Source organism: Ricinus communis, chromosome 9, assembly GCF_019578655.1.
Source record: "Ricinus communis isolate WT05 ecotype wild-type chromosome 9, ASM1957865v1, whole genome shotgun sequence".
Classification (NCBI taxonomy): domain Eukaryota; kingdom Viridiplantae; phylum Streptophyta; class Magnoliopsida; order Malpighiales; family Euphorbiaceae; genus Ricinus; species Ricinus communis.
The window spans coordinates 8927201-8999289 of record NC_063264.1 but is presented as its reverse complement, the minus strand read 5'-3'; the positions used below and the strand labels follow the sequence as shown (position 1 = coordinate 8999289).

Sequence of the window (72089 nt, the reverse complement as noted above, 5' to 3'; positions counted from 1 at the left end):
GATTCCAGACTCGTTTTACAAGGCGGAGTAGTCCGATTTTAGAGAAAATGATGTCGAATTTCAGACAATTTTTTTAAAAATTTGTTACATGTCCATCATGTTTAATCATTTATCCGATTTCAATCAAGTTGGTTCAAATTCTTTTTTTTATTTTTTTTACTCTCACTTATATTAGGTAATGGTAATTTTAGTATTTTTTATATGTTGCAAACTTGAAAATTTTATTAGCTGGATAAATAAATATACATTCATTTTTGTAGCCTATATGGGCATATTTTGGCCATCGAATGATAGTAGAATATATTATCTTTGGGAATGTCTTTGGAGCGTATATTAGGTGGTGCCTTTTAGGGGTTGTCAGCATGCATATGGCTAGTTATTTTTACTTTTGGATTTGCAGAGGTGAGACGTTTAAGCATCCAAAGTTGTTAGGATCTTTAGAAAACATGGATGAGTGTGTATTTTTTTTATATTTTTATGGTGTTACAATGAATATTATATTTTAATTAAGCATAGTACTAATGATACAATTCAACAACATATTTTTAGTGATCTATTTTAGAAGTTGACGCTTGTGGATTTAATAAATTCTATTTAAATATTATTTATCCAGCCATTATAGTTTTACTTAAATTATGTTTTATATTTGTGTATATATATAAATATAGTGATATTACCCCCCTCTTGTCTTTTTTTCCCTTGTTATATTCTTATCATTTCACCGAGTTTTCTTATCCTTTTATTTTTAATTGTTCTTAGATTTATTTTGCTGATCCCCTAGTAGATGCTTGAGTGATGTTCTTGTTTCCACTTATTATATTTATTACTATAGAATTGTGTACTATTATTATTTTTTTTCTTCTTTGATAGCGTATAGGCTATTAGATTTATTTTTTCACTCTTATCTTATTAACTGAGGCTTGGATACTCCTGAGTGATTGTAAAGTCTTAAAAGTATGATGTTAATAGTTAAATATTCCGGTTCACCAATTGTGTTATGATAACTATTTTAATGATATATTTATTAAGTAATTATAGTATAATCTACAGTATCAATTTTTGTAGCACTCGCTTACTGGTATAGAGTCGGGTGTTATATTTTTGATATCAGAGCCTAGATTATAGGTTCCGTAGACTTTCATAGAATTTAATTGGGTTGTCTAGTTTTTTATTCTTGTCTCTATTATTTTTAATAAGAAAAATTATTTTAAATATATTATATTATTATTATTAGTATTATTATATTATTACATTTTATAGTACTTAAAATTTGGTAATTTATTTTGATTTTATCATTATTATTATTATAAATAAATTTAATTGACACAACTTTTTTCTTTATTTTTATCAATTTTGTCTCTATGATTTTATTGGCGATACTTTCTCTCTAGTGATTCTTTTTGTAGCTTTTTGATATATTGTCACTGTAATGCCTTGTATTTTCTATTATTATATTAAATTTATCAAAAAGAAACATGTAATAAGATACATAGAAAATACTAGAGTCTTTTTTCCGGGATTGATAGGAGTAGAAAGAAAACTATTATTGCTTCTTTATTGTAAAAATACTTTTTAGTATTATTTTGCTTACATTTTTACTCCGTTGGCTTGTTATTTTTACATTTTTTGTTTTCACAGAGCAAGTCATGAGCAATGGAAGAGTAAGAAAAAAAACAGTAAAAGTCCACTTGTATTATTTATTAACAGTTGTGCATGATCTAAAGCAACAAACGTTGAGATCTTTATTTCAAAGAAGTTTTTTAATCTCTTAATAAAATATTTGTTATAAAAATAAAAGTAAATATAAAGTTTTTTATTTTTTAATTTAACATTTATTTGCTCTCCTTTCTTTATAAATAAAACTAGAAAAATACTAATTAATTTAGTTTGAAGAGAATTATTATTTACTTGTTGAATATATAAGTTTCAAAATTTTAGATATTTGTTGTTAAGAATTTATGATTTAGTGTTGAAAAGTATTAGAAATTGAGTTTCATATTAATAATTTTTATTCTTTTAAAACAATGATAGTAATTTCCATCTTAAAATTGAAAGAAATTAAAAATTATTGATATAAATGAAGTGAAAGTATTTACATAAAGCGGGAAAAATTACCTTCACTTTTAATTTAGAAAATTGATTTCTCAACTATAACAAAATATATGTTGTAAACAAAAATAATATATGAATAATTAAGTAAATTTCTTATAAAAGATAAAAGATATATCTAAAATAAAAAGAAAATATATGCATAGTATAAAGAAATTAAAATAGTATATGGACAATTAAACAAATATTTTTTCTTATAAAAAGTAAAAAATCTCTAAAATAAAATAAAAATATGTATCGAACTTCAAAGTCATATTTATAGTTTTTCTTTTAAAAAAGGTTTATTAATTAAAATGTCGATCATAATATTGTATTTTTACAAAAAGCAATTAGCTTGATAGGAGATTTTTGTGATGTTATGTTTATAGTGGTATAAGTTTTATTGATTTTGTACAACTTTCAAATACTAATTTTATAAAATTTTAATATAAAAAGTTATGCAAAAGAATTAAACAAATAGAAAAATATTAAATAACTAAATATCATAAAAGGTGTTAAGATTATATATAATACTTTTATAACATAGTAAAAATAAATTAAATATATTTAGGATATTAATTTTTTAAGAATTAGATTTTTTAAGAATTAATGAAATAATTTATGAGTCATTAGAATGGACAATTCTAATTTCCCTCGCATTCTGGAATTCAAGGGACGAAGAAAGATACAAGACCGCCTTCTGCATCCCAGATGCTCAGTACCAATCTCTGGTACCTCACATGTCTTTATCATCTTCCTGTAGAACTACCATTGTTATCTATATTATGGTCCCCATCATTTAGAGTCGTTTGGCCTTACATGTTTTGGCCTTAATCCTCATGCTGTAAACTCAAGGAGGATATCCTTACTCAAGGCAAGAGAGTTTCTTTAAGCTAAGACCAAAGAGGCACCTCGCCATGGGGGTCTTTCTGCTTCTTTGAAACTCGAATAGCCGAGTTAGTCGAGTTAGCCCTTTTGGATTATAACAGAAACAGATCGTAGCAACAGCTAATTCATTGCCATAGGATCGAGAAGAAGAATAGAGAAATTAGAAAGCCATGAAAGATAAGGGAAAGATAAGTGTTTTATTCCTTGCACCACTTGCCTTACATGAGAGACGAACCCCCCTTTATATAGGAGAAGAGGAAACGTCAAGATAAACTTACAAACCACAAACTCTTGCCACCTGGCAAGACTACTATGCTTAATGCATGCACTTACATAACTCTTACTCCTTATCTCTAAATCACACATGTGAAGGAATATATTCCTTCTTACAAGACTCCAAAACATACTGACATATATGTCCAAACGACTTTAATAATATCGACTTTAATAATGGAGACCCTAATAATGACATATAAGGCCAAAACATATAAGGCCAAACGACTTTAATAATATCGACTTTAATAATGGAGACCCTAATAATGACATATAAGGCCAAAACATGTAAGGCCAAATGACTCTAAATGATGGGGACCATAATATAGATTCTTGCTGTTGGGAGTGCATTATGACATCACTTGTTTTGTCTGTTTGTGGATCCACACTCTGAGTAGTTATCATCAGAATCATCTGAGTCACTATCTCTGTAGCTTCGACGCCTTCTTCTTGATGGGTTGGGCCTGCTAGTTGGACAAGGCCTAGAAGGCCTTAAAGGTGTCATTTGGGCTAAAAGCTGTGAGGATGGGAGAAGAGATTCTTCTAGTTGAGACCATGGTTCTTGAAAGGCTGGATTCATTGACATTGAACCTTGAAAGGCTGGATTCATTGACATTGAAGACGTAGCTTCAGATTGTTGTCTAGCTGGAGGTGACTGTATCGAAGAGGTTGAAGTGAACAACCGTCTTTGATCCGTGGATTGTCTTTGCATGTTGATGACTGGAATCACCTCATTAGCTGTATGATTTAGCTTATTCCCTTTATGAAGTAAAGCATGTTTAATGACAAGGGGCATTTCTTCAAAATGTCCAGGGAGAGTTCTCCATTCTGTAATGTCTGTTGCAACAGTGTCATTGGAGTTGTGTCGCTGATGGAGAAAGAGGATGGTATGATAGGTCAAAGCCTTATCATGATCTGCCATGTGGAGAAGACCTGATTGGTTCACCAACCTTCTGAGCCTGTATTGCCATGCCTGTTGATTGTCAAATAGTAGGAAAAATTGCCAGGCTGGATGTGACTCATTCTCTTCTCTGTGTAAGAACCATAAGGTTTGTAACAATGGTAGTTCTACAGGAAGATGATAAAGACATGTGAGGTACCAGAGATACCAGAAGTTGAAGGAAACGTTTCTGTAATAGTGGGGAAAAGTTTCCAAGGGAATGAGGCAGAAAAGTCTTTTGGATTTGGTACGATAGTCTGATAGAAGGCTAAGATACGTCTATAGACCCAAAGTTTAAATTCTTGTATAGACATACATTCAGGTTGATTTGGGTGCATAGTCCTGGGACTAAATTGTGCCATAAAGATAAATAAAGAAGGACTAGGAGGATCCATAAAAGATTTGGATAATTGGGATAGAAAGTCAGGGATAAGATTTTTATCACCTTGAATGTGTTGTACTTCAAAATCATACTGAGAGAACCACTCTTTCAGGCGAAGCAGTTGTTTATCAGGGATTTGTCGTCCTTTGAATTCCAGAATGCAAGGGAAATTAGAATTGTCCATTCTAATTATAAAATGTCTTGAGGCCACAAAGAATTCGCACTTCTGAATTGCATATTTTACCGCCAGAATCTCCTTAATATTTGAATGATAATGAAGTTCACTGTCCTTGAATTGTCCTGACACGTGTCTGCATAATGACTCCTTATTTTCCTGTTTTTGGAGGAGAATAGCACCCCAAGCATAGTCACTTGCATCAGTCTGAAGAATCAGCTGTGCGTCATCAGCAGGAATAGTGAGAGTCTTTGGGCCAAATTGTTTTAATATCCTAACAGTCATGGCCCGAGTCCATAGGCCCGCATCTTTCTTCAACTGTGCAGTCAGGGCCTTAGTATGGGCCGCGGCCTTTGGAATAAAGTCTCGTATGTAATTGATGATCCCCAGAAACTGTTGGATCTGTTTTTTGGATAGATTCTCACTGGGGAAATGCCGCAATTCTTGAGCTAAATGTGAGCCTGCTTCATACTGCCCATTTTTTAGCTTGAGCCCAAGAAAGTCAACCTCAGTTTGTCCAATGTAAGACTTTTTCTCTGAAAGCATTATCCCATATGAATGGACTAAACTGTGAAATCTTCTGAGAAGATCATCATGCTCTTTAGCTGACTTTGAGAAAAGTAGGATATCATCAATGTAAATGATGCAAGTATCCAGGATTGATTCAAAAATTCGGACCATCGCCTTCTGGAAGATGGAAGGAGCTGTTTTAAGCCCAAAAGGCATAACAGTCCATTGGTACTGAGCATCTGGGATGCAGAAGGCGGTCTTGTATCTTTCTTCAGGGTGAATACCCAACTGCCAAAATCCTGACTTCAGATCGAACTTAGAGAAATAGGTTGCTCCTTGAAGACGAATCAATAGAGAAGAGATTTTAGGAATCGGAAATTTGTCATCTGAAAGAAAATGATTCAGGGGCTTGTAATCAATTACGAGCCTTTTCTTTCCCTCTTAGTTTCTCCCGATCTCTTTCTACATAGAATGCTTGGCATGCCCAAGGGAGACCGTGTAGGTTCTATCAAGCCTTATTTGAAGAAGTTCTTGGCATTCCTATCTTGCTAAAGCCAAATCGGATGGAGACATTCCGGGATGGTACGGCTCTAGTGGGGTTGACATCTTCATTTAATTTGAAGGGAGAGTGATGAAGAAGTCCGGGTTCTTGTATAGTGGAGAAGGATGATAGAAGTTTCTATGAGAATCGTGACATGGTATGAACAACCCTTTAAGTGAGCAAAGTCCGGAGGGACTTCGCAATGGAGAACTGATTGGGATTTTGAGTATAAGGGAGAAATTCCCGCTTATACTTAAGCCCTGTTGGCGGGATTTGTAATCTTTCACTGTATGATAAGTATCAAACCCAACTAAAAGATCTCTTCCAAACGGATAGGATCCAATGACGTGGATCCATACAATCTGATCTGGGAAGAACTCGTATTCCAATCTTTGTTTAGAGACCATTGTAGTATGAAAACTTTTGCCATCTCGCACGTGAAGTGATGAATCCTTTTTTCCATGCTGAACTAGGCAGAGCATCGGGGATTTAACATTGTAAAATGAGATCCCGTATCCATCAAAGCAGAATAAGGATAGGTTTTTCATATTTGCCAAGCGACATGGATGGATACCAACGGTGTAGGATGAATAGGTTGTCTTTGATGTGACTTCCGGTGAAGATGAATTTTCCATACTTTCCGGAGAAGTAGGAATGAATAATGATGTAGAAGAAGAGGAGACTGGTTTGAAATCGGTGTAGGTATTTTCCTTGGAGAAGATATCTCGGGGAAACGATGTAAGATATATCTGCAAGGATATAATCGGGAGAAGGTAGAGGTTGTAGCCATTGTAAATCCCTCGGAAATTGGTGGAAGGTCCGGGCGGTTCTTGCTTTATTTGAAGAGCGGGACCAATAGTAAGAATAGATGTTTCTTCGTCCGAAGAATCTTCATCATCATCTTTGTTGTCCGAGTACGGAATGGCAAATAGAGTCCGAGAAGATGTCATTTCTTCTTCCGAGAAAAGAGACTCAAGGTCATGGTCGGATAGATCTTCCGGACATGAATCTCTTAATTGATGAAGAAGAGCAGTCGATTCGACATTGTTAGGGCATTTCTTTGCATAGTGCCCTCTTTGGCCACAGATGTAGCACCGATCCGATTTACGCTTGTTTGTCGATTTCCTTTTGAACCAACAGTATCTTCCTTCCCTTTCTTTGCTTGTAATGAGAAGATTCCTTAGAATGAGAAGAAAATGTTTTTCTTCTTTGGTCTGATCACAGTGCTTCTCTTTGCATTTGATTTGGAGATAATCCCTGTTGCATAAGTTTCTTAGCAATGCTTCTCCTTTGCAATCTTTTGAAAAGTTCTGCTGTTCACACATCTTGTCTAGAGTGGCGGGGTTGAATTGCCGGATTTCTCGAGAGAAATATGAGTGATATCTCTGTGAGTTTCTGTCATCATGCGTTGAATTTGTGGTGCATTTCTTGAGTGAGAGAGTCGACAAAGTATATTTGAGATCATCACTATTGGGCCCGGCGAGTTTATAATAGAGTTTGGACATATGAACATAGTGAACTTCTAGATCTTTTCTCTTCATAGAACATTTCGCGATCAAAGTACTCTTGTTTTCTTTGTCCGAAAATTAAATTGTAGTCTCCTAGAAACTGTTGATGGATTTGTGCCGGAGCTTGAGTGATAGAACCAAGTTGAACAAATTGAAGCCGGTATTCGGACAAGTGAGAGAACCAATCCCGTAATGTGCCAGTGAACCTTGATGTGAATTCTGTTAAGACAGCTTGGAGACTAGCTTGAGGATTTATCATTTGGAGATCAAGCCAAGCATTGAATTCCAAGATTTTGTTACGCCATTGTGATGGAGGCACAGTATCTAAAGAGAACCAGGGACCAGAACCTGGTTTTGGCGGGAAAGGATGTTCTGGAGCAAGAGGCTCTAATTCTTCAGTTTCCTCTGTAATCTCGGGCTCTTGCGGTGTGTTCATCAACACATGAGGACCTTGTGTTCCAGACTCAGCTGTTGATATAGAGATATCAGTTCCTCGATCGGGAAGAGGAAGAGTCAAGTCGTAGTTCAAACTGAGATGATCCGAATCCGAAATATACGACCCAGTTGAGGAGGAGGTAGTCTCCGTAAAGATAGGAGGGTTTTGCTGTATAGCCATCTGTGTTTTAGTAGGTCCTTTATCCTTTGAAGGCTTGGATGGAAAGGATGAGGGAGTTGAGGATGTCCTTTTTGCAGGGTTGGATGCCGGTTTGGATGCTCGAGGCACCAAGTCTGAGATAGTAGCATATTGTTTAACAGGCATAACCGTGGACATGAAAGGGTGTGGTGTAGAAATAGGAAAATTTAGTTGAGAAGAGGTAGATTGTTTAGAAGGGTAAAGATCTCTTTCTATTTCCGAAGTCGCTCTTTCGACTTAAGATCTCTTTATCCTTTGCCGAATAAAGGTGATGTAAATTTGAGTTGCGAATCTGTTCCATCTCTTGCTCAAGCTTAAATAGCCTGGATGAAAGCTTCGTGTGCATCCGTAAGGCTTCTTCTCTGAATGAGGTGACATGAGCTTCTATGGAACTGGTTTTTTCATAGACTTCTGAGAGTCTATTATCAATCTTTTCCAGATAATGATTCTGGGCAACAGCATTGTTCGTCTGCCAGTTCAAAACTTCCTCGAAGAATGAGAGAGGGCCAAACTCACTGCAGTTGGACTGTATCCTTCACAATAAAAGGGCGGGCAGGCGCCTTGGTCTGTTCATTTTCTTTCCTCGCCAGAGGAGGAAATTCTTCTGAGTTGACCATAAAACATGGAACTGCGACAGACTCTGGGATCTTTATTGGCTCAAAAGAACAGGAGCAAACTACTGGAGGAGGAGGACAAGTCAAGAGTCCTTCTTCCTTCAATATTTCAAAGCATCTCTTTAGATAGTCATCATTGGACATCGGTTTATTCTTATCTGGTGGAAGACCGATCCAAGGTCTTTCTTTCTTGTTTTTTGCCGGAACCTGAATGGAATCAGGTTGATCATCATCTTTATCATCATATCTAGGTGGACTAGAACATGTATGTTTTCTTTTCCAAGTCTTAGTCCCCTTTGACCCGATTTCTAGATCATCCAGAACATCTTGGCAGTTACATCCAAGATCACATCTGGAGGGATTAACATCCCAAATGAAATGACCATTAATCTTGCCTTTATAAACTTCCCACCCGTTTGACCTGAAGCTGTGAATGGGAATTTTCTTCTCATAAGATCTCTGTACCGGTTGAATCATAGAGATAGTATGAGGATTTGAAGATGATGATAGATATGAAACCTTGGCCAGGACTTGTCAAGCTGTTTGATGAAGATTGGATCTTGTTTGGACAGTCGTGAGCTTTGGTGAAGCTTCTCATAATTTGTGATCCAAACGGAGGGAATCAACTTCTCCAGTTCTTCTCTAGGCAATTGCCTAGGAGTTTGAACTATAGTGGGAGTAAGACCACTGTCGTAAAGAAGATAAATAATGCGTCTCCATTTGGAGAGACCTCGAGTCTGCAGGATTTATTGCATGGTCTTGAAGCCTGTAAACCATCCCGATGATGAAGAGTAGCCGAAATGGTATCGGCAACTGATCGCACATAATCTGGACTTGAACCTTCAAGGCCCCGACTAAGATGTGAATCTTCTAATGACATGTTGAAATTAGGGAAGAACGTTAGCACTACGCTCCCTGCATTCAGTGTTGTAGTAATAGAGCCGATTACAGCATGTTCATAATTTAGATACCGGGTATCTAACAAAGAGAGTCTTGCTGTAACTGGAAGTCCTTGTCTCCCATGATAGGAGAGAACAAGTCTGATGGCTCCAAAGTGGAGGTGGGTATACCTCTATTGTCTCCACTGTTGGATGAAATGGGGTGGAATCTCTAAGGTCACGTATTGTTCAGTAGTTACAGAAGAGAGAACACACTGAGAAAGGGAAGACGACTGTACATATTCTTTTATATTGACAAAAGGTCTAGAAATAATATGTCTCAGTTGTCTAGAAAAAGACTGGTTACGTCGGAAGACAGCATAAGGGTTGAGAATTGGGACAAGAGAATTTTGGATTTGGGCAGTTTCTGGAATATGGGATATTTCTACTAGGTTATCGATCTTATCAGTAATATAATGTTTACATGAGGTAGGTAGTGAGAGGGAAGAGGTTTGGACAATAGGATTTGAAGTTGTTTCCATGATCTTATCAGAAATTGGTGGAAGGTCTGGCGGTTCTTGCTTTATTTGAAGAGCTGGCACTGCGACAGACTCTGGGATCTTTATTGGCTCAAAAGAACAGGAGCAAACTACTGGAGGAGGAGGAGGACAAGTCAAGAGTCCTTCTTCCTTCAATATTTCAAATAATATTATATATATATATATATATATATATATATATATATATATATATATATTTATTAATGATCTCTTAATTATAATTAATTCTAACTAATATTTATTTCAAATCAATCAGTTTTTTAAATATTTTTTATTTGTACCTTATTATAATCTTAATAATCAATTCTAAGTTCTCGTGTGCATGATTCTTCAAAGAGCAATTTAACTTGTTAGAGAAATAAATTACCAAAATATATTCTATATACATGTTAGTCTAACTTATACTTAATTAAGTCTCAGAGAATCCAATTAAAAATACTATATTTATTGTTAATTGACAAATTTAACTAATATATTAATTAATAACATTCTAAATACCTATAATTATATCTATATGTACATCTTGTATTTGCAGTCAACGTAATTAATTGATATTTGATGGTTAACTAACGTGGAAAAAATTGAAATATTACTTGCAAAAACAGATTGGTATCATTCTGTGTTTCTTTTTGCCAATTTGAAAATTCTATTATTGAACTTTTACAATTAGATTTTGATTATAATTATGATTGGAAATTCTAATCGAGATAGACTTCTAGGACTAATCAGATTAAGCTTGTACTTAATAAATTATTAGTTAATATTATTTATTATTAGATTAAATTAATTAATAATTCAGTTAATTCAATTAACTAAGGAATTAATAGACCCTGTTAGTGAATTTAAATGCCCCTATTTCTTTGTACTTTATATATGTTAAAGCATTTCTAAAATACTGTGTACATATGTCAAATTTTTATATTACAAAGAATTTTTCTATAAAATAAAAAATTTAATGAAATTTTTATCTTTTAAATATAAAATAAAAAGTTAATTTAGTTTTTCATATTTAGAAAACTAAACTTTATTTTTTATTTAATTTTAATAAACACATTATAAATTTTTATGCACTTCATTAGCAAAACTTAAAGAAGAAAAAAAGAGAGATTTACTCGATTTATACTTATGGATAAAAGGTAAAATTTAGAGTAAAATACAAGAAATTCATTAAACTTAAATAAATTTTTTACTTCTTATAATAATAATAATAATAATATATGTTGAGACGTCGGAGGGCATTCATGAACTAAAGAAGGTCAACGAAGTAACTAGCTGAGTGGAAGCAAGTAGAGATGAGCCTTTGTAATTAAAATCATAAAATCATGAATGGTGAAAAATATTAATCCACGTTTCGGAGGTGGTAAATTAGTAATTAGATGAGATCATTTTTTTTTAACAGAACGCTAATGTTAATATAATGGACCAAATTCTGAATACAATATTTTAAAATTCTGTTTAAAATCAAAAGATAAATAACAAACGAATAGTATCAATTTTTTTATTGAATTTTATTGACTGGTTAATTAAGGTTGGTACGGAATGGGAATCAAGAAGAGCTCATTCTTCTTTCTAGCCGTAACTCCAAAAGATTCAGACATGTCAAAGTCCTTAGGTTCCATACCATCAGGGAGTTTCCAATCAAAATGGTATAACAAATTTGCAAGTGATAGCTCTATAACAGCCATACCATATGATATACCAGGACACATTCTCCTTCCAGCACCAAATGGAATGAATTCAAAGTCATTCCCTTTATAGTCGATTGAATTATCCAAAAATCTCTCTGGAAAAAACTTCTCAGCTTCATTCCAATAACGAGGATCTCTGCCGATGGCCCATGCATTAACAATAACTTTAGCGTTGACTGGTATTTCATATCCACAAACTTCTACTTTCTCTCTACATTCTCTCGGAAGAAGCAGTGGAGCAGGAGGATGTAATCTCAATGTTTCTTTGATAACTAGTTTTAAGTATTTCAATTCTTGAAGGCCCGTTTCATCTATTATACATTGTTTTTTATTAAAGATTTGCCTCACCTCTTCTTGTGCTTTTCCCAGCACTCTTGAATTTTTAATCATTTCTGCCATTGCCCATTCTATTATTCCAGATGATGACTCAGTTCCAGCAATAAACAAGTCCTGAAATTGTGTTGAACATATAGAAAATTCAACAAGATTGTCTAAAATTACTCAATTTTAAATATTCAAAGAATGATTATACAAGATAAGAAATAACTCAATAATTTCAGACGAATAAGTTACACTTGTGTAAGGAAATAGAAATGATGGGCAACTCTTATCAATGAGCTCTGGCTCAGTGCTTCTGGAAATCGGCTCCAATACTAAGGTTACAGCTTTAAAACTCACTCTGAGCCAAATAAAAAATTCGAAAATAAAAACAAAAACAATTGATGGGCAGTACTTACTAGCATGACTGCTTTGATGTTGTCAGTTGTGAAAGGGAATTCAAGGTTGCCATGGTCGTGAAGATTCAAAAGGACATCCACAAGATCCACTGCTTCGCTTTTCATATCACTTCTACCTGATGCTTTATTGTCTCTATGTTCTTTGATTATATTTTCAAGAATTGTATCTGCTTCTTGATGCAGCCTTTCTAGTTTACGCCTGATCCCAGTCAGACCATGAAGAAATTTAAAGGAAGGAAAGGTATCCGCAACACTGAAACCTTCTAACATCAGAAGAATTTTCTTAACAAGTGGTACAAATTCATCCTTCTGCTTGCAAAACTTACCAAAAGCATTTCTTAAAGTAAGAGTGCTAGATAAAGAAAGCACCATCTTACCAAGATTGATAGGTGACCCTGCATTTGAAGAAATGGAGTTGACAAGAAACAATACCTCTTCTTCTCGAACTGATCTGAATGATTGAACACGTTTTAGGCTTAATAGTTCAAGAATACAGATTTTTCGTAGCTGCCTCCATTGATCTCCATAAGGTGCAAAAACAATGTCTTTGAAATTATACATGACAATACTTGCTGCAAGCACAAAGGGTCTTTGAGCAAAGCTAATGTCATGAGTTTTCATCACTTCTCTTGCAGCTTCAGGCGAAGAAATGACAAAATTTGAAACTTCGCCGAGCTGAAGGTGCATTACGGGGCCATATTGGGTGGCTAAATCTCTTAGACGATGATGAAGTAGAGAACCAATGAGCTGGAGCATGTTGCCTATAATAGGTAGCTTTCTTGGCCCTGGAGGTAACTTCGAAGACGAGTTGCTGACTTCTGATTTTGTCCTTTTACTCTGAATAACAAAGATGAACAGAAGGAAGCAGAAGAAGGCAGGGAAAAAGGGAAATTGGTGTAGGTGTTCCATGAAGAAGATAAGGTGAAGCAATGCTAATAGATAGAGAGTAAGAGAGACAGCTTTTAATTGATTTTACTTTTAAAAGCTGCACCTCAGGATATCACAAATTTATAATGCCTGTGGAGATGGCAGCCATTTTCGTGTATCCTCATACCACAAATTAGATTCGATTAATTGTCTTTATAAATTGATTTGTTTGCATCTATAAGCTTTTCTTTTCTTTGTTAATGATAGCTGCATCATCAATAATAATACTACTAATAATAATAATAAAAATAATAATTCCAAAGGACACGGAGCCGGGAGCGAGCCGGATTTACAAATTCAAGTGATAGAATGGAAGAAGGATCGATAAAACCGAAAAGCAGAAAAAGGCAAAAGGTCATATACTTAGGAGCGCAAGAAGCAGATTTGATTGACTTGGTTAACGGCTGGCGATCAGAGAAAATGTTACTTCTAGTTCCTTTCGGGTAGCGTTAAAGGAAGGCCCTACAAAGTAAAACCTCATAGTGTATTATTATTATTATTATTAGGCCTAATAACGTAAAAATTCCTGAGGTTTGGACAATTTTTCTAAATTGTCCAATTCTATTAAAAATTATACAACAATTACCATTCTTTCATTTTATTTTCCATTTTGGGATTCCGGTGATGTTTAATGAAAAATTTGGCTAGTGTATGCAGACGTGGCATCGGAGGTAAAATTTGAAAAAAGAAAAGAAAAGACAAGTCGGCAAATTAATTGCAATAAAACACACCATTTTGTCTAAATCAATTCAACAGGAACAACTTCTATAATCCAGCTCCACGAATGACATACAATCCATCTCCGGCAATGACAGCAGCGACTCTAAACCCTAATAATCTCCAATCCACCATCTCAACCACCAGCACAACAACTTCAACATTAATCTTTTCCTCCTTAAAATTCTCATGCACCCTCCACAACCCTTTTTAATCGTATCAAACCTTAACACTATAAACAATACCCAGTTTATAATTTGGTAAGATCATCGCCGGTCTCATATATTTATCAATAACAATCACAATAATCCATACAAGAACTCATTGAAATCTGATCACGAAATTAGGTATTTTGAAGTTAAGTATGGTGGTTATAACTAAAGGCAGGTTCGGTTTCATGTTGGATTTATATGGTAACAGATATCAAGGTAGTAAAGTGGAGCAATATGGAGCCAGAGGCATAACTCCTAAGTCATTACCTCATCTCCACCACTAGCAACGCCTGAGGGATCATAATCCAGGTCATAGTCCTTTTTGTTGTCCAATTCCTCGTCTATTTCGTACTTATATGCTCCGACTTCATCGGATTCGCTGTCGTCTGCTTTTTGGAATGAACTTTTTATTTAGGGTCTTGAATGGTTGGGAAACTGTGTGAAATTCGAGTGAGTTTTGAAGATGAAAAGAAGAATGGGAGAGTTCTGGGGTTGAGGTTAGGGTTTTAGTAATGAAGGTTACTAGAGAGAGGAGATTAAGAGCGGTGGTGGTGGTGGTAGACAAGATATTTAGATTGTGAAAAAGTGAGAAAAAATATGATAAAAGAGAGAGTTTTGGAGAAAATGGTGAGTGGGATTTAGGAAAAAAATAGTGTGTTTTGGTTATTGTCTCTAAGTACACCGTTTTGATTGAAAAGCCAAATCACAATTAATTTGTTAAATTGTCTTTCTTTTTTAATAAATTACTACCATCCGTAAGAGGTTATGTGAAATATGTAAGTCGATCCTATATTTTTTAATAATACATTATGACCTCGTTAAGATTTATTTTAATATATCTTTTCACCCTTCTATCAAAATTTCAAAGAATATTACGTTAGTGGCAATTATAACTTTTAAAATTTTAAAACTGCCCTCAAAATATATTACTATTTTCATTTTAGTTATAATACAATACATTAATAGGTCTTTAAATTTTAAAACTGAAATTAATTTTTTTTTTTTATAAACTAGTAAAACGTGTTAACATAACAAAATAAACTATAATAAAAACTTATTATAAAATTAAAGTTTCTTATAAATGATTATAATAAGAACTTCAATAAAATAAATTATCATAATAAATTTTTGATAATTAATTGTAAATTGTAAAAAATAAGGTAAACGTGATTTTGGATAAATTATAAAAAATAAGGTAAGTTTATTATGATATATTTTTAAGATTAAGTTAAATGATTTTATATAAATTCTTTGTAATTCATTAAATTATTAAAAATTAGTAAATTTAATTTCATTATTGCAATAAAATCAACAAAGTCACGAGTTTTTTGTTTATAAATTGCATATACAAACTATAATATTAGCTTTCTTTAATTTTATAAATATATATTTTTAGGAAAATAAAATTTGAATGATAAAATTATAATTGCAAATGCTTTGTTAAGTTTTGTAAATAGTATTAAATATAATTATATTATAATTTATAATTAAATTATTATAATTATGATATATTATGAATATATAATAAAAAAATTATCTTTTTTTTTCAAATTTTACTTCTGGTATTCACACACTAACTGAATTTTTCATTAAACATCATTGAAGTCCTAAAATAGAAAACACAATAGAAGAAATATTTGATAAAATATTTTTGTGTAATTTTTGATATTTCAATCTTAACCTGATTGTTGTGTAATTTTTGATAAAATTGGACAATGTAGAAAAAATATTCATAAAAATTTTATAGATCATTATGAATTATTATTATTATTATTTTATAAAACTTCCAAATCTGAAGAGAGGGATATATAACTTTCAAAACCTTTTGATAGTTTTATCTCTTGTGAGATCCTTACAAAATCGCATGGTAGAAAGTTATAAATATATTCATATTGGATTAATATAGGTAAGAATTAAATCTCTTTCTAGAAAATAGTTTTTTTTTTTAAAGACTTTCTAGAAAATAATTAAATACTTCATTTTAGCAATTTCCAGAGACACTAGATTTATGAATTTATAAGATTTTTTATTCAATTCTATATAGTTTAGTCTAAATAATGGGTTTATACCTTTCGATTGCTATTCAATCATCAATGTTTTCCTTAGTGATAAAATTATTCTGCAAAGTATGATATTACAAATTAAAACAAACAATTACAAAATTTTTGAAAGATTTGTTTTAATAGCATTAATATTCAAAATCTATTAAGCTACGACTTCAGTCTTTACTATAAGATATAAATTTCATTTCCGAAAGGAGAAAACATTCTTTTACAATTAGCCTTTAGAAAGTTAAACATTGTCAATCCAAGATTTATGTAATGGGAAGATATAACCTTACGAGAAGAATGAATTTTAGGAATAGCCTCATCGGAACTCTTTAAACGACTTGAACCAAACACACAACTTATAAAAATCACCCAATACGAAGATGGTAAGTTAAACTTGCCTTTGACAGTAAATCAACGAGTTCTAGATTTTCTGATGAAGCATCCATCTCTGACACTGATGGTTTAGGGGGAGTTTCTAGACTTCAGTCATATATTTACCTTATACACAACCATTCATATGGACAAGACCCAAATACTTCACATTAGACTTGCCAAGCTCTATAGTACAAAAAGTTGATTACCATATAAACATACCTCACCTTCTCTATATAGAAAGCCAACCTTGTAATGAACAAATCAAACCAGCTATATCCAACAGTCCATGGTATTTCTTGTCCAAATGAGTCTAGTTTACCAGAAGCTTAAAAACCCAACCTTTAAGCATTTCAAATCTCCAAAACTAGTAAACAATGGATTGAACAAAGCCAAGTAGAATTCTGTAGATGAGTAAGATAGAAACATCATCCTCAAAGTCCTCCAAACATGTCCTGCAAGATACTCCGCAGTCTAAGAGTATTAGTATGTCAAATATGAATTACGTACAGAACTCATATGATGAAGCCTTCCAGGAAGAAACCCTTGAGATAAATAGGTTAAGATTGAAAAGAAATGAGCAAAAAACAGAGTTAATTACATATGTATCTATTCTGATTTATTTATTTTTCCTGTTTCTTTTTTTATGGTTTTGTCATGTGCCGATATGCATGTCTGAAGACTTAAAATTCAAAACTTATCAAATTCAGATATTATTACCATTAAAATGTCGTTACTAAATGTTGGATATTTCTCATTACCTTTCAAAATTAGGTCCTGCAATAAGAATTCAACTAAACTATTGCAACAGTATAACAACAGGCAGAGAATGCGGCAAAACTATTAACTAAGTGGTGGATATTTCTCATTACCTTGCCGACACCACATTTCAAATATAGAGTAAAACTCTAAAGCAGACATATGTAGAGACAAAACTAATTGCACAGTGATATATAACACTATTAACCAGACATATGTATTGATTGGTTTTTAATCAATATAAAAAATATCACATATCAATATTTAATTCAATTGTACCTATGCATTATATAATACACTGAATCTATTTAAGAATTTGAAGAATTTCTCTAAATATAGGTCCTACAATAATAATTCAAATGTACTACCACAGCACGTGTAGAATTGAATTAAATATGAGTCTTTTTCTCAAATTGAAATCTACACTTATTAAAGTTTTTGTTTCAGAAAAATCCAATTTACAAAAGCACGTGTTAGGCCAGACAATTGCATTATTACTTCTTTATTAGTCGTTATCTTTTGAGCGGAAAATGAAAATAAATACATATATATACTAGCATTGCTCCTTAGTGCGTCACATACATAATTATTATTATAAAAGTTGTTATATAAATACTAATTTAATAAATAAATATATAAGCAGAGACAAATTTTACACTTTCATTATAATAGTAAAACATAAATAAAAAAAATTAAATAGTACACAATAATCATAACTTAATATATCAATATAATAAAATTAAAAGTATGATTTTCTTTTTTACTTATCTTCAATTTTTATAAAAAATTATATTGAGTTATTTAAAATCCATCATAGGTATATATACAGTGTAATATAATATTTTTATAAGATTAGAAATGTATATGAAATTTCTATAAGATTATAATGATTAAATTAGATTAATCATTAATTAATTCTATCAGAATTAGGATAGAAAATTAAATTTTAAGAATCCTAAACTAGTTTCAACTCGACAAGACCGTGAATTCCTCCACCAAGCACTAAAATTTTTAGCCTTGACCTCTGTTTCCAACGTGAGTTCCTCCATCAAGCACTATTCTCTTCTTTTATATTCATGCATATAATAAACTGCTTTTTTCTTTTACAAAATATTTGAATTGTCATCATATAATTTTATATTACAAGAAACTGAGATGCGTCGAACATCATAAGATTGACTCTCTAATAAGTTATTTCATAACCGTGAAGTACTTCTTGATACTGTGAAGAGTTTTTACATGAGATAAGGACATGCAACAACTATTAAGAGTTCTAAAAAGGATAAATATGTGCGCATTTGGATGTGATCAGGGAGGTTATTATTGAAATAAGTGCAATATTCTACTCGAACTTCGTCAAAGGAGAACATCAAGCCGGCTTATAAATTGCCCCTTTCAAATCTTAGACAAGAGAGAAAGTAATGATATTTGGATACTGAAATTTATAAATTCTTCACATAATCATATTGCTTCTCAGAATATGTTAGGACATTCTTTTTGTCGTCGTCTATCCAAAGAAGAAACGAAAAATGTTCAAGACATGACGAACTCGGAGATTCCACCACGACAATTTCTGTCATCACTTAAATAAAAAAGTTTAAATTCTCAAGCAATTTCTAGAACCGTGTATAATGCAAGACAAAAGTCTTGGAAGGAAGATTTGGGTGATCACGCCACAATCCAGGCATTATTTGAGGAACTTGGTAAGAGTAAATTCTTATACAATATTAAGTATGATCTAAGGGGTCGATTGACACATTTATTTATGACACATCCTACTTCAATCACGCTTACACAAAACTTCTGCAATGTCTTTGTCATGGACTATACCTATAAAACCAACAGATATAAAATGTCTTTACTTGACAATTGGGGTGTCATGTTTCAGTAATTCATTCTATTCTTGCTTTGCTTTTATGGAAAAGGCGAGGGAAGAAGATTATGTTTGGGCTTTGAGTATGTTTAGAAAGGTTGTTAGTTTAAATTATCAATCATTAATCATAATTTTAGACAGAGAATTGGCATTGAAGAATGCTATGCAAACTTGAAAGAAATAATCTAAGAATTAGGTTTTCATTATTGTATTCTGATATCAAAAAGAAATACATCAGCCTTATATTTATACTTATATGTAAGACTTTGATAGAAACTAAATAACAAACTCTTAATAGCTAGACTCTAAATTTAAAAGATAAATACTTATCATATCCTAAATTTAAAAGATAAATACTTATCATATCCTAACAACCCTAACAACTCAAAATCTCAACACTCCTCCTCAAGTTGGTGCATAAATATCATACATGCTCAACTTGCCTAGACACTTAAAGAACATGTGACTCGAGACTGCTTTGGTAAGGATATCAGCCAACTGATCTTCAGAACATACTTTAGGCAATTCTATGATATTCTCATCCAACTTCTCTTTGATAAAAAATCTGTCAACCTCTACATGCTTTGTCCGATCATGCTGTACTGGATTATAAGCTATATCACGTGCTGCTTTATTGTCACAATACAATCTAACTGGATGCCAGAGTGCGTAACCTAAATCTTCCAAAATTTGTTTTAACCATAAGGCTTCACACACACCAACAGCCATTCCTCTGAACTCAGCCTCTGCACTAGACCGGGCAACAACATTTTGCTTCTTGCTTTTCCATGTCACAAGATTTCCACCCACAAACGAAAAATATCCTGCAGTTGATCGTCTATCATCGATTGATCCAGCCCAATCAGCATTAGTGTAAACCTCTATGTTTTGCCAATCCATATGTTGAGTGAACAAAATTCCTTTTCCAGGTGCAGACTTCAAATACCGTAAGATTCTTATGACAGCATTCATATGTCTTTCTCCAGGATTATGCATGAATTGGCTAACAATACTCAAAGCATACGCAAGATCAGGTCTTGTGTGAGCTAAATACATTAATCTTCCTACAAGTCTTTGATATTTTCCTTTATCAACGGGTACTTGGTCTACCTCAATGCACAACTTCAGGCCTTCCTCAACTGGTTGACATGCTGACATTCCAGTTTCATGCAATAAATCCAATGCATACTTCCTTTGGGACAGAAAAATTCCTTTCTTTGATCTTGAAACTTCAATCCCAAGAAAATATTTCAAGAAACCCAGGTCTTTCATTTCAAACTCTTTGGACAAGTATTCTTGTAATGCCTTCCTCTCTTCTGGATCATTTCCTGTAACTACCATGTCATCCACATAGATAATGAGAGCTGTGATCTTCCCATTTGCCTTCTTTATGAATAAGGTATGGTCTCCATTACTCTGATGATATCCAAAAGATTTCATAGACTTTGAAAATCTCCCAAACCATGCTCGTGGAGATTGTTTCAGTCCATACAACGATTTCTTCAACTTGCAAACTTTCCTATTCTGCATTGATGACATACATCCAGGTGGAAGCTCCATATAGATTTCTTCGGATAATTCACCATGTAAAAAAGCATTCTTAACATCAAACTGCTGTAATGACCAACCCAAATTTGCAGCCAAGGATAATAACACTCTCACAGTACTAATTTTAGCTACAGGAGAGAAGGTTTCAGTGTAATCAATCCCATAGATTTGAGTGTATCCTTTTGCTACCAATCTTGCTTTGAATCGCTCGATTATGCCATCTGCTTTATACTTTATGGTGTAGACCCAACGACACCCTACTGGTTTCTTTCCTGCTGGACAATCAACAAGCTCCCATGTTTCATTCTTTTGCAAGGCTTTCATTTCATCGTTCATTGCGACTTTCCATTTTGGATCGGGATAAAGCTTCCTGCACTGTTAGGAATAGATCGGTAGATAATTGATTTGGCGTTGACTTATTTGATTCTGACAGGTTATGATTCGACACATAATGACTCATTGGGTATTTAACTTTACTAGAAATTTCAGGCTCATAACTAAGTTTAGGAATACCTCTGGTGGATCGTTCTGGTAATCGTTTTCTCGGTGGATCGGGTTCAAGAATAGGAATATCTTCAGCAGGTGATTGGCGTGGTATTTCAGCTTGGGATTCAGGGTCTTCTTCACTTGAGGACTCTTCTTCAATCGATGGAGTTAGATCTTTTTGCTCAATACGTATCCCATGATTTTTTAAGTGATCACCAACACCATTATCAACCACTTCATACTCCTCCTGAAATTGATAATCTAATGTCTGAATTTCTTCATGTCTCTCCTCCGAAAATTCAGACTCAAAATACATCACATCTTCATGAAAGACTACATCTATGGATATGAACATACATCGAGTTGGAGGATGATAACACCTGTACCCCTTTTTATTTGTTGCATATCCAAGAAACACACATCTTATTGCTCGAGGAGCAAGCTTATGGCGGTGATGTTTATGAATATGTACAAATACTACACAGCTGAAGACACGAGGAGGTAAGTTTGATGTTGATGGAGCAGTTGTAGTATCATTAAGAACCTGAAAAGGTGTCTGAAAATCAAGAGTCCGTGAAGGACTTCGGTTAATTAAATATGCACCAGAAGTAAGATCTTCTCCCCAATATGATAATGGCATTTTTGCATGAAGCAATGAGGCACGAACAACTTCTAGTAAATGCCTATTCTTCCTTTCAGCTACCCCATTTTGTTGGGGTGTATAAACACATGTACTTTGATTGACAATTCCATTTTCTTCCAAATAATGCTTCAATTCAGAGTTATGGTATTCACCACCATTATCGCTGCGAAGCACTTGAATATGTGCATTATATTGAGTCTTAACATGTGTATGAAATTTCTGAAATAATGCACTCATATCACTCTTAGATTTCATTAAGCACACCCAAGTCATCCTTGTGCAATCATCGATAAAAGTAACAAACCAACGAGATCCCCCCAAAGTTGAAATTTTAGATGGACCCCAAACATCAGAATGAACAATCATAAAAGATAAATGACCTCTATTAAAACTTGATGAAAAGGAGCTTCGATGACTCTTGGCAAGTTCATAAACATCACAACGAAAAATAGAAACATCAATGTTGTTAAACAAACCAGGAAATAACTTTTTTAGGTAGCCAAAAGAAGCATGCCCTAGTCGTCTATGTTGTAATCAGATTTCTGCTTCATTTTTTTCCTTCTTTGGACCATCCATTGCAAACGCATGATGCAACTTGGAAGAAGTATTCGATTGCATGTCCAAGTAGTACAAATTCCTCGCTTAATACCACACCCAACCGTGCCCGTTTGGATATCCTTAAAACAACAGAATTGGGCCAAAAATAACAATACAAGACAAAGCCGATGTTATTTGGGAAACAGATAAAAGGCTGTAATTTAATGATGGAACAATTAAAACTGAGTCTAAATTTAAAGAATTGGTGGCAGTAATAGATCCCTCTCTAATAATTGGAACCTCATTACCATTTGCTATCAAAACAGATTTTTGTAAGGATGGTCTAAGTTTCTTAACCTGTCCAGAATCAAAGGTCATATGATTTGAAGCACCAGAATCAATTATCCATGTATTATCACAAACAGATGTAGAAATATTAAACACCTTACCTTCCTTGCTTGTGGTTGCTACTAATGTTGAAGTGATTCAACATTGTCCTCACTTGTTTTGGTTTCAGCAACAGCGGAAATCAGGGAATTCTTAGCTTTCCTTCTTTGTGATCCTCGATTCTGATCCCACCAATCTGGATAGCCTACAAGCTCAAAGCAACAATCTTTGATGTGGCCTGACTTATTATAATGAGTACATTTTTGTGTGGACTTTCTAATACCAATAGATGTTTTTGACTTGTTGCGAATCACCATAGCAGCAGCATCAGAGTCTCCATAGTCTCCTTTTAATGTTACACGGCGGTTCTCCTCTCGTCGAATCAGGGCATAGCTTTCTTCTAGGCGTGAAGTAGACTCTTGACGTAGGATTTCTCTGCGAACCTGCTCAAAGTGATCATCCAGTCCAGTTAAAAATATATGCACCCGTGTTCAATAGATTTTTTGTACGCAAGTACATCATCAGGATCCTTCATGACCACTTTGTCTCTGTGATCCAATTCCTGAAAAATTGCAGTTTAACTCTCCATAATATTCAGAGAGAGATCTTCTATTCTGTTTGGCTGCAAATGCTTTCTAGTTTAAGGCGAAGAGCTGCAACTCATCACTGCCATCATAGAAAGCTTTTGATAAAGCAGTCCAGATTTCATGGGCAGTGGATAAGCGTAAATATCGCTTCATAATCTCCGGACTCATAGACATTAGCAGCCATCTTTTCACCTTTTGGTTTTCAGCATACCACTTTTCATACCCATCCTCCCGATTCAGTGGTTTTGTTTTTCCCGAATATAGGAAAGCTTTTCTCTTTCAAAGAATATGCATTTCCATTAGTTGAGACCATACATCATAATTTGATTCTGTAAGCGTAATTCCTGCATTGAATGCTCCTTCAGATTGAATGATAATAGGTTTCGATCCAGATGATTCACCATCTCTACCACTCATGTTTTTTAAGTGTTTCAAAGCCCTTTTTTTTTTTTTTTTGGTAGGCTCTGATACCAACTTGAAAGAAATAACCTAAGAATTAGGTTTTCATTATTGTATTCTGATATCAAAAAGAGATACATCAGCCTTATATTTATACTTATATGTAAGACTTTGATAGAAACTAAATAACAAACTCTTAATAGCTAGACTCTAAATTTAAAAGATAAATACTTATCATATCCTAAATTTAAAAGATAAATACTTATCATATCCTAACAACCCTAACAACTCAAAATCTCAACATGCAAGTTATTTTTCCGGATGTTGTTAATCTTGTATGTGTATGGGATATTAAAAAGAATATCTTGTCAAATTGCAAGCGTCACTTTGATGAGAATGAGGAATGGCATGCCTTTTTATCCTTATGGAATACAGTTATTCAATCTCCAAGGGAAGTTGAATTTGAGAAAAATTGGAACCTTTTTGAAGAGACATATAAAGAGAAGCAAAATGTATTGACTTATGTGAACCATTTAAAGAAAAGTTTGTGTATGCATGAACGAATAAGTATTTACATTCTGGGAATCGAGTTTCTTCAAGAGCCGAAGGAGCACATGCTAAGCTCAAACAGTATTTGCAAGTCTCAAGTTGGGACTTTCATCAAGTGAAGAACAAAATTTTATCTTGCAATTGCAATTGAATTTCAAGAGATTAAGGCTCAACTATTGATTGAGAAGCTTCAAATCCCTCATTTTTGCAGTACTTCATTCTTTAGGAATATTATTACTAAGGTGTCACGATTAAAGAATTACATAACAATATGAAATGGCAAGATGTGGAGCGATGTCTCCTTTATGCACAGGTTAATTTATGTCAACTACGGGTCTTCCTTGTGCACATGAGATGAGAAGTTGGAAAGATGGAGTGCTATCTATTTCTACCATACATCCACAATGGAGAATTGATACATGCACGATCATTAGATTTTCCAGAGAGAGGAACAAATGAAGATGAGGAAGAATTCAAAGATATGATTAATGAGTTTCAAGATAAATACAAGCAGTGGCCTTTCATTCATAGAGAAAAAGAAAAAGAGTATAAAAAGAAAATGCAGTATTTGTAGGAGTGTTGGGCATGATATTCGAACTTGCATTATTATTTACGTGGTGGATAAAAAGCTAGTAATTATAAGATATTGAGAATCTATTAATTTTTTTATAAATTTATTTTATATTATTATTTTTAATTAAAATAGTAATAATAATCATGCCATACGAATATAAAAGAATAATTTTAATAATTGACTTTTTCTAATGTAAATCTTATATATTTTATATCTAATGAATTATAGCCATTTGATCTTGAATTTTTAATTTCAACTGTTAAACTAATAATCATAAATAAGAAAATGAGCATGCATCGCCAAACTTAAAAGTACGAAAAAGAAGTGAAAGAGAGGCGGAGAAAAATCCAAAAATTGCTCAATGATAGATATATATATATTTTCTTTTTTTGTTTTTCATTTTCTTTACAAAAAGATAAGAACTAATATAAAAGCAATAATGCAGTGCCTGACCTATCACGTTTAATATAAGTGTAGGGCATATATTTAATTCAGTTGATTAATACAGCTGATAGTTGGTAGCTGGTAACTGGTGGCTGATGACTGACCGTTTTGTAGAATTTTATTAGCGATTGTTGTTAGTATGTTAAATGACCTTTAAATCTATAATTTATTGTTAAATATTTTTTATTTTATTATATTATATTTAATGATATAAATTAATAAAAATAACTTATAATAATTTTCTTAACTCAATTGTATTTATTACTAAAAATATTTATAAAAGTTATTTTAAAAGTAGAAATTTATATTTATATTTTACTAATAAAAATTTTAAATTTTAAATACCATACATTAAAATATTATAATAATTTAATTATTAAGAATAATTTTAAAATAATAGTTATTTATTTTCAAATATAAAAATTAATAATATGATATCAATTTAAAATAAGTTATTGCTAATAAATTTTAATAAATATAAAAATCAAATAAGCTATCATCTCATAAGAAAAAGTTTTAAAATATAGCTGATATAATTAGTTGGTATTTGCCAAACACTTTAATATAATTATTCAGTAAAAAATAGCTATCAGCTGTATCAAATTCTAAACCAAACACTCTCGAAAATTTCTATATTATAAAGAAAATACTGAGCAGACATGAGATGAGGCCACAATGTAATGACTCATTAGGCTGTCCCCTAATAATACACAGGACATCAACAACAGTTGAGTGAAAGAAACAGAATATGGCACAGTCAGAGAAAATATAGGAAGAAGACATCTTTTTTCACAGATGCAATCACATTGCAAAAAAATTGCAGGAACGTATCATTTGCTGTTTCTCAAAGCATGGCAAAGCTGTTGAGTTCGTTTCCCATCAACCTGAACTCAATCAACTTCAGTTGATGGATGGAAGGACAAGATTCACCTGAGAGATTGTTAAGCTAGCTAACGGAAGAATTTTGTAACAGAAATCACGTGCAATTGTTGATCAATTCTTTTGGTCAATTCTGTTAGATAAAAGTCAAAGTTAGTTTTCTGCTTCTTTAGCTTTGTCGCCAATTATAACTACTTTTAATTTTCTTGAATTGTAACAGAACTTTGAGTATAAATTACTCAGTTCTTAGCTAGCTTAGTTTGTGCAAGTATCTTTATTAATTTTTGGCAATTAATCAAATTCATCATTTTTTCTTTTCTTCATTTTCTTGAAATGGTATCAGAGCAGATTTCCTAAGCTTTCAATTTTTCTGTTCATTCAAAACAAGATTTCAGTTCTTTTTTATTTCTTTTTGCCATGGCAATGCAACAAGATAATCAAACTAATTCTAAGCTAAAAGAAAATCAATTGAGTCCTTACTTCTTGCATCCAAATGAGAGTCCTTCCTTAGCTCTTGTATCCATTGTTTTGACGGAAAAATTATCATTCTTGGGCAAGATCGATGATCAATAAAGATGGCTTCAGTTGCTAAAAGCAAGTTGAAGTTTATTGATGGCACACTGCCAGCTCCTGATCAAGATAACCATTTATATCCCCTTTGTAAGGGATGCAACAACATGGTTTATTCCTAGATAATGAAGTGTTTAAGTCGGGAAATAGCACAAAGTTTGATGTAGATTGATAGCGCCTTTGAAGTGTGGAAAGACTTGAAAGATAGGTTCTCTCAAGGAGATCCTTTTTAGATCTCAGAACTGCAGAAGGAGATTTATGCCTTCAAACAAGTTTCTGTAAGTGTTACTCAGTATTATACTAAACTCAAGATTCTTTGGGATGAGTTCTTGAATCTTAGACTCATTCCAACTTGTGGTTGTATTACAAAATGTGAATGTGGAGGTTATGAAGCCCTTAAGAGGTACCAGATAAATGATAGACAATTAGATTCTTGAAAGGCTTGAATGATAGCTTCAGTATAGTTAGATCTCAACTGATGTTAATTGAACCTCTTCCTTCATTTAACAAAGTTTTTTCAATGGTTCTACAGCAAGAAAGACAGATGTGTATTCCTGAACAAGTTACTACTGAATCAACTATTTTCTTTGCAGGCAGGCATACTGTGGTTACAGATGGATAAAGGAAGTTTTTACAATCACAAAACACACCAAGTAAAAGCCAGTTTGCACTCACTATGGGTACACAGGACATACAGTTGATAAATGCTACAAAAAGCATGGTTACCCTCGTGGATACAAGCTAGGACCTAGACCCAATTTTAGATATGCCAATCAAATTGATTCAGATTTGAATAATGCAAGCAATGTTCTTGATACTTGTAATAATGGCACTGATTATGATGCAACTCAAGGAAGTAAGCAACTTCAAGGTAGTCTAGCAATAATACTTAATTAAGTAACCCTAACTTAATATAATCTTTTTTTTCTCTATCAATAAAAACGAATTAAAATTTAAAATTTTAAAAAAAAAATCTTAAAACCCCATATAATTATCTATTTATTTTTATCTATTACCTACAGTTTAATCATCTATATTCTCCACTAATTCATTAAAGTTTTCTTATAATTTAATCTATATTATTTAGTAATAACAACTCAAGACTTATGTAATTTTATTTTCATGGCTTTGTTAGCTACAAGATACTATTTCATATCTTAGTCAATTGTATTATAAAAAAAGAAATTTCATTATTGTAGTTCTATAATAATAAAAAGTTAGGTATATGCTTGCTTATTGCTTTCTAATATGCTATCTAATGTAAATGCAACAATATGTAATTAGTTTAGTTTATCTACAGATTATGTAGTACTCTCAGTTTATTTAAGATTTCCTCTAAACATGGGTCCTACATAGTAATTTAATCAAAATTATGAATTTCATTCTGATCGTCATTCTGGATTTGTCATTGGAACGAAATATTTCTATAAGTATTTGGCTTCGTATTGTTCCAAATATATATATATATATATATATATATATATATATATATTTGGAACAATACGAATGTCAAATACTCTAGATAGAAATATTTCGTTCCAATGACAAATCCAGAATGACGATCAGAATGAAATTCATAATTTTGATTAAATTACTATGTAGGACCCATGTTTAGAGGAAATCTTAAATAAACTGAGAGTACTACATAATCTGTAGATAAACTAAACTAATTACATATTGTTGCATTTACATTGGATGGTTTTTTTATTAACATTAACCATCTATGATTAAAAACCAACTAATACAACTACAACAACTAATAAATAGTGTGAGTAAAATGCATAAATGACACTGAATTATGGTTATTATATTCATTTGGTACCTCAACTCATTAATAAAAAAAATGGTACTTAACTAATCAACCATGAATCAAGTTATATTTTCCAATTATTTTATAATGATGTGGCAGTCGGATTCTCTCACTAATTACCACGTCATCTCTTATTTAGATATAACTAATCATAGTTAGATATTGAACATTCTCTTAGCTCCTTTATGTTGAACTCATATCTTATAATTGCATTTGAGGAATTAGAATTTTTGGCTTACTACGTTAATTATGTATAAGTCATTGGTAATGTGGAAGCTAAAAAAAGAATCCAATTACCATATCAACACAAAATGATTGAAAAGTATAAAGATTTTGTTGCCTGATTCATTAATGGTGACTTAAATTACTATTTTTTTGTAATTATTGAGTTGAGATATCAAATTGATATAAATGACATAATTATAGTATTATCTATACTTTTTACCCCCTCCACATCATTGAAAATTAATTGAATTCCTAATAAGTACCATTGCCTGGAATGGAAATTAAAATTTTGATACCAAAAAAAACTTAAAATATTGGAACCAGTTAGAAATATAGACCAAAATTTTAATACCACGATATTACCCCGGTTTATTATTATAAATTAAAATCTAGAAACGTTCTTATGCCAACCTCAAAATTGAGGTAGAGTTAGAATAATTTAGCCTCTCTTTTCAGATTTGAAAGTTTTATATGATGATGCAGCAATGGTTAGCAAAAAGAAAAAAAAACTTTTATAATCACAAAACATACCAAGTAAAAGCCAGATTGCATTCACTATGGGTACACAGGACATATAGTTGATAAATGCTACAAAAAGCATGGCTACCCTCCTGGATACAAGCTAGGACCTAGACCTAATTTTAATATGCCAATCAAATTAATTCATATTGGAATAATGCAAGCAATGTTCTTGATACTTGTAATAATGGCACTGATTATAATGCAACTCAAGGAAGTAAGCAACATCAAGGCAGTCTCAGCAATAACACTTAATTAAGTAGTTGAATAATGTTAACCGTAACTTAATATAATCTATTTTCTCTCTATCAATAAAATGAATTGAAATCTAAAATTTTAAAATAAAAAATCTTAAAACCCCATATAATCATTTATTTACTTTTATCCATCACCTACAGTGAAGCCTCAATGAAATATGTCTTTTTCTTATTCTTTTCCATCCTATCATGAGAAGCCATCATAAATTATTAAAGTGTTTCTTTTAAACTTGGCTTCCTTTGTTCATTAGATCGAAGAGTTTGTTATTGATCTTGAAAGAAAAGATTATAGTCCCTTTGAAATTGAAAATATTGGTCTTGGTAATGAGGTTAATTTCGATTTCTCAATAATCGTAATGAGTTTTGGTCATTGTATTTTCAAGAAAAATTTGGATAGTTTCTACAACATGTATTATATGTGTTGGAATAAGGGTCATTTATAGGATGCATGGGTTGGTAAGAATCCATCAATTTTTTTTTGTCATACATATTTCCTCTGTAATTATCAAAAGATTACAAACATTATCACTATGACCATAAATACTACAAATACCACATTCCTCATTATTTGGTGAGTTTTTTTGTTGAAGTAAGCATATTAACTTGCTTAGTCAATTCAACCAATTGCATTGTCATCTCACTACTAGCTACTACTTTATTTACTTCTATTCTTTTTGTCCTCACACTCTTTCGTTAAGAATTGGCTCCTAACATCTCAAAGATGTCAGAGAAAAAAGAACGAATGGATCTTGTAAGACTCCCAAGAAATTCTTTGATTTCTTCCGGAAGCAGATGATTATTCATCTCCTTCTCACCTTCTATGAATAGCTGGGACATTGAGGAATATCCAAAAAGGCATTTAGGGAATCGGTCTGATTCTATCTCTGTTCATTCCGTATAAGGTGTCCTTTTTAACATAGCACTCCCAGCTGCATTATCAACCATACATTGATATTATTGTGTCAACCCATCATAAAATAATTAGTTAATTATTGGGAGTGGAAATCCATGGTGTGGGTATTGCAATATAAGTGATTTGAAGCGACCCCATGCTTCATGAAAATATTCAGCATTCTCTTGATAAAAATTAAAAATTTCACCTATTAATTCTTTGGTCTTTTGCTATGAGTAAAATCTACTCATAAACTTTTGATAAACTTCATCCCAATTTCTCAAAGAATTAGGAGGCAACATTATTAACCAAGCCTTTGCTCTATCTTTTAATGAATAAGAGAAACACATCATTCTTAGTTGATTCTCATTTAATCCAAATAATGGGAAAGTATAAACTATAGCATAAAATTCTCTAATGAATGTTAATGCATCCTCACTAGGCATACCATAAAATGAAGGAAGCATATTAAAATGAATGCTCTTAAGGTCATAATTCTTAGATGCATCACCTAGAACTATGCATGATGTAGTGTTACCAATTGTAGGCAGTGCATAATCTTTTATAGTCATTCGTTTTTCAACTCCTATTTCTCTTGGTGGGTTTGCCATGATATCAACTTTTTCTTTTGATTCTTCTTCTAGTTGTTTCCTGCTATGCATACAAAATAAAAAAGAATTTCAAATTAAAAAAAATAAAATTTACAAACAAAACAAAAAACAAATCACAAAACACAAAACAAACTAACAAACACAAGATGTTTTTTATAATCAATCAATATAATAAATTTGGATACAGTTTCCCGACAATGGTGCCAAAAACTTGATGTGTCTTTTTTAGTATTCGCAAGTGCACAAATCGTTTCTATAGTAAGGGTAAGTTCACCACGAGGTCAATCTCTTAAGGAACTATGAGACCACTTATTATAAAGACTAATTATCAACACAAAAAAATAAAAGTAAATCTAAACACTCTAAATCATTATATATGAGAGGATAATGGTCATAAAGTAAAGTAACTAAATAATAAATAAATATGCAATACAAATGCAAATGATTATGATCTAAAACTATATGCTAAAAATAGTATTTAATCTAGCCATTTTCCTAAGTCACTCAAGCTAATGATGCAACCTAGGTTTCTTATACCAACATAGATTAAAGTAAAGATGATGTTTCTAATAGTTTTAAACCTAAAGATTTTCATAACAATTACTATTGCTAAATTAATATGATAGTTAACTAACAATAATAACTGAAACTAATAAAGATATGAATGTAAAGATATCATTCATTAAATAAATAAATAACAAGATTCATACAAAAGTAAAAAGACTTAACTAAACACTTATGAAAACTAGCCTAACGTATTTAACCCAATAATCATGGTATTAAACAGAAAGACATAGAAAAGTAAAAACTCCCTCTAGATCAAGAATTTCTTCAAGTAGGAAGAAGATGGGTCCTCACTCTCCACTTCTTGAAAAGCTCCTTAGATCCTAAAAAGAGTAATGAAAACTAAAACTATATGTTTATAGAAAACTGTAGAGAATTATGGTAGGCAGGTGTAGATAGCAGGTAGGAGAAAACTCCCCTCCTTCTTCCTTCTTATTAGGTTTTATAGAGATTTATATAGAGAAGAGTCATCCTCTATATAAATCTCTATAGAGATGAGTATACTAATATAAGTCTATCGAACATATAAGACTTTAATTATCTTAATTTCCATCAAATACTATCTCATAAATAACTCTTAATATAAATCTTAATAATTATACAAAATGACTAAAATATCCCTTGGGCATTATACTTAGCAGTCCATGTGTCTTAATTTTGGGTTTTGATACGAACATGTCCCATTAAGCTTTTTTTAGCTCCATATTTTTCTTTTTTTGCTAATATTCCTGAAAATAGACAATTAAGCTTAAGTGAGGTAAAAGCACATATTTTCATCATATTATATATAGAAATATATTATTAAAGCTCTAAAATACCCTTAAATATCTATATATAATTTGGATCGATCACATATTTAAAATTTGTTTGGATTTATATAATCTATAATTCTTCCACCTTCTTAGCCAATTATCATTAACTTAATTATGTTTAATATATTATTTTAATATTATTATTACAAACCATTTTTTTATTTAATAAGATATTTTTAATTTTACCATTTCTAATATATTATGTGTAACACCTCGTAAATATTAAAGAAATTTGAATCCAATATGAATAGTATGATTTAGAGTATTAAAAAGATTAGAGAGTCAATTATTCTTGCTATTGCATCTTGAATTATATCAGCAGTAAAAGTTAAATAAATTGAAAATAATATACACAAACAAGTATTATACTAATAAAAATATTCTCTAAAATAAATCTAAGCTCTCACTTAGAAAAGCAAACAATCAATACCTACGAAGCGCGTAACATTAATTATAGAATGAAACAAATCAAATAACTAACTATTACTTTTATTAGGAGTACCTTGTTAAAATTCAAAAATTAAATGTTTACACTTTAAAGAATTATAATTAGTATGTAAATCTAGTATATGTTTATAATTGAGTATATATAATAGGTCAATAACACATTATATATTATCTATATTAATTGTAATAATAAAAATAATAAATAAATTTATTTAAATTTTTTAAAATTATAATTTAGTGTGTAAAATTAAAAATTATTAATTATTAAGTGTGTAAAATCAATAACTATATAAAAGAAACTGATGTATACAAACTAAATCTTATTATATTTTCATAGTTAAAGATAATATTTATATTTAGGAGAGTAAATCTTTTATTTAAACCCTAAAAATCATAAAGATAAATAAATATATAAATAAATACTATATATGTCATGGATAGAAGTATTAGTAATTAACATTGTAACAAAGATTATCATCTTCAATTATAATCAATCTTATTTTAGATGTTTGTGATGATGAATTGAAAAAAACAATGTATTGTTCAACGTTAGATAAAATCTTTTCTAAAAAAATGATGAAAATATAATAATAACAATGTAATGATGGTAGTATTAGGAGCGGTACATTACTCTATTAAAAGTAAATACATTTTAAAGATTTTCTTGTTATCTTTTTATCTACTAAGCTAATAATATATGTTTGAAGATTTTAAGTCCACAACTGCTATTCACCAACTATATACAATCAACTGTAATTAACTGTAATTATTTACTAGGTATATATATTAAACTGTAACTTTAAAAGTTTAAACATTTGGTTATCAAATTTTAATAATTTTATATATTATTACTATAATCAACCAATTTCTTTTATATAGATGTCCAGTTTCATACATCTAAATGAATAATTCTTAATTTCACATACTAAATTGTAATTCTTAAGAATTTAAATTCTTAATTATTAAATTTTAAAAAGTTCACAAAACAATAGTTTTTGTAATTATTCTTTTTTATTAATATCTGCAACTTCAGTGTGACATCTGGTTTTTAATTATAAATTTAGAACAATTTTAGATAATAAGTCGAAGTTTACATGAATAAGTTCAATTACCCACTTGATTAATCTCATATTGAATATTGATACAATTACTGCATAATCACAAAAGAAAGTACAAGAATTAAATGATGGCTAATTGATCATAAAAGTCAAGTAAGATGCAATTTAATTTTCAACAACTACAACTATATTATAGGAAAAGAAAGTCAGTAATTTCAAGAAAACACTCTAAAATGGTAATTGGAATTCATTCAAGATAATAGTAAGTTTAGTTCTAATATTCCTTACAAGATAGCTTGGAACCTGAATACGACAGGACAGTCCACAGCAGTTGAGATTTTTGCAGTAGGAAAGAAAATAATGAAGGTCAATTTTCAGTCCACAATAGTTGAGATTTTTGGAAGGCGCCGAGGGCTAATAAATAGTAGGATGCAAGAGTACTTAGACTCACACAACACACGAAACTTTTAGGAAGAAAAAAGCAAATTGCTATCTCTCAATAATGTCTCTGCAAGTTTCAGCAATCCCTACTTACACTTCAACCCAAAATGTCGTGTCTACTGTTAAACGACCCTCTTTTAGTTATCATCCAGCAATATGGGGAGATTATTTCCTTACATCTGTTTCTCACTCTAAGGTATGTATTTGTATGTATTCCTTTGTGTCTGCCCATTATCAACCTAGTAGGTAATGTTTGTCTCTTAGTACAGGAGATTGGGGATTCAAATTCCAACAGATCCATATTCATTTCATAATCAATCTAATATTTCTAAATTGAGTCATTTGTCTTGTTAGTAAATAATCAATAAGGAAAATAAAGATTTGAAAATTAATTGATGGTTCAAAAGACTTTCACTCATCAATAATCTTGCTTCAGCAGATTGATGATTCAAGTGAACAACAATTTGAAGGACTAAAGCAAGAAGTGAGAAGGATTATAGCTGACATAGACAAGAATGAGCCTTGCAAGAAATTAGGGTTGATTGATGCAGTCCAGCGATTAGGTGTTGCTTACCATTTCAAGAGTGAGATAGAACATGCATTAAAAAAGGTGTATCATGGCTATAATGACGATGAGAATGATCTTAACACTGCTGCTCTTCGATTTCGATTACTTAGATAACATGGGATTAAGGTTCCATGTGGTAAGCCCTGATTAAGAATAATAAACACCTGAAAAGGATAAAATGTCAATTTCCCCAAACTTAAGTCCAAAGATTAAATACATACAATTTAAATTTTTTTTAGTAAATAGTCTCTTGAACTTATATGTAAGGGTCAAATGCATCAAATTTAAATTTTTTCTTAAATTTGTATTTAAAGGTCAAATATACCAAATTTAAACTTTCTTAAAAGTGAAATAATATTAGACTTTTAGATTTTAATTGAATTATAAAAATTAAAAAGAATATTTATTTTATTAATTTATTAATATAATATTTAATAATGCGTTATACAAGATCGTGCTTAGCAAAATTGAAAATTTGGAGAGTCATTAATGCAATTTTTAGAGATAATTGTAGATCTGAGTCAAGATAGAAATTTTCTTAGAGTACCAATTTCTATTTTATTTTTTGTGAATTGTAAAGGATAAAAGAAAAATAAATAAAACACCTTTAAATGAATTCTGATGCGGTCTTGTTCTGTCGTGCAAAGATATTTGAGAAATTTAAAGACAGTGAAGGAAACTTCAAGACATCCTTAATTAATGATGCATTGGGTATGCTCAGTTTATATGAGGTAACACATCTTAGCATAGGAGGTGAGGATGTCTTAGATGAAGCCTTAGCTTTTACTACAACGAACCTTCAATCAGTATTGCCTCAATTGAACACTCATCTAGCGGCACAAGTAAGCCGTGCCCTCAATCGTCCCATGAGGAAATATCTACCAAGGTTAGAGGCAAGGAACTATATTGATACCTATGCAATCGAGGAATCATATAATACCATATTACTAAAGTTCGCAAAGTTGGATTTCAACATGTTACAGGAACTGCATCAAAAAGAGCTAAATGTTGTCACAAAGTGTAACATCCAGAATTTTTATATATTTAATAATCAGTTTTTATTTAAGTTAATTTTAGCTTTATTTTTATTCGGTTTAATTGGAATGATTTAAATACAAATTTTGAATTTTTATGTTAGACAAACAAATGAGTTATTTTCAATATCCAATTAGTTTGATTTTTAAGGAGTTAATTAAATAAATTATTTGAGGAATAAATTATATTTTTATTTGGTTATTCAAAATTTTTCTGAATGTATATATATATAAATAAAATTATATATTAGAAAATTATGATAGAAATTGTAAGAGATGTTTTTATAAAAGAATTTTGGGAAAATTGGTATTATAATTGATTAGTAGTATTAAATTTTGAGTTGGAAATTGATTATTTAATTTAATTGTGTGTAGGATTTAATTGGAGGATTATTTTGGAATAAGGATTAAAAGTATAATTTTATTTTTGTGAGGGTTTAATGGAAATTTGTGAGTTTGGTATTTTCGTAAATAAATATGTCAGTCAGGGGTATTTGTGTAATTGTGTATTTTTAATAATTCGGTTTTGACCCAAATTAATTAGTTAAGAGCTTAATTGAAAGGATAAAAGAAAGTTTAGGGGTTAAATTGAAATTCTGCAGGATGAGATTGTAAGTAATTAAGGAAGTTGAGGGACCAAATTGTAATAAAGAAAAGTTTGGGGGCCTAATGTCGATATTGAAAGGAATGGGATCGGGGAGAGAAGAAGTAGATCGGGAGAGAGAGAGAGAGAGAGGGTGATGGCCGAAGAAGAAGAAGAGGAAGGCCATCGGTGGCGGGCGGCCGGCGCGGCGGGCTCGAGCGTCTGGCGGAGAAGCAGCTTGGCGGAATCGCGCAGGAGCAGCGGCCCGGAGGCCGTTCGGCCGTTTCAGTCGAGTGGCGATCGGCTCCTCTCGGCAAGGGCTTTCTTTTAGCGGTACTGTGGTGGCCGGAGACGGAAGATCCGGTGGAGAGAGAAAGTAGGGGGCAGCCGCATTTTTGGGCTTTCCCGGCGAGCTCCGGCGGAGGATGGGCGATCGGAGGACGTATCCCGACTCTCCTCAGCTCAAGCTTCGCAATGGCACCGGTTTCGTGGCGATCGGGGTCCGTTTGTGAACCGGCGGCCGTGATCGTCCGAAAATCTCTCTGGATGATCGGGTGTCGGATCGGAAAATCGGAAGCAGGGATCGTCGTCAGCGCGTCGTTTCGAGTCCGATTGTGAGTTCGGATCATCGATCGGACTCCGACGGCTAGAGGCGAGCCGACCGAGCGTCTCGGTAATTTTCTCTGGCCCGTTAATTTTGGAATTCTTGGTTTAATTGTGTGTCTATTGGTTTATGTTGATTATTTGATGATATTGTGAGTCAAAAAAATAATTGTCTGTTGGTTTGCCTGCCTTATGTTTTGTGTTGTGTGGCGGAGTCGGGAAAATAGTGAAGTCTGGGGACCCGACTCCTGTTGTTTGAATTGTTGGATATTTGTAGTATTTTTCTGGCAGGTCCTGGACCCGTTTTTACGGGGGGGTAATGTTCGTGTTGTAGGGGAGGTTCTGCCGGATTTTCGGTAGAATTCTCCTGAGTCGAGATTCTTAGACAGTCAGTCCTAGGAGTCTAAACCTAGGATTAATGATCGATTGTTTCAGCGTTTTGATAAATTATTTTCCGTGACTAGATTGTCCGTTTGTTCGGCTTGCTCCAACCGAGGCACCGGAGCAGAGCTAGGAGGTCGCCCAAATTCTATGAGTTAAAGTCACTTAATTGTTGCACTATTGCTAAGTCTGAATTTAATATGCTATTTTGGAAGTTTATGCTTAATATGGTTATTAGTATCGCAACATAAATAATTTCACTGAATTATTAATTATTGAAGGTAATATAAGTATTATTATAGTAATGTTATGATAATACCAAATATTATCAGTTTTCCACATGAGTTGCATGATGTCTTACTCTAAATTGTTAATCGTTATTTTGATATGGTTGAATGACTTCTTTAGACAATAATATTTATTAAATATGGTGATTGCGATTTGGGAAATGTGGCTTGTAGAATATGCCGTCTGATGGGTTACATCAGGACTGTGTGCGCACCGGTAATGATCATGGACGGGTAATAAGATTATTACGAGTTTTGCCCTGGTCGAGCATGGCTCTCTCGGCTGATTTGAGTGAGATGCCGGAGTAAAGGACCCTGGTCGAGGTTTGCTCTCTAGGCGCCGGCTTATTTGAATATTAAGTGACCGGACTAGAGTTAAGGACCCTGGTCGAGCTTCGCTCTCTGGGCGCTAGTCCTATTGGAATGAGATGCCGGAGTAAAGGTCCCTGGTCGAGCATTGCTCTCTGGGCGCCGGCTTATTTGGATACTTAAGTGATCAGACTGGAGGTAAGGTCCCTGGTCGAGCATTGCTCTCTGGGCGCCAGTCTTATTAGATTAAGAGAGCTAAAATGGCTACTAGAATTTGGGGTTAGGGTTCTACTGAGCCACTCGTCCTGTAAAAGTAGAAATATATTTTTATTTATTTATTTATTTTGGTATTTGATTATAATGTGATTTGTATTTACGTACATGGTTTGATATACTGATTTGTATAATCTATATTTTATGAGAAGAATGCAATAGTTCCTAGATTATTTGATTTTAACTCACTCTCGAGACTGACAGTCTCAATTTACTTTTTTCTTCAGATGCGTGACTGTTAGTCTTCCCGCGACTCTTATTCAGTAACCCGACGCCTTCATCATCGGGTGATATATTTGATTTGGTATGTAAATTCGTAAATTTTAGATTCTCCGCAGTAGTAATAGTAGATGTATCAGTTGTAAATTTTCTGAGTTTCGGGTCTTGCCAAATTCTTCTGGCAGACCGAATTAGTTATGTAAAATTTAATTGTTGAGATATTTGTGGCATTGTTACTAGTAAAATTTAAGATGAGATTTGTTTAACTCAGTGAGTGTTAGGCTTACTACGGGTTTCGGTGGCCTTACGCCTACCCATTCCCTAGTGCCGGTCACGGGCCCTCGGGTGGGGTCGTGACACAAAGTAATAAGTTCACTTCCGCTTAATTTCTTAACCAAAATATCTGTATGGATTTTGAATATTAGATATTGAAGCCAAGTTATTAATGCCTCAGGTGGTGGAAAAGTTTGGATGTGGCAACAAAACTACCTTATGATAGTCTAACAATCCAAAGCTCTAACTACTTTTCTAATCTAATCTGACTCTTAACGTCTTGTATAACACTGATGGAAAAATAAGTAAAAATGAATAAAACTCGATAAGATGATAAACAAATAATAAAAGAAAATAGATAATGATTGAAATAAACATGTATAGGACTATACCATTTTTAAAAACTTTTTTGCTAAAAAAAATATTGTTATTATTCTAAACGTAAATATTTAATTAAAAATATTTTAGTTGGAGAAATAAAATTTTATAAAACTAAGTAAACAAATAAGTATTTACATATATATTTAAAACTGGCAATTCTTTTTTGATCTGAAATCAATTAACTGTATAATTTTAAATCCATCCGGAAAAAAAATTTGCTATTAATTTAAATCATGTTATCATACCAAGAAAAAACAGTAACAAATAAAATAAATAATTCAGTCGAAAATAATATACACTCATAGATGTACTTTACTATCCCTGGCAATTTTGGGTGCAAAGAAGTCTCACCTGATAGCAAAATAACTAATCATACGCGTACAGATAATAAGCCTCAAAAAGCACCACCTAGCATACACCCTAAAAACTATGAATATACTAAGAATTGTCCTAAACACATATAATCTGTTTACACCAAATATTGAAGGTGTGATCCTATAGATCACATAAATGAGTGTATACTCTTTTCAATTAATTAATTGTACTGAAAATTCAGTAGCACTTCCTCTATAAAATGGACTAATTCTTCATAAAAACAATTCAAAATCTATAGAAAAAAAAATTCACACGGAACAACTCACAATAATTTTCATCTAAAATCTCCAAAATAGATTTTATTAAATTTAATTTCTCTTTCTAATCAAACAATTTATCACCACAAGTGTCCAATAATTATTTTTACTCTATTTAATTATTTTTCCAGCATATAAATTTTTTTATCATACTTACTTTCCTCCAAACATATCAATAACTAAATTAATATTAATTATCAATCTCATTTTTATTTATCTTTCAATATATTAATATTAATTCAGGGACTATTATAATTAACGTGAGTATTTAAATATAATAAACTGCACAAGTTCCACAATCAAGTTGAGCCCCCAGCTACAAATGTGCCCCACTTGCCACAATGCACAACACTTCAATTAATAACCAATTACCAAATTTCTAACACTAAAAAGGAGAAGCAGTCTTCTTAATATAACCAATTTCTAAAGCATAAGATAGGAAAATTGGACAGTTTCCAGATTTCTTGTCCAAATACACTTGCAAGAGGACAAGATTTCCAATAACCATTGAAAGTTCATCATCTATTTATAATGATATTTTCTTCATAATTTTTATTATTTCTTTTAAATGCTCCATTTCTATCATATCAATCCTTTCCTTTCTTATCTCTTTTCCGTTTTCTTTTTTATCTTTCCTTTATAGAATTGTCCCTAACCTCTTTGTTTCCTCTTTTTTATTTTCTTTTCTTCATTACCCGATGCCCGCCAAAAATGAGGAAAGGAATCAATATTATTATTATTTTATTATTATTATTTAAGTACGGGTGTTACATCTAAAGTTTTTGCCTTCTTTTGTATTAGGAAAAAAACTCTTACCTAAAATTATAACTCAATTATACTTTTATTAATAATTAATAAGAAATATAAAAAAAAAATCTAAAACAGTATTAGATATAGAAAATAAATCATGAAAACATAAAATAACATTTTCCTTAATAATTTAATGATTATTTTAAAAGTAATCCAATTAGAGTTATTTATTTATTTAGTTTACTTGTATATATTTTCTCTTAACTGTATAATAAGTTTTTTCCTCTTATTTATAAATAAAAATAAAAAATAATATTCTGATTTACTATATGCTAAAACTAGATTTTCCGCATGTGAGTTTTAGCTACAAATTATGCATGTCGTTGTTAACCTGTTTTTAAATTTTCTTTCTTTGAGAAACATATAATAAAAATAATAAAAATCAGTCTAAACGTATTCTTATTTGCATGAATTTTATATAAAAATATGTATCATAAAATTAATATTTATGATCATGTTTGAATAGTTAATGTTTTCTATTTTATAATAATTCTTAAGTTTTTTGTCGCCATGATTTTAGTAAATTATAAGAAATTAAATTCTATACTTAAATTTATATTTTAATAGTAAAAGAAAGCTATATTAATAAAAGCAAGAAAGAGTTTTATTTCATTTTAAATGATGAAAAAATGATTACAAAATTATGAAAAAAATTATATTATAGCTATAAAATAAAATAAAAAGTATAAATGTCGAGTCAAATAATTATAATTAATATGTATTTCATTTAGATGAAAAATATTAATGATTAAGGTATATAAAAATGAGAAGGAGCGAAAATAGAAAAATTTATCAATATATAAATGCTAGTAGCCTTCTAAAGATTAGTTAGTTTACTTTCTTAAAATAAATACAATGCATGAATTATATGAAAAAATATGTATCACAAAATTTAAATTTATAAAATGTTTGAACGGTTAGTTTTTACTTTTGTAATAACTTTTAAATTCTTTATTAGCATTAATTTTAGTAAAAAAAGTCTTATATTTAATTTAATATTTAAAAAAATAAAAGAGAGAGTTTTATTAATAAAAGCAAGAAAAGATCTTATTTCATTTAAATGACGTAGATTACTAAACTAAAAAAGATTATATTTATAATTATAAAAGTATATCAAAAAGTATAATTAACGAGTCAAATAATTATATGTATAATTTATTTAGATAAAAAAATTTAATGATTCAAAAGATATATAAAAACGAGAAAAGGAGAAGATAAATAAATTATAAAATATAAATACTAATAGCGCTCTAGGGATTAATTTAACTTCTTAAGAAAAATACAAGTTAACTAAATTATTTTCTAATTAAATATAATTTAATTTATTAAAATATATATTTCTAAATTAAATAATAATTTATATAAGAAAATAAAGAACTAATAATACTAAGGAATTTTGTTATTGTAAAGAATATTAATGTCATAATTAAAAATTGTTAAAATTGCATATCAAACTTAATGATTGGCAAGACGGATCCAACAATTTAAATGATTGGCGAGTTTTAAACTTTTATATTAAAATATTTTATTAAAATAAATTATAAGATATTTATAAAATTTAGCTTATTCATATCAAAATATGTTTGTAAAAGGGTATACAACAAGACATATTCATAAAATATTAATTTTAAAATAATTAACCAAATAAGAAAATATATAATAGTAATATTATTAAAAAAACTAAAATGATTTATTGCATTTATAAGAATAAATATATCCAACTGTTGTATATATTTTTATTTATAAAATTAAATATTTTCATTGAAATCAGATACATAATCACTCAAAAATTTATGAGGTATTACAAAACTTAAAATTTAATCTATATATTAATTTATTAAAGAAATTAAAATAAAAATAATTTTATTAAGCATATAATAATGAGTCAAATTATTAAAATTTATATCCAACGTACATAAATAAAATAATAATATTTATATAAAAAAGTAATTATGCAATTACCTGGTCGACTATGTGTATTTTTAAATTGGGCTTTCTAAAAATAAATACTTAAATATAAGTGTAAATTTTAACTTGAAAAAAGACTCATATTATACACATTTTATAATAATTTCGTTAAATTATTATTGAAACACCGGACTTTAGTCCGATGGTCAGGTATTAGTGCTAAAGATTTAGATTTTGAGCTTCAGATTTCCATTTTTCAAAATGTGATGGTTTATTCCTCACTTTATAAAAGGAGTCTCTTCATTTTTTGTAATTTAATATAGTGACGTGCTAATCATATTTATTGTCAACAAAAAGAGTTAAAATTATTATTATAGGACCTATGTTTGAAAAAGTTATTATGTTGATAAAGTGTACTATGTAATTTATTATTTATTAAGTGTTGATTTGCATTGCATTGCTGTGGGTCTAATAACTATTTATTTTATGTCATTCCATGCATTCACAATATACTTATTAAACTCATTGCATGGTCCTTGCTATGTGACTATATTGGTTTGTCTAGCATTTTCTCCTGAGATTTTTTTAAAAAACTATACATAAATAGAAATTGTAATAAATAAATTACCACTTTGTATGCGTTTATTGTATAACTGATGTCTCAATTGTAAAGTAGAAATGGAATTATTTTGGAGTAAAGTAAGGTTCGTTAAGTTTTGAATAAATTATTCTGTTTATATAAATTTTTGAACCGAACATCTAATTGATACTAATATTTAAGTATATTTTTATATCAAAATTTTACTTTTATTTTTATTGATAATATTTATAATTTAGTGATCTAAAATATTTTTAATTGATATGTCAAACGAAAAAAAAAAAAAGAAGATTTGATCTAAAAAAAAGAAAGAGGCCGATGCTATAAAAAAACTAAAGAAAGAGCAGAAATGACAATAATGGCCTCCAAAAGGACCTAAGGAATAAAAAAGGGACAGGGATGAAAAAGACAGAATTTCTGAAACAAAATATTTTTAATTAGTATACAAAATGAAGTATCATTATTTAGTATAATATACTACTGGCATCATAAAAATTATAACTATGGGATTTGATATTATAAGTTTTAATCATTATTAGAAAAATCTGCAACTTATAAAGTAATTGTCTAAAATTTTGAATAAATTATATTAACAATCATCAAATTTTATATTTTGTAATAAAAAATTATTAAAATTTTAATTTATAACTAAATGGTTACGGAACGTTAATTTTAATAACAATAAGAAGTTTTTTCAGCGAGTATAAAGATAAATTATATGAATGATCACTAAACTTTTTATCTTTTACAAAAAGGTACTAAAATTTTAATTTTTAAAAATACTTGGTTTATACTTTTTTGTAATAAATTAAAGATTTAATATCTTTTTGTTACAAATTGTAAAGTTCAGTGGTAAAGTTTAGCAACCATTTAATTATAAATCAAAATAAATTATTAAAATTAATATTATATAATTTAAAATTATAAATTAAGTAAATATTTTTATATTTATAAAAAAGATAATTACAAAAATTGTATTTGGACTTATTAAAATTTGAAAATTAAATGTTTAAATTTTTAAAAATTACAATTTGGTGTATGAACCTAGTAATATTTACGATTGATTATATATAACATATCAACAACAAATTACAGATTATCCATATCAACTTATTATAAAATGGTGTGTCAACTTATTAAAATTTAATGACCACGTATTTAAACTTTTAAAAGTTACAATTTAGTGTGTAAAATTAAAAATTATTAACTTATAGACAAATGAAACTTTCATAATAAAAGATAATATTTACATGAAAGATGATAAATTTTTCAAATAGACAATAAAAATTATAAATTTAAATAAAAAAATATAAATAGATACTATACATATTATGAAAAGATGTATCAGTAGTTAATTATAATTAAAATTATTATGCTGAATAATAATTGATTTTGTTTTAGATGTTCATAGTGATAGGTTGAAAAAATAAAGTGTCGTTCAAAGTTGAATAAAAATTTTCTTAAAAGAATTAATGAAAATTCAGCGAGAATAGTGTAATGATGGTGATATAAGAACGGTGTATTAATATATTATAAATAAATATTTTTTAAAGATATTTTTGACATTTTATTCTTTCTAATTTACTAAACAGATAATATATGTTTTAAGATTACAAGTCTATAATTGCTATTAACTTGCTATATACACTTAATTGTAAGTATTTACTAAGTTTATATATTAAATTGTAACTTTAAAAACTTGAATACTTAATTGTCAAATTTTGATAAGTTCAAATATTATTAAGCTTTTTTTATATATAGATCACTGGTTCCATACACTTAAATGTTAATAATTTCCGAATTCATACACCAAATTATAACATTTAAAAATCTAAACTATTGATTAATAAATCTTACCAAGATCACACACTGTTTTTGTAATTATTCATTTATAAAAATTAACTTTTTATCTAAGCGTTGTACATTTATCATAACTATTTTTAATTTTAAATAATAATATAAATTGAGTTTATAAATAAAATTAAATAGAATTTTTAATATTTTATAATAATTATAATATTTTTATAAATAATAATAAATTAAATATTCTTACATTTTTCTTAATTTTTTATATATAAATTTAAATTCTGTGTTAAATTAAGTACACAAATCAAAATGTATAAAAAATATCAAAAAATTATATTTTAAAATTTAATATATAAATAAATATATATATTATAAGGAAATAAAATTTATAAATTAACATAATTGGTAACGCATTTTTTTAATTTTTAAAAATTAGTTATAGTTTAAAAAATTAAAAATTAATATATTTATCAGGAAATGATAAAATAAGTAATCTATTAAAACTAAAATAATATAATTTTAAAAAAAAATTATTTACTAAAGTTTTATATTATTAGTGAATGAGATTTTTTTCTTTTTATACATTTGACAATTTCAAAATTTCATTTATATGTAATTGATAATTTTATAATCAGACATATTATATTCTTTTAATGGGCATTAACATTTATTATTTATATAATAATATTTATTTTTTACTATAATAATTTTATTTTATATTCTAGTAATTTTTAAATATTGATTATTTTAATAAGGAATGTTTATTATTTATAATCTGATATTATTATTTTTGTACCTGGCTAGATCATACTCCAACGTAATCCGAAACGTAGAATATATGACTTCTTGCCTGATTTATCTGCTATTCACGTGATACCGAATCAACAGCCAAATTGAAAAGAAAGAAAGACAAAAGAATTTGATAGAAAAAGAAGAAAGAGGCCGATGCTATAAAAACCAAAGAGAGTTGAAATGACAATAATGGCCTCCAAAAGGACAGGGATAAAGAAAAAGACAAAGTCCTTTGCAAATTATGACACTGACACAGAACATTTAATGGCACATCCTGAATTGCAAAAACAAATCAGAAAATGGTACAGGTCTCGTGTCAAAACGGACCCACACACACAACATTTCATGTGTATACTATGTGATCTATAACATTATCTTAATTTTATTTTTACTAAATTATTTATTAATTTTAATACTATACTATCTATATATATATATTATATATATACTAATATATTTTTATATATAAAATTATTATATAATATATATATCCATAATATTATCTTAATTTTATTATTTATTAAACTATTTATTAATTTTAATATTATACTATCTATATATTATATATAAAAACTAATATATTTTTATATATAGAAGTATTATATAATATATTATATATATATTAAATTCTGATTTCTCTTTTCAGATTTAGAGAACATCTAGAATAATAAAAGTGTTTTTAGTATTATGAAATAAAAATTTTTTGTATTTTAATATTGGTATAAGTGAAATTTTATCATTTTATAATGAATGTAAAAGAATAATTATTTTAATAAAATATTTTTATAGAAACAACCAAAAATAATAAACTAGAATATATTATATAAAAATATATACAAAATGATAAATGTTATAACAAAAGATAAAATATTTTTAAAAAATGTTATCAATCGTAAATATTAAGTTATAAACTGACTTTATATGATGTTGGATTTATTAAAAATATAATTTATTATATATATATATATATATATAAATTATATTTTAAAAAAGTAAAAATGATAAATTCTTTTTTATATAAATATACAGTAAAAGGCATATGTTAAGTATATATTTAATATTTTTTAATCAAATTTAAATTTGTTCAACATATTTTAATTTTGAAACTCTTTTCTTTTTTCAATAGCAATGAATACTATACCAATGTTTATTCAATATAATAAAATATATTTAACTTATTTTAATATATGTTTCTTATATATAATATATTTACTACATTTTTATCTTTAAAATATACGAGCAAAAGTTATAATAAATGGTATATATTTTACAAATTAGTATATATGTTTCGTATATATCTAATATATATTTGGTATATTACTTATATATGATTTATCTGACATATATGTCAATTATGTATTAATTTTTTTTTAAATGTATAGTTAAAGATATATGTTAAATATATATTTATAAATTTATAGTATATGTTAGCATTTGATATCTAATTAGTATATATTTTATATTTTTTGGTATCTAGTAAATATATATTTAGTATATTTATGGTATCTAATTGGAAGTATATCTTTGTATATGATGTCCAACTTTTTTGAATTTCTTTACTATCTTATTAGTTAATTTATATAGATAATATACATATAACTCTTACATCATAAAAGGAATTAAAACAAAAGATAAATTAAAAGAAATAAATCTTGAAATGTTATGCGTGCTAATAAATAAGGAAGGAGAATAGACTATTTCTCAAAGTGCAAGTTTGCATTGCATGATAATAATATCAAACAAATGATTAAATAGTACAAACTTTATTTAATGCAATACTTCTACTAAAAATAATAGTAATAAATATAATAATAATAATTATCATAATAATAGAGTAATATAAATTTTTAATAGGTCAAAAAATAATTAAATTAAATAAATAATAAAGTTAATTTGATGTTTAAGATAAATGAAATTAAAATAATAAAATAATGAGTAAAGAAATTATAAGGAATGATCTAGAAAAATATTATAAGGAAGAAATTATTAGTAAGAAAAGTTTATGGAAGATTCTAAAAAAGGAAATAAAAAATTTAAACGATTAAATGGTTATTTATTAAAAAAGATCCACCTCTATCTTACCGTTAAAAGTAAAGAAAAAAAAAGACCCCGATATAAATGGAAGAAGAAAAGAAAAAAGCAGTGTAAAAAATATTTTATATAAGTAACAATATATAAAAATAAAGCCAACAATATAAATGATATTTTTTTAAAAAAAAAAAAGATAGTAAATCAGATAATTTCCTTTATATAAAAATCATTCTACAGGTGAGCACATATGAAGAAAAGAAATACTTTAAATCCCTTGGACATGAATTCCAACATTTCCTCGGACTTTTTAATTTTATGCAAACTCTATCAATTTGTTGGATAAGTTGTCATTTATTTTATATTTTATTATTTTTAATTAAAATAATAACAACAGTCTTATAGTCACGCAAACCACCAATAGTAATTAGTCTTTTAATAATCATAATAAGAGAATGAGTACACGCCGTGAAACCTAAAAGGTGACGGAAAAAAAGTTAAAAGAGTGGTGAAAAAATTTCCAAAAACTCTTTTTTTGTTTTCCATTTTCTGACCAATAATAAAGAAGCAATAACGCAATTGAGTGACCTACCACGTGCATTTTCTAAATTGGATGTCTTAGAAAATTAAATATTAGTATAAATTTCAATTGAAAAAAAAAAAAACTCATTTAAATATGCAGGTGTTGTAATAGTTTAGTTGAATTATTATTGCAGGAACTAATTTTGAACTAATTTAGTTTGTAGATGCAAACAAATCGATTTACAATCGAATTCAATCTGTAGTATGAGGACACAAGAAAATGGCTGCCATCTTCCCAAGCATTATAAATTTGTGAGACTATGATATGCAAATTTTAATAGTAAAATCAAATAAATACTCTTTTTCTCTCTATCTATTGGCATTGCTTCGCCCTAACTTCGTACCTTGTGTTCGTCATGGAACACCTACACTAATTTCCCCTTTTCCCTGCCTTCTTCTGCTTTCTTTTGTTCATCTTTGTTATTCAAAGAAAAAGGACGAAATCAAAAGCCAGCAACTCCTCTTCAAAGTTACCTCCAGGGCCAAGAAAGCTACCTATTATTGGCAACATTCTCCAGCTCATTGGCTCTCCACCTCATCATCGTCTAAGAGATTTAGCCACCCAATATGGCCCTGTAATGCACCTTCAGCTCGGCGAAGTTTCAAATGTTGTCATTTCTTCGCCTGAAGCTGCAAAAGAAGTGATGAAAACTCACGACATAAGCTTTGCTCAAAGACCCTTTCTCCTTGCAGCAGGTGTTGTCATGTATAACTTCAAAAACATTGCTTTTGCACCTTATGGAGATTATTGGCGGCAGCTACGAAAAATATGTATTCTTGAACTATTAAGCCTAAAACGTGTTCAATTATTCAGATCAGTTAGAGAAGAAGAGGTATTGTTTCTTGTCAACTCCATTTCTTCTAGTGCAGGGTCACCTATCAATCTTGGTAAGATGGTGCTTTCTCTGTCTAACACTCTTACTTTAAGAAATGCTTTTTGAATCTTCAAGATCATGGCAACCTTGAATTCCCTTTAACAACTGACAGCATCAAAGCAGTCATGCTAGTAAGTATTGCCCGTCAATTGTTGTTTTTCCTTTTGTCTTTTTTTTTTTTCTTTTTCTTTTGGGGTTAATTCAGAGTGAGTTTTGAACCTGTAATCTTGAGCCAATTCTTGCAGCTTGAGCCAGAGCTCATTGATAAGAATTACCCATTATTTTATATTTCCTATCGCAAGTATAACTTATTTGTCTGAAATTATTGAGTTATTTCTTATCTTGTGTAATCATATTTGTACATCTAAAATTGAGTAATTTTGGACAATCTTATGAATAGGATCTTGTTACTATCACTGAATTTTGTGTATGTTCAATACTTTCAGGATATGTTTCTTGCTGGAACCGAGTCATCTTCTACAGTAATAGAATGGGCAATGTCAGAAATGATTAAAATTCAGGAGTGATGGAAAAAGCACAAGCAGAGATGAGAAAAATCTTTAATGAAAAACGACAGATAATAGATGAAACGGGTCTTCAAGAATTGAAGTACTTAAAACTAGTTATCAAAGAAACATTAAGATTGTACCCTCCTGCTCCCTTGCTACTTCCAAGAGAATGTAGAGAGAAAGTAGAAATTAGTGGATTTGAAATACCAGTCAACACTAAAATTATTGTTAATGCATGGGCGATTGGAAGAGATTCTCGTTATTGGAATGAAGCTGAGAAGTTTCTTCCAGAGAGATTTTTGGATAATTCAGTTGACTATAAAGGGAATCACTTTGAATTCATTCCATTTGGTGCTGGAAGGAGAATGTGTCCTGGTATATCATATGGGATGGCTGTTGTAGAGCTATACTTGCAAATTTGTTATACCATTTTGATTGGAAACTCCCCAATGGAATGCAACCTAATGACTTTGACATGTCTGAATCTTTTGGAGCTACAGCTAGAAAAAAGAATGAGCTCCACTTGATTCCCATTCCATACCAACCTTAATTAGCCGGTCAATAAAATTCAATAAAGAAATTGATAGTATTCGTTTGTTATTTATCTTTTGACTTGTACGATTAGCAATTTGTTTACGTTCTACATCTTTTCATATCGGAGTTAATTATGAGGAAGAGAGCTACTTTTCATTAGTATTCTGTAAAGAGAATGATATGATTTATAAACCAACACAAGACTTCATGATTTGATGAACGCAAATGTTATGGGAATATTCATTTAAATGGGTGTGGCTGCGTAATTCCCAGTCTTATGTAACGCTTGATATGCATTATTATGCAGCTATTAAGCATTCACTCTGCTGGGAGGGCGAAAGATATGAGAACACAATGTGACCTACAGTTGAAGATTTACTTTAAGATTTTAAATAATTTTACATGATTAAGCGTCATTTGTATTGAGAAATTTTAAATGCGAAATTTTATAAAATTCATAAATTTAGTTTAAATTTGTTGTTTGATAAGTAAAAAAATATTCTAGATCCATGGATTTTTATCATCCTCCAAAATTTCTCATTTTTAAGAGTTTTAATTTTCCATCTAAAGAGATTGGAAAGTCCAAAATTCACTGTTTTAAATAAATAATTAATTATTATAATTTTTTTTATTTCATATTATTTCTTATAAATTTATCTTATCTTAAAATTATTCTTAACTTTAAATAAAAATTTATTGTTTTTGTATTTAATTCAAATAATGAAATTTTAAAAATATATAGATTTTAAATCTATAAATTTTGGTTAAATTCATGAATTCTAAAATTCATTGATCCAAATGATAATATCTATAGGTTTTTGTATTTATTTTAAGGATATTTCTTTTCTATAATCGTTTGTTGAAAAAATATGACTGAGACCCACCATTTTGTCCTTCTTCTCTTTGTTTTTGCCTTTTCTTATTTGCTTGGTGAGTAGGTATTGCTCCCAGGTGATTTGGGAAGTGCAGAGGGAGGAGGAAACATCACCATAAGCTTGATTTATAGTAACTAAATGTATTTCTGTTGTATTGTAGAGATATTATTGCTCTCAAAATAAAACTATAAGCCTTACTTTAAATATGTATTTAATATTTTTACATCTAAAAATTTGTTCCTTTTAAATAATACAAAAGGATATTATTTTATTTAGTTCGGTTCATCAATACATCTATTGATAGTTAGTGATTGATAATTGAAAATGACAACTAATAGTTGATAAATTAAACTATTTAATAAAATTTTATTATTTATTATTTTAATAAGTAAAAAAATTATTGAGCGTATAATTTATTTATATATATTTTATTCTAAAATACTATTTCAATGGCATTTATATAATTAATCTTATTTGACTTAATTGTATTTATTATTAAAATATTTATAGAGATTATTTTAAAAATAAAGTAATATTTAAATTTTATAAATAAATAAATTTTTAATTTCAAATACTATAATTATAAATATCATAATAATTTAACTAATTTTAAAATAATAATAAAGCTAATATTGTCTAAATTTATAAAAAAGAAATCAGATAAAAAATTTTAAAATAAAACTAATAAAATCAAAAGCTGTTTGAGATTAAATTAATTTCAATTATAAATTTTTAAATCTTATCAAATGGATATAATTTAACTGCTGAGTGAGAAATAATTAATATTTGCACAAGTTTCTAAATTAAACACTCACAAAGTCCTAAGGTGGAAATATAAATTAAAACCTACTTTTATTCTCTTTTTTTCTTAAGCATTATATAAACCTGAAACAGTTTGAGAGATTTTATTGGAAGAAAAGGAACATGACATTAGCATGTTCGTAAGTGTAGGAAATCTATCAAAGATCGCTTAAAATAATATTATTGAAAAATCCAATTTAGAAGATAACAAAATCTTATCTTTTTATTGGTGACAGTCCGTGAAAGATTAATGCAGAAAACATGCTTAAAACGTTAAAGGACCAATGGCTATAAATGGCCCAAATATCTGCAAGGCATCCTAGAATATTAAGGAATTAAAGATGATATAATTTGTGTTTTGTCACCGTGACAGTCTTACCCAAAATACTTTAGATTAATATATATATATAATTTTGATGTTAGTAAAAAAAAAAGAACATAACTCAAAAATAAAATATAAAGGAATTATTTTACTAGTTAGTTCTTGTAACTTATGTTATATATAATAAAATTTATCTATAGTGATACTCTATATAGGAATAGAAATAATTTTTATTAGTGATAAAAATTATGATCTCAATTTAAGCTAAGTATAAATAGAAATAAACTCTTTATTATAATAAGTTATATATTTTTTAAGTTCCGCTTAAAAAAACAAATCTCTTTGTATAGTAATATTTATATATATAACTTTAAAAAATGTATGTTATGTGTGTTATGCTATGTTTGTCTTACTATAAAATTGTTTTGTCTCATCAATCTTATTTATATAATATGACAAGATATTTACATATTTTATTTCTGTTTGATGTCGCAGACGAATCAAGCCCATCAAGGCTAGTGGGTTAGCAAATTTCACCGACAATATTAAATATGAGGTCTAAAGAAAAATTTAGTATTTAAACCTCTATTAAGTTATTAACTTTTTCATAATCATAAATTTTATTTGGTCCCTATAGAGAAGTTTTAGTGTATGCCATGAAAATTCTACTTTGTCCGTTAACAATTGTGATTTTTATTTCCTTTTTTTTAATATATTAGTACTAAATAATTATATAGGCAATTTAAGTAATTACATGATCATTTTTTCTCTTTTAACACCTTTTAGATTGAGCAGATGTGAAGGGTCAAGCATTCTCTCCATAATTAGATTAAGTAGGAGGAACATGACCAAATAATTTTGAATTGATTATCAAAAGGTCACGTTTCCAATAAAAAAAATTGAGTGGCACATCAATAATTATAATAAAGCTACCTAACATTATCCAGAGAGAGCAATATGACAATACAATATGTATGACTAATAGATTTATCAAAATCCTTGCAAACAATAAATAGCAGGGTGCAAGTGCGCTTTGGCTAACACAACACACGAATGTTAGAACAATAAAGGAGCAACTCTTGCTATCTTATAATAATGTCTCTGCAAGTTTCAGCAGTCCCTATTAAGACTTCAACCCAAAATGCAACATCTGCTGTTAAACGACACTCTTCTACTTATCATCCAACAATCTGGGGAGATCATTTTCTTGCAAATCTTTCTCACTCTAAGGTCAAGTATATCATCTAAAAACATATCTTTTATTTTTCCTTATAAATTGCTTTATTTGCAAATAAAAGATATGTTTTTAGATAACAATTACTTTTTGCAACATCTGCTTTATTTGCAAGTATATCATCTACATAGATATCTTTTATTTATAAATTGCTTTTATTTTTCCTTAACGTCCGACCAATAAGATAACAATTGATTGTTTGTCCCTTAATAAAAGAGATTAGAGATTAATATATTTCTAAATAAAAGATTGAAAGGTCTAGATCTAATTATCATTCTATATTCTTGGTCCCCAATTATAGAAAACAAATAGAAAATGACAAAATTTCACAGGAAAATCTATTATTAAATTTGTTCCCATTTTAATATACAATTGTCGTCCTCATATATAAATCTTCCTTACATTATAATAAGCCAGGCAAAATCTGCATAATCAAAGGGATTTTGTGTAGTCCGTATATTAACTAAAGAATCGTCTGGAAAAGTGCAAGGGTAAGACTATTTTTGTTTGTATAGTCCATAATATAATGACCTCTTTTTTAAATATTTTCCCTCTTTGGTATAAAAAAAAGAAAGAAAGAAATACTTTATTTAGTAAAATCGACACTATAAGAAATCAACTAAATAGCAACATATATATATATATTTCTGATGTCTAAATTCCTTTTGATATATGTGCTTAATTTTTGACATATAAGATTTTTATTTTGACTTGTATATTTATTTTTAACCTATGAGATTCGAGTTTATTGTAATTTTATATTTTTTTCTATAAGTTTATTAATTAATTAGTTATATTTATAATTAAGAAAAAACGATCCAGATACCCCAACCTTTAACCATTTTCGCGAATCTACCCTCACCTTTAAAACTTATCAATTTGTTCCACCATGTTTGCGTATTGTATCATGTCTACCCAGCCGCGTTTTGGCGTGTGCCACTAATGACATGGCGTCCACATGTTAAGACGGTGACTCCACCACATCATCATCCAATGCCTTATCTCCATGTCACACTTTCTTTCTCTCTTCCTTCCATCAAATGGCCTCTGCTTTTCCACACAAATTCAAGATCCAACGGCTCCCACTTCATTTTCTAGACTCTTCCAAATCCCGCAGCAAAAAATAGAGAGAGAGAGAGGATAGGAGACTAGAGAGTGGAGTAAAAAAGTAGCCATGGTTAGTTTATGAACACATGTCTGATCCTAGTCTCACATACCGAATTAAAGAAAAACGTTACTGGAAAGAGGAAGAAGAAGCAAAAGAGAGACATTAAAAGAGAAAAAAAATGAGAGAGAGAGAGAATAGAGGCTCAAGGATTAAACAAAGGAAAAGAAATCAATCCAAGTTATTGTTATTTGTTTCTAGGTTTTATGGTTTTAGCTTTGATTGAATTCTGAGTCAATTCAACCGATTCTATTTCTTCTTTCTCTTGCCTCCGCCTTAAAACCTTCCAATTCGTCTCGACACAGTTTCGTAAACACACACCCTTGTCATTTTTGTTACCAATTTTTATTTGAAGGTTTCAGTTTTTATTTGTACGACTTTGTTTCATTTGGGATTCCTTTGCATAGCCTTTTTGAAGCTAAAGGTATTGCTGGAAATATTGTGCATGCTGTTACAACAACTAATGCTATTATAGCTGGTTTAATTGTCATTAAAGCAATCAAGGTGCTGGAAAAGAATGGTGTTATGGAAGTTATTAGTTGTATTGTAATTGTAAACCCTCGAAATTAGAACTAGGAATAGAATTGGGGGAAAAACGGTGAGTTTTGAGGTACTTCAATGTCCTCAGCCACGTAGACAAACATGTAGAGCCACGTGTGGACGCCATGTCATTAGTGGCATACGTCAGGACGCGAGTGGGTAGAAATGATACAATATGCAAACATGGTGGAGCAAATTGATAAGTTTTAAAAATGATGGTAGATTCGTAAAACAGTTAAAGGTTAGAGTATTTGGGATCGTTTTCCCTATAATTAAAAATTGACTTTAATCTTAGCATATTAATTATATTTCAATATTATATTAATTAATAATTTTCTAATTAGATAATAATTCTAATTCTAGAAAACAACAGCTTAAATTATATTTTTATATATAATATTCAATAATAAATTAATTTTTATTTATATAATAAATTTTTAGTCCTAAAAATAGTACTATATTGATAGTATTAATTTATATAATACTAAAATTAATTAATAAATATTTTTAAAATAATTTATATATTATTGCATTATAAAATTTTAAAATTTTAAAAAATAAATTAAGAAAGACATTTAAAAATAGTTAGTTTACTATTATTTTTTAAAATATTATAAATTAATATTAAATATTAAAAAATTTATTAAATTGTATCAATCAACTTAATTTTATAGTCGAAATAATGATAACGATCGTATAACGCACGAATAAATAACTAACATTTTATAAATAGAATAGCAACTAATTAGATTAGAATTATTTAGAATTTATGACTGGTTAGCAATCTAAATTGAGCGATTTGATAATTTTCATTGCTAAATTTAGCAGCAACTTTTGGCAATTATTTTACTGATGGAAAAGTAATAAATTAGCGATGATGGTAGGGACGACTATAAATTATTTTATCATAGTAGGCACCCTTACCAATAGTGTATTCTGTTTCTAATTAGAATTGAAATTGTTTCTGTTGCTAATTAGTGATATACTTATTTTTGTTGCTTGATAACAACATGTCGTTCCATCGCTATATCCTTTCATTCAAAGCAGTAACTTATGCTGCCATTGCTTTTATTTTAGCGACAGATTTGTGTCTGTTGCTAATCCGAAAGTCTAAAATGCTACTGTTTTATTTTCTCCCTTGTCTCTTAGATTTGAAATCTGAAACACATCAAGGAAAAGAGACCCATGGTTGATCTGTCTTAGTGTTTTTAAGAAAAATAAGCACCAAATCACAATCATTCTTTCTCTTCTTAGCTGCTATTCTTCATCTTTTTTATTGTTCTATCATTTATAGCTTAAAGTGAATGAATTTTATTAGTTTTTCATTAAATATAATTTCTTAAAAAAAAAAACATTTTTTTCTCGTAGAAAAAAAACATTATAATTTCTTTGAAACACTTAATATGTTTCATCACAAATATTTATGCATCAATAATTGTGCTTCTGCAGATAATTGATGGTTCAATTGAACAACAATTTGAAGGACTAAAGCAAAAAGTGAGAAAGATGATAATCGACCTCAACAATGAGCCTTGCAAAAAATTGGGTTTGATTGATGCAGTCCAACGCTTAGGTGTTGGTTACCATTTCAAGAGTGAGATAGAAGATGTGTTGCAAAAGGTGTATCATGATTATAGTGACGATGAGGATGACCTTAACACTGTTGCTCTTCGATTTCGATTACTCAGACAGCACGGAATTAAGGTTTCATGTGGTAAGCCTGTTGAATAATGGAGGACTTAATTGCAAAAGAAAAACACATTTTATATAAAGCTGAACTTTAATACAATAAATTAAGACTTGGACACATCTGTTTAGTGACACTCACTGTTTCACACACTGCTATGCAGGTACCCCACTCCCTTTCCACACCCTTATTTAGAGTATTCCTGACAAGCTTTTAAGTCATATGTTTTTTTTTTTTTTTTTCCTATCATATAGAGTATGTGCAAAAATTAGACCTCTCACATTTTCTCTAATTTATCTTTTTTTTTGAAATGATTTAAAGTCACATTTTCTCTCTAAATTTAACAAGCGAGAAAATAATTCTTAAAAATATTTTATCATATATTTCTCTTAATTTTCTTTCCCTCGTTTCCCTCTAATAGTCACATTCTTTCTTTTCTTTAATAAAAAACTAAATAAAAAATAAAATAAAGAATATTGTTGGAATAATATGCATTTCAAAATAAATTAAAATAAAAAGGTAATTGTTTGTAATTTAATAAAAAAGCATATAAAAAATATTGTTCATAATTTAATTTTGTAGATCTAATTTTTGAAATTTGTTGATATAAAGCTTAGCTTCAGAAAAGTATTCACCACCATCATGTCGAGTTGCACGATTTCACACTCTCAAATTGTTATTAGTTTCGCATCAATATGAGCAAATAATCCGATAAAGCATATCATTCTATATCTCCTTAGGTTTCTTTGCTTCCAAAATGCATTGTAACATATCATTCTTTTTTTATATCCACAAAGCATACATAGTCTTACTGGTCTTGAATTTCCACATCTTCTTTTAAAGTAATTTTAATTTGTTAGTGCTGTCTTCAATAATTTTTCATAAATTTTGACCGAACAAATATAATTGCATATAAATATTATAAGTGCTATAGTTATTACTATTAAATTTTTCTTAACAACTTATCGAAGTAGTTAGTTTTCAACTCCTCACTGACGGACATTCATTATATGCACGTCACTCACTCATTTATTTGCTTTCGAAGTAGCCAAGAAAGAGTATTATTACGTAGCCTTTTATTAATGGTAGCTATAATGTCGACATGTATTCAGATTTATGGGTAATATTTGTCTATTTTAGATCTTTATAAAGCAATAAATAAATAATATATATTATATTTTATAATTGATATATATTTAATTATTTAAATTTAATAGATATATATAAGTATTTTACTCATTTATTAATTGATATACACGTGGCCAAAGATTTTTATAGATATGCAATCTTTAAAATATTAGATGATGAAAAGAAGAAAAAAGAAAAAAGAAAAAGAAAAAGGAAAAAGAAAGAAATAAAAAAATCTCTAGTGAATTTTGATGCATTCTTGTTTGACTTTAGTCACTCTTATTTGTTGTGCAGCGATATTTGAGAAATTCAAAGACAGTGAAGGAAACTTCAAGACATCCTTAATTAATGATGCGTTGGGTATGCTGAGTTTATATGAGGCAACACATCTTAGCATACGAGGTGAGGATGTCTTAGATGAAGCCTTAGCTTTTACTACAACGAACCTTCAATCAGTATTGCCTCAATTGAACACTCATCTAGCGGCACAAATAAGTCGTGCCCTCAATCGTCCCATCAGGAAATATCTACCAAGGTTAGAGGCAAGGAACTATATTGATATCTATGCAACCGAGGAATCATATAATACCACATTACTAAATTTCGCAAAGTTGGATTTCAACATGTTACAGGAACTGCATCAAAAAGAGCTAAATGTTGTCACAAAGTAATAAGTTCACTTCCGCTTAATTTCTTAATTGTATGGTTTTGAATATTAGATATTGAAGCCAAGTTATTAATGCCTCAGGTGGTGGAAAAGTTTAGATGTGGCAACAAAACTACCTTATGCTAGAGACAGAGTGGTGGAGTGCTACTTTTGGATGGTTGGAGTTTACTTTGAACCTCAATATTCTTTTGCAAGAATAATGATGACAAAAATAATAGCCATTACATCATTGTTAGATGATACTTATGATAATTATGCTACGGGTGAAGAACTCGAGATCTTAACAGAAGCTATAGAAAGGTCAATATAGAGCTCAATAAAACATCATCCTCTATCTTGGATATGAAATTGATGAGATTACTGTTTTTATGTTTCTTGTAGGTGGGACATTAAGGCCAAAGATGCACTTCCAGAGTACATGAAAATAATTTACACTACATTATTAGATATCTATAACGAATATGAAGAGAATATTGCAAAAGAAGAAAAGTCATTATTATATTCTGTGTATTATGCAAAAGAAGTTGTAAGTACATATTATACTAGATTGTATTGCTTTCATTTTTAAAGTTAATTCCAGTGTCGCCTTAATCGTTGGACTGAGTTTTGCCGTGTCTCTCCAGATGAAGAGAGTAGTGCGAGCCTATTTGGCTGAAGTCAGGTGGCGTGATAACTGCTACACTCCTACAATGGAAGAATATATGCAATCTGCACTTTTAACTACTTGTTCCCCGATGTTGGCAATAGCTTCCTTCCTTGGCCTGAAGGAAATAGCAACAAAAGAAGCATACGAGTGGGCTTCAAAAGACCCTAAGATTATTAGAGCTTCATCAATCGTGTGCAGACTTATGGACGACATTGTATCCCATGAGGTAAATTTAGAATCCATATTATAGAACTGACATTTTTATGCCATAGTTCTTTATTTTCGGAGTTTTATTAGGCAATGCTAAGACTATACATATACATGTACAGTTTGAGCAAACGAGGAAACATGTTGCTTCTGGTGTTGAGTGCTACATTAAGCAATATGGTGCTTCAGAGGAAGAGGTAATTAAATTGTTCCGGAAAGAGGTTACAAATGCGTGGAAAGATTTGAATGAGGAGTGCCTCAACCCAACTCCAGTTCCTATGCCGATGCTAGAGCGTGTTGTGAATCTTACACGGGCAATTGATGTCATATACAAAGATGATGATGGATACACAAATTCTCACATCATGAAAGACTATGTTGCTTCGGTACTCAAAGACCCTGTACCAGTTTGAATGAATGTTCTCTTGCAATCTATTATTATCTAATATAGTAAGTGTATAAAAATAAGAGATTTGTGTGCCCTCTGGGCCTTAATCTTGGAAGTATATCCCAAGATTAATACACATTTTTCTCAAATTATTTGTGATCTCTTTTTCATGCTAATGATTATCATTGTTGCGTTGTCATTAAATCTCCAATGAAAGAACCTCCTATTTAATCCATTTCTTATAACGTATGAGGATTTAATCTATTTTATCTGTTTCGTCATCCTTTGTTGATGAAAATACTCGTTCAGTTCTAATTACTTATAATGAGCTGCACTAACCTAATTTTTATGTAATGCAAACCATTTTATCAAATACTATATTACTAATGGTTTGCCAGGGTTATTCTCTATTTAAGATTTTAAAAAAAATACCATCATTTTAGGATAAAATTTTATTTTTAAGATAGTTTGTAAATAAATTATGTATTTAGAGTGATTTTTTATGAGATGAAGAAGGTTAGCTCTATCCACCAATTCGACTCGGACAGAACCAGTCCAATTGATGGACAAACACCAAATTTTTTTAAAAACTTATTTAAAAAAATTATAGCATTTTTAGAACATTTTTAAGGTACTTACAGAGAAAATATTGGAATTTTTAGGAATTTTTTATTTTTATAATCATAAATCTAATTATTATATAAAATTTATAAGTGATATATTTAATTAGATATTATATTTTTAATTTTAAATATACTTGTTTGGTGAATATTTGATGTTGAACGTGTCACGTGTGTAGGTACACGAATCTTTGTAATTAATATGCTCTAATTGATTTCTCTAATAAGATTTTTTATGAATTTTTAAGCTCTTTTACCACAATTTACTTAGATCCTCAAATGACACCATAAAAATTAATTGAAAAATAGCAGTAAATGATTGTAAATTAATAAGTTAAAAGACTTGTATTGCTCGAAATTTGTATAAACAATTGAGTGTTTAAGATAAATGGAAGGAAATAAATAAAATAAATACTTTGTTGGAAACTAAAAGCATTTGTAGAGAATTTGAAATTAATTTACGAGAAATTTGTATTAAACTGATGGTTGAAATAAATATAAATACAAGAAAATGATTGAAAAATAAAATTTGCCAGAAACTAAAAATATTTGTAAAGACTTTGTGCTTGAGTATTCATTTTTCTAGAGAGTGCTTTCTTCTTTTTTGTCATAGAGTTCCATTATCTCTTTCTATTTGGGAATATGGAAATAACTATTTATATAACTCTTTCTATTACTTTACGTGTGTAGCAGTTACCTTTAATTACTAACTAATTCAGCTAACTAATTAATTAAATTAATTAGGTTAATAATATAAACTTAAAAAAAATCATAGACCAAAAAATACTCTAATTATAGTTAAAATTAATAAAATTTATTTATTTATAGTATGTTATTATCTTTAATTTTTAAGATAAGTGATTAAATTAAATTAAATTAAGTAAAACAATCTTTTAAGATAAAGAGGAGATGAGGGATGTGTCTTTAGATTATGTCTCCCATTTTATTTTTAATATTCACGATTGCTACGAACTGCATGCATGTAGTAATATAACTTTTTGTTTATTAATCTTGGGATATACTTCCACGATTAAGGCCCAGGGGGCACATAAATTTCTTATTTTTATACACTTACTATATTAGATAATAATAGATTGCAAGAAAACATTCATTCAAACTGGTACAGGGTCCTTGAGTACCGAAGCAACATAGTCTTTCATGATGTGAGAATTTGTGTATCCATCATCATCTTTGTATATGACAGCTCTATAATATGGATTCCAAATTTACCTCATGGGATACAATGTCGTCCATAAGTCTGCACATAATTGATGAAGCTTTAATAATCTTAGGGTCTTCTGAAACCCACTTATATACTTCTTTTGTTGCTATTTCCTTCAAGTCAAGGAAGGAAGCTGCGAAATTTACTGAAATATGAAGAAGTTATTTTGTTACAAGTATTCTGAATTCTTTACAAATGGTGATGATAATATATACATGCTGTGATCCTGAGTTCTTTTCTAACGGATAATTCTGAATTGGGAAAAAGATAGAAGTGACCCTTCCTGTTTTGCAGGAAAGGATGCTCCCCTTTTCCCTTGGTCAGTGATGAGAGGTCTGCAAAAGCAACCTAACTTGTGCAGCCTTAACTTGTGCAGCCTCTGAGACCAGAAAGGCTACTCTACATTTCTATTTTCTTCAACACTCCCTCTCAAGGTGGGTTCGTATAAGTTTATCGAACCCATCTTGCTGAGAATCAAGTGATGATTCTGATTGTCAAGAGCTTTTGTAAATATGTCTGCTAACTGATCTTGACTCTTGATATAAGGTGTTTCAATTTCTCCTTTCTGAACTTTTTCCCTGATAAAGTGGCAGTCCACTTCAATGTGCTTAGTTCGCTCGTTAAACACTGGGTTTGATGCTATGTGATGGGTAGTTTGGTTATCGCAATGCAGTTTCATAGGCTCTTTGCTCTCAGTTTTCATGTCCTTGAGAACTTGCTTGATCCAAATGACTTTGCTAGCCGTGGATGCCATTGCACGATATTCGGCTTCGACACTTGATCTAGCAACCACACTTTGTTTTTTGCTTTTCTATGTCACCAAGTTTCCTCTGACAGAGACACAGAAACTAATAGTTGACTTCTTGTCACAGCTTCCAGCCCAATCTACATCAGAAAAACCAACTATGTTAGTAAAACTGTTTTTCTTCATCTAGATTCCTTGCCCGAGTGTTCCCTTGAGGTATCTAATGATCTGGTATATGGCTTCGAGGTGGCTGGAGCGAGGAGAATGCATGAACTGACTTACCATACTGACTGCAAATGAAATGTCAGGCCTAGTGACAGTCAAATAAATTAGTTTTCCTACCAGGAGCTGATAATGCCCTATGTTGGTTAAGGGTTCTCCATCTTCCAGATCGAGTTTAATTTTGGTTTCCATTAGAGTGATGGTAGGTTTAACTCCTATTTTTCCTGTTTCCTTTAATAGATCGAGGGTATATTTCCTTTGAAATAAGAATAAACCCTTGTTAGATTTCGTCATTTCTATACCTAGGAAATATGAAAGCTGGCCTAGGTCTTTGATATCAAATTCCTTTTTCAGACTTTGTTTGACCTCATCTATCCCCTGATCATCGTTCCCTGTTATTATGATATCATCAACATACACTAAAATAACAATAGTGTGTTTGTGAGTGTATTTAACAAACATAGACGAATTAGATTCACATTTATTAAAATTAATGCTTAATAAAAAACGGCTGAGTTTGGCATACCATGCTCTTGGGGACTGTTTCAAGCCATAGATTGCCTTCTTTAGGTTACATACCACAGAAGTGTCTGAGGTTGACTTATGTCCAGGAGGTAGCTTCATGTAAACTTCCTCTTCTAAATTTCCTTGTAAGAAGGCGTTCTTGACATCCATTTGGAATAGACTCCAGCCTTGATTGATTGCTATTGAGAGGAGGATTCTGATCGTATTCATTTTGGCTACTGGAGCAAAGGTCTCTTGATAGTCAACTCCATATGTTGGCATGAAGCCTCGGGCTACAAGTCTGGCCTTGTATCTTTTAATGGTTCCATCACTGTTGTACTTGATTTTGTATATCCACTTGCATCCCACTGGTTTTTTATCCGGTGGAAGAGAAACAATACTCCATGTATCATTTTTTTCTAGAGCAATGAGTACTTCTTCCATAGCCTTACACCATTTGGGGTCAATATTGGCTTCATAGAAGTTTGTGAGTTCACGGTGGTTGGAAATCTGACATAAATAGTTGCGATATTGGTTAGATAAGACATTATAGGAAATGAAATTCTGAATTAGGTATGTTACCGTATGAGACACATAGTCTCTAAATCTCACAGGTGGTCTAGTTTGTCGAGTAGATCTTCTCAAGGCAATTGCTTCTTCTGCTTGAGATTGAGCTTCTGGTGTTGGATCGTCTCCCCCTGAAGGGATTAGCCTTAAGACGGGAGGTGACTCCCCCTGGAGCGGACAATCCTATTCCGAGCTACTAAGAGAGAAATCAGAGTTACTCGAAAATAAAGAGTGGCAAGGACCATTGGTGAAGTCAACACTAGTGGGATTAGTGTAGTAGGGATCAGTCTCGACAAAACTGACATCACGAGAGACATAGGTTTTAAAGGTCAAGGGATCATAACACTTATACCCTTTTTGAGTGGAGGAGTATCCTAGAAAGAGGGTTTTGACAGAGCTTTTGTCTAGTTTATGCTGACGTTTGATATGGACATAGCAGACACAGCCAAAGACCCGGAGGTGACCTAATTCTATTTTGCTGCCTTTGAGGACTTCTAGAGGGCTCATATTCCTTAAGGTGACAGTGGATAATCTATTGATGATGTAAGCGGCAATTAAGAGGGCATCCGACCAAAACATGGAAGGGACATTATTTTGAAAAAGAAGAGTGCGAGTGACATTGAGAAGATGTCGATTTTTACGTTCAGAAACACCATTTTGTTCAGGGGTATAAACACATGTGGTTTGATGCACAGTTCCATATTGTTTAAAAAAGGTGAAAAAAATTTGGTTTACGTACTCCGTACCATTGTCTGAGCAAATTTTTTTTAAATTTGCACTATACTGATTTTTGATAAAATTAAAAAACTCTTGGAAACGTGAAAAAACTTCATTTTTTCCTTTTAATAAATAGATTCAGGTAGTGCGAGAGTAATCATCAATAAAAATAACAAAGTATCTAAAATAGTTGTATGCAATAACAGGGGCAGGTCCCCAAACATCAGAATGTATTAAATCAAAAGCGTTTTCTGACATACTTGAAGACAAGGAAAAATGCAATCGAGTGTGTTTGGAAAATTTACATACATCACAATTACTAGAGTTTAAAATGTAACATAACAATTTATTTAAGACTGTGTCGGAGAGATGGCCAAATCTCCGATGCATGAGCATGTCAAGGTGGGATTGATTGACACAAAACATTTCTTAGGAGGACTATGAAGATAGTATAGGCCATTTTGTAGTTGTCCTTCACCAATCGTCTTCCCAGAATTTCGATCCTGAAATGAGACTGAAGATGGTGAGAAAATAACATTACAGTTTAAATCACGAGTAATCTTACCAACAGATAAAAGATTAGATTTAAATTCAGGCAGGAATAAAGTATCTTTAATGTTGGAATTAAATAAATTTGTGGTGCCATAGCCATGAATTTTGACTTTGTTCCCATTTGCAACTGTCACATGAAGGGAATCCTTGATGGTATGAATTTTATGCAATTTTATAGGATCCCAAGTCATAATGTGATCAGTAGCACCGGAGTCAATAATCCAAGCATTTTGACAGGATTTAGCATTATTCTGAAAAGAATTTAAATTGGTTTGAACCGAACCTGACCCATCGGGTTGAACAGACCCGAACCCATGGGGTTGCCGAACCAAGGCTTGGAGTTGGGCCAAAAATTCTATCATTTAGGCCTGACTCATCGGCTAGGCTTGGGAGGCCTGTTGGGCCTGATGACGTGCTGAGCTTGCTGGGCTGACAATGTCAAATGGGTCAAATGGGCCTGAGATGAAGCTGGGCCAGGCCCAGTGGAGAGGTCCAGATCATGATAATGTCGGATTAAGAGATCGGGTCGGGTCACCAAATTGGGTTGGGGCCAAATCGGGTCGGGTTGCCAGATTACAGTCAGGTTTAGTTCGGGTCGGGTCGAGTCGAGTAAACCCTAGAAAATCGGGTTGTGTTTCGGGTCGGGGCGTCATATAATTTTTGGCATATGACGCCCCTACACCCAAATACATACCCTTTCTAGGGTTTTCTTCCCTTTCTCTTCTCGCCTCGCTTCTCCTCTCGCCCTTCTTCGTGCTTCCAGCCCCTTCCCACCCTCGAGACGGCCGAAGCTGAGGGTGGTGGTGCCAGCAGCCATCGCGATGGTGGCCTTGCTTTTTGATGGCGCTCGGTCCTCCCCTCTGTCGGGCTTGATCTCAATGGGTGAAGTAGGCTTGGTTGTCCAAGCTTTCTGAGATGCCATTCATGGTGTTTCTTCTTGTTTCTTCGTGTTGTATAGTCGCTATTACAGCGTCTATTGAAAGCAATCGAGAGGCGAGGAGAATCTGAGAACATAAGCCTTCATAGCTTGAATCCAGACCTCCGAGGTAGGTATAAATCAAACCTGCTCTGCTCTTCTTTTTAGCTCTTCTGGATCATTTGATGGCGAAAGGTAATTCTGTAACTCTTTCCATCTAGTTAAAATTTCTGTTGCATATTCTGAGGGACTCTTGGTTCCCTGTGTGATCTGTGAAAGTTCCTGCTTTAGTTTGAAAACGTGTGCAAAATTATTTTGATGCCCTTAAAGGCCCTTCATTTTGTCACAAATTGCCTTCGATGACTCCATTAGTATGCAGAGTCGAGAAATCTGGCTTTCCATGATATTAGTGATCATAGACATGACCAAATGGTCAGTTGTTTGCCACTCTTCTATCTTGTCCAGTTCTTCTTCTGTTGGAGCCTCTGGATTTACAGGTTTTGGTTTATGTTTACTTGCAGTGATGAATCCCAGTTTTTTTCTACCGCTGAGGGCAATGAAATTAGATTTTGACCACTTAAAATAATTTTGACAGCCTCGCAGTAGAATATTGGTGATTTTTGTGGTTTTGGTGTGAGCCATTTTTAAGGCTTGATTTTGGTTTTGATTTGGGGTAGATGATAACTGGTTATACCAGCTCTGATACCATATGAAATTTACTATACTATAAAGAAGTTATTTTGTTACAAGTATTCTGAGTTCTTTACAAATGGTGATGGTAATATATACATGCTATGATCCTGAGTTTCTTTCTAACGGATAATTCTGAATTGAGAAAAATGTAGAAGTGACCTTTCCTGCTTTGCAGGAAAGGATGCTCCCCTTTTTCCTTGGTCAGTGATGAGAGGTCTGCACAAGCAACTTGGTTTGTGCAGCCTCTGAGACCAAAAAGGCTACTCTACATTTCTGTTTTCTTCAACAGAAGTAATTGCCAACATCGGGGAACAAGTAGTTACAAGTGCATATTGCATATATTCTTCCATTGTAGAAGTGTAGTAGTTATCACACCACCTGGCTTCTGCCAAATAGGCTCGCACTACTCTCTTCATCTGGAGAGACACAACAAAACTCAGTCCAACGATTAAGGCGACACTGAATTAACTTTGAAAAGGAAAGCAATACAATCTAATATAATATATACTTACAGCTTCTTTTGCATAATACGCAGAATATAATAATGACTTTTCTTCTTTTGCAATATTCTCTTCATATTCGTTATAGATATCTAATAATGTACTGTAAATTATTTTCATGTACTCTGGAAGTGCATCTTTGGCCTTAATGTCCCACCTACAAGAAACATAAAAACAGTAATTTCATCAATTTCATATACAAGATGGAGGATGATGTTTTATTGAGCTCTATATTAACCTTTCTATAGCTTCTATTAAGATCTCTAGTTCTTCACCCGTAGCATAATTATCATAAGTATCATCTAACAATGATGTAATGGCTAATATTTTTGTCATCATTGTTCTTGCAAAAGAATATTGAGGTTCAAAGTAAACTCCAACCATCCAAAAGTAGCACTCGACCACTCTGTCTCTAGCATAAGGTAGTTTTGTTGCCACATCTAAATTTTTCCACGACCTGAGGCATTAATAACTTGGCTTCAATATCTAATATTCAAAATCCATATAGATATTTTGGTTAAGAAATTAAGCGGAAGTGAACTTATTACTTTGTGACAACATTTAGCTCTTTTTGATGCAGTTCTTGTAACATGTTGAAATCCAACTTTGCAAACTTTAGTAATGTGGTATTATATGATTCCTCGGTTGTATAGGTATCAATATAGTTCCTTGCCTCTAACCTTGGTAGATATTTCCTGATGGGATGATTGAGGGCACGCCTTACTTGTGCCGCTAGATGAGTGTTCAATTGAGGCAATACTGATTGAAGGTTCGTTGTAGTAAAAGCTAAGGCTTCATCTAATATACGTATAATAAATATACGTAAATAATAAATATCTTATTTAATTTTTATTATTTATTAAATATTAATATTAAATTCAAAATTATATTAGATAATTAAAATTAGAATAATATTCTATATTAAATAATTCTAAAAAAAATCTTCACCTCCTATGCTAAGATGTGTTGCCTCATACAAACTCAGCATACCCAATGCATCATTAATTAAGGATGTCTTGAAGTTTCCTTCACTGTTTTTAAATTTCTCAAATATCTCTGCACGACAAAACAAGACCGCATCAGAATTCATTTAAAGGTGTTTTATTTATTTTTCTTTTATCCTTTACAATTCACAAAAAATAAAATAGAAATTGGTACTCTAAGAAAATTTTTATCTTGACTCGGATCTATAGCTACCTCTGAAAATTTTATTAATGACTCTCCAAATTTTCAATTTTGCTAAGCACGGTCTTGTATAACGCATTATTGAATATTATATTAATAAATGAATAAAATAAATATTCTTTTTAATTTTTATAATTTAATTAAAATCTAAAAATCTAATATTATTTCATTTTTAAGAAAGTTTAAATTTGGTGTATTTGACCTTTAAATACAAATTTAGAAAAAAATTTAGATTTGATGTATTTGACCCTTACATATAAGTTTAAGAGACTATTTGTTGAAAAAATTTAAATTGCATGTATTTAATCTTTGGACTTAAGTTTGGGGGAAATTGACTTTTTATCCTTTTCAGGTGTTTGTTATTCTTAATCAGGGCTTACCACATGGAACCTTAATCCCATGTTGTCTAAGTAATCAAAATTTGAGCAGCAATGATAAGATTATTGTCATCGTCATTATAGCCACGATACACCTTTTTTAATGCATCTTCTATCTCACTCTTGAAATGGTAACCAACACCTAATCGCTGGACTGCATCAATCAACCCTAATTTCTTGCAAGGCTCATTCTTGTCTATGTCAGCTATAATCCTTCTCACTTCTTGCTTTAGTCCTTCAAATTGTTGTTCACTTGAACCATCAATCTACTGAAGCAAGATTGTTGATGAGTGAAAGTCTTTTGAACCATCAATTAGTTTTCAAATCTTTATTTTCCTTATTGAATATTTACTAACAAGACAAATGGCTCAATTTAGAAATATTAGATTGATTATGAAATGAGTATGGATCTGTTGGAATTTGAATCCCCAGTCTCCTATACTAAGAAACAAATATTCACCTACTAGGTTGATAATGTACTTGGACAGACACAAAGAAATACATATAAATGCATACCTTAGAGTGAGAGACAGATGTAAGGAAATGATCTCTCCAGATTGTTGGATGATAACTAGAAGAGGGTCGTTTAACAGTAGACAAGGCATTTTGGGTTGAAGTGTAAGCAGGGACTGCTGAGACTTGCAGAGACATTTTTAAGAGATAGCAATTTGCTTTTTTCTTCCTAAAAGTTTCGTGTGTTGTGTGAGTCTAAGTACTCTTGCATCCTGCTATTTATTGGCGCTCGGCCCCTCCCAAAAATCTCAACTGTTGTGGACTGAAAATTGACCTTCATTATTTTCTTTCCTACTGCAAAAATCTCAACTATTATGGACTGTCATGTCGTATTCAGGTTCCAAGCTATCTTGTAAGGAATATTATAACTAAACTTACTATTATCTTGAATGAATTCCAATTACCATTTTAGAGCGTTTTCTTGAAATTTCTGACTTTCTTTTCCTATAACTGAGCTATATAATGTAGTTGTAATTGTTGAAAATTAAATTGCATCTTACTTGACTTTTATGATCAATTGGCCATCATTTAATTCTTGTACTTTATTTTGTGATTATACTTTGTAAGATAATAGTATGCAGTAATTGTATCAACATTCAATATGAGATTAATCAAGTGGGTAAATGAGCTTATTTATGAAAATTTCGACTTATTGTCTAATTGTCCTAAATGTATGAAACTAGACATTTATATAAAAGGAATTGGTTTATTATAAAAGTAAAAGATAGAATTATGAAAACTTAACAACCAAATATTTAAACTTTTAAAGTTAGAGTTTGATATGTAAATTCTAGTAAATAATTACAGTTGAGTGTATATAGCTGGTGAATAGTAGTTGAGAACTTGGAATCTTCAAATACATATTATTAGCTTAATAGATTAAAAAGATAACGATAAAATATTTAAAATGTATTTACTTTTTCTAGAGTAATATACCGCTCCCACTACTACCATCATTACATTGTCATTATTATATTTTTTTCAATTTTTTTATTTAAAAATTTTTATCTAACATTGAACAATACATTATTTTATTCAATTCATCACCGCAAACATTTAAAATAAGATTGGTTACAATACAATTGAAGATGATAATCTTTATTATAATGTTGATTACTAATACTTCTGCTTATGACATATATAGTATTTATTTATATTTTTTATCTATCTTTATGATTTTTAGAGTTTAAATAAAAGATTTACTCTCCTAAATATAAATATTATCTTTAACTATGAAAAAATAATAAGATTTAATTTGTATACATCAGTTTCTTTTATACAGTTACTGATTCAACATACTCAATTATTAATAATTTTTAATTTTACACGCTAAATTATTATTTTAAAAAATTAAATAAATTTATTTACTATTTTTATAATTATAGTTGATATAGATAATTTGTAACGTGTTGTTGACCTGTTATATACATTCAATTGTTACTATATATTAGATTTACTAAATTATAACTCTTTAAAGTTTAAATATTTAATTGTTGAAAGTAATAGTTAGTTATTTGATTTGTTTTATTCTATAATTAATGTTATGTGATTTGTAGGTATTGATTGTTTGCTTTTCTAAGTGATAGCTTTGATTTGTTTTAGAGAATATTTTTATCAGTATAATACTTGTTTATGTATATTATTTTCAATTTATTTAACTTTTATTGCTGATATAATTCAAGATGCAATAGCAAGAATAATTGACTCTCTAATCTTTTTAATACTCTAAATTACACTATTCATATTGGATTCAAATTTCTCTAATATTTACGAGTAGGTGTTACACATAATATATTAGAAATGATAAAATTAAAAATATCTTAATAAATAAAAAAGATGGTTAGTAATAATAATATTAAAATAATATATTAAATATAATTAAGTTAATGATAATTGGCTAAGAAGGTGGAAGAATTATGGATTATATAAATCCATATAAATTTTAAATATGTTATAAATGAATGAATAGACTTAAAGTCTTAATTTGAAGAAACATTAAAGGCATGGCATAGTTGAGCAATGAAAGTATAAATCCTACTCTTTTAATTGTTTCTTTGAATCCTTGCAAACAAACATGGAAAAATAAATATCTTAACTTATTAATATAAAATCTATTTTAAAGTTTTATTTATTTTATCAAAATCTAATTTAATTATAATTAATATCATAAGTTTAATTATATAAAATTATAAATAAAATTATACATAACCATAAACTTTTAAATTCATAAATAAATTTCATAGAACTAATTTCAATCCAACTCAGTAATGATGAATTATTGGATCTAAGGGTCGTAATACAAATCCTTTCGTACGTGGAAAAGTGTGGGAAAAAAGTTAAAAAGTTAGTCAACTCTAAGAATGATGTGCAACAAATAAATATGAAAGGTGATTCACATGAAGAAGGCCATTATGAACTCTTGGCTTTACCAATCCATTCAATTTTAAATTGCATGATTCCGACCGACCTTCTTCTTCATTATGCGGTCCTTTGTATGCCACGCCACACTCGTTTAATGGAGGATACATTAGATTCCCATCACTAA

At 30.3% G+C, this 72089-nt stretch overlaps 4 protein-coding genes, 1 non-coding gene and 1 pseudogene across 8 annotated transcripts; 4 read left to right on the top strand and 2 right to left on the bottom strand.

The window, feature by feature from the left end:
* Positions 1-11475: 11475 nt before the first annotated feature.
* On the bottom strand, positions 11476-14967 carry LOC8268549 (premnaspirodiene oxygenase-like). Of its 3 annotated transcripts, none has more exons than XM_048378834.1 (3): positions 12794-14967; positions 12417-12679; positions 11476-12129 (listed from the first exon to the last, which is right to left on the bottom strand). In XM_048378834.1, the coding sequence occupies exons 1-3, from the start codon at positions 13323-13325 to the stop codon at positions 11515-11517; spliced, it is 1410 nt and encodes a 469-aa protein (XP_048234791.1). In that variant the 5' UTR covers positions 13326-14967; the 3' UTR covers positions 11476-11514. The 3 variants fall into 3 exon arrangements, with proteins under 3 accessions (XP_048234791.1, XP_048234792.1, XP_048234790.1); XM_048378835.1 differs by having other exon boundaries at positions 12417-12676; XM_048378833.1 differs by having other exon boundaries at positions 12417-14965.
* Positions 14968-30744: 15777 nt separating this feature from the next.
* On the top strand, positions 30745-30852 carry LOC112536636. Its single transcript, XR_003080607.1, has one exon. It is a non-coding gene; the product is annotated as a small nucleolar RNA R71 (small nucleolar RNA).
* A 4893-nt stretch (positions 30853-35745) lies between these two features.
* On the top strand, positions 35746-39365 carry LOC112536635 (alpha-copaene synthase-like). The gene is made up of 2 exons (XM_048379700.1): positions 35746-36152; positions 39278-39365. Exons 1-2 carry the CDS (start codon positions 35746-35748, stop codon positions 39363-39365), a joined length of 495 nt encoding a protein of 164 aa, XP_048235657.1.
* A 9314-nt stretch (positions 39366-48679) lies between these two features.
* Positions 48680-50621, top strand: LOC125371154 (annotated as a pseudogene).
* Positions 50622-53566: 2945 nt separating this feature from the next.
* LOC8280754 (alpha-copaene synthase) lies at positions 53567-60446 on the top strand. Of its 2 annotated transcripts, none has more exons than XM_025158024.2 (7): positions 53567-53779; positions 56938-57202; positions 58598-58838; positions 59052-59270; positions 59352-59496; positions 59594-59842; positions 59946-60446. In XM_025158024.2, exons 1-7 carry the CDS (start codon positions 53645-53647, stop codon positions 60234-60236), a joined length of 1545 nt encoding a protein of 514 aa, XP_025013792.2. In that variant the 5' UTR covers positions 53567-53644; the 3' UTR covers positions 60237-60446.
* Positions 60447-67040: 6594 nt separating this feature from the next.
* Positions 67041-68578, bottom strand: LOC125371142 (alpha-copaene synthase-like). The gene is made up of 5 exons (XM_048379528.1): positions 68412-68578; positions 68018-68276; positions 67708-67926; positions 67482-67626; positions 67041-67385 (listed from the first exon to the last, which is right to left on the bottom strand). Exons 1-5 carry the CDS (start codon positions 68557-68559, stop codon positions 67230-67232), a joined length of 927 nt encoding a protein of 308 aa, XP_048235485.1. The 5' UTR covers positions 68560-68578; the 3' UTR covers positions 67041-67229.
* Between the last annotated feature and the right edge of the window lie 3511 nt (positions 68579-72089).

Coding starts and splice junctions, on each gene's coding strand:
- LOC8280754 (XM_025158024.2), top strand. CDS start 53,645: ATGTCTCTGCAAGTTTCAGCAGTCCCTATTAAGACTTCAACCCAAAAT. Junction 57,203..58,597: donor CGGAATTAAGGTTTCATGTG/GTAAGCCTGTTG, acceptor TTTGTTGTGCAG/CGATATTTGAGAAATTCAAA. Junction 59,843..59,945: donor ACGACATTGTATCCCATGAG/GTAAATTTAGAA, acceptor ATACATGTACAG/TTTGAGCAAACGAGGAAACA.
- LOC125371142 (XM_048379528.1), bottom strand. CDS start 68,559: ATGAATTCTGATGCGGTCTTGTTTTGTCGTGCAGAGATATTTGAGAAA. Junction 67,927..68,017: donor GAGCTAAATGTTGTCACAAA/GTAATAAGTTCA, acceptor TTAATGCCTCAG/GTCGTGGAAAAATTTAGATG. Junction 67,386..67,481: donor CGTATTATGCAAAAGAAGCT/GTAAGTATATAT, acceptor GTGTCTCTCCAG/ATGAAGAGAGTAGTGCGAGC.
- LOC112536635 (XM_048379700.1), top strand. CDS start 35,746: ATGAATTCTGATGCGGTCTTGTTCTGTCGTGCAAAGATATTTGAGAAA. Junction 36,153..39,277: donor GAGCTAAATGTTGTCACAAA/GTGTAACATCCA, acceptor TTAATGCCTCAG/GTGGTGGAAAAGTTTGGATG.
- LOC8268549 (XM_048378833.1), bottom strand. CDS start 13,325: ATGGAACACCTACACCAATTTCCCTTTTTCCCTGCCTTCTTCTGCTTC. Junction 12,130..12,416: donor ACATCAAAGCAGTCATGCTA/GTAAGTACTGCC, acceptor ACACAATTTCAG/GACTTGTTTATTGCTGGAAC.